Source organism: Panthera tigris, chromosome E1 (assembly GCF_018350195.1).
Source record: "Panthera tigris isolate Pti1 chromosome E1, P.tigris_Pti1_mat1.1, whole genome shotgun sequence".
NCBI lineage: Eukaryota > Metazoa > Chordata > Mammalia > Carnivora > Felidae > Panthera > Panthera tigris.
In genome coordinates, this window is record NC_056673.1 from 30762330 (window position 1) to 30834418 (window position 72089).

The window sequence follows — 72089 nt, forward strand, 5'->3', positions numbered from 1 at the left end:
CTCTCTCTCTCTCTCTCCCCCTCTCTCTCTCTCCCCCTCTCTCTCTCTCCCCCTCTCTCTCTCCCTCCCTCTCTCTCTCTCTCTCAAAATTAAATAAAAATTTAAATATTAAATTTAATAAAAATAATTAAATTAAATAAAATTAAATAAAAATTTTTTAAATTAAATATTTATTTATTTATTTTGAGAGACAGAGAGTGTGTGCATTGGGGGGGTGGGGGTAGGGGCAGAGGGAGAGGAAAGAGAGAATTCTAAGCAAGAATTTGAGGGGCTCCATCTCATAAACCATGAGATCCTGACCTGAGCAGACTGGATAAATATACTGTATAAATACTGTGCTAAATTCCTATGTGCAGGGGGAGGAGAGAGTGATGAAAGATTCCCAGGAGCTGGTAATGTTTTGTTTCTTCTTCTCAATGCTGGTTATAAGCTTTAGCTTCTAAAAATCTACCTGGTACACATATGTGCCCTTTTTGGGTATGTATGGTATATTACATCTGAGGGTTGATGGAGGGTAGGGGAGAGGGGAAAGTGGGTGATGGGCATTGAGGAGGGCACTTGTTGGGATGAGCATTGGGTGTTATATGGAAACCAATTTGACAATAAATTATACTTTAAAAAAATTAAATAAATAAATAAATAAATAGATAAAAATAAAATTACAGAAAACCTTCTTAATTGAAAAAAACATTTTTTTTAAGTTCTAGATAAAATTTAAAAACCAACCTGGGACCCCTACTGCTATTCTCAAAGCAAGGATCCTTATAGTCGGACGAGTACGAAACTTGCTGAGAGCCTGTAGGATCATTTATGTGGTTTGAGGGCCTCTTCAGAGTGAAGGGAAGCAAGAAGGAGAGTGGGAAACAGGAGTGACCTATAGACTTGGAGACCAAGCTGTGTGGCCTCATACTCTGAGGAGCTGCCCGGCTGGTGCACTTCAGAGAATGGGGTGGGTGACAGTTGGAAACACAGCCTCCTATTCCCAGCCATCTCACAGGAGACGTAGATCACTGAGCAGCTTACTTTTTCTCCCTGAACTTCAGCTTGACCAACCACAAAAGGAGGCTGTTTGATCTAACTAGCTGTGACCTAATGGCTTTATTCTCACTGGCTTTCTGTTTAAGGAGACCCATAAAGGGAGCCGGTGGAGGCAGGGGAGTACTAAATACAGCAATGACTGATGGATTCATTTTTCTTACTAGAAAACAAACATTTACAGGTCACTCTCAGGTCACCCAGAGACAGGATATAGCTGAGTGATGACAAAGCCCACTTTCCAGAACAGGATGGCCACTATGTGAGCTGAGCACTTGGGGCCAGCAGAATTGGAGCCTTCTTGTCAGTCGTTCCACAGCAAATTTTTGGTTCAGTTACAGCCCCGGTGGGAAAGCTACGTGGTCCAGCCCATTTCCCCTCCAGACAGTGTTAGTGATCTAGGGGTCAATGTCAGAGCTCCTGCTTCTCCATCCTGGGGATTTTCCTTCTAGGATCACCATATGCCCCAGTCCTATCACCAATTTTTCTCTGCTATTTCTATACACAAAGCTGTGCGTGCACATGTGTGCAGTCTGGAGTCAACTGCCTATTGTTAAGCAAACTGATAGTTTAACTGGATGCAGCAGGATTTTTATACCAAAAGTTCCCAGGATATGCTCTGTAGAACACCTATACTCCAGGATACTTATACAAATCCCTTGACAACAGAGTATGTGGCCAAATATATTTGGGGAATGCTGGGTTTGGTAAAGTGTTTACTTTGGAACTTCTCAGAGCCTTTGATATGATTATGAGTGTTCAAGGGGATATAAAACTCTTCACTCTTTTTTTGTAGGGAATTCATGGTAATTTCTCAGGCCACCTAGTTTAGGAAAACTGGCAAATTCGTTCATTCAAACAAACATTTATGAAGTACCTACTATGTGTCAGGCACTGTTCCAGGCACAGAGAGGATGTATCTTTCGCACGATCCTTTTCAAAACATTTTAATTCTACTGGCAAGAGACGATAACAAACCAATAAAAAAGAAAGCTGCAGTGTGTAGTAACAAACATATAGAGGAATAGCCAGGGACTACTTTAAGGTGTCTCTGGAGAGCTATTTGATCAGAAAGTTGACAGTAAACATGAGTCAGCCACAGGAAGAGCTATGAGGAAAGCGTTCTGGGCAAACAGAAGAGTAACTGCAAAGTCCCAAAGGCGGGAAAGACTTTGGGCTACTCCAAGACCAGGTCAACTTCTGACCAGGCTGGTGGTGCTAGAGGGTAGTGAGGGGTGGAAACAGTGGTAAGAAATGAGGTTGGGGAAGATGCAGATATTGGATCACGTAGGGCCTTGTGGGGAACAATCAGGAATTTGGATCTTAGTCTAAGGACAATGAGAAGCCAGTAGGGGACTTTAAGCAGTGAGTTGCTGCAAAAGGAGATAGGGGAAGTAGATGGATTAAAAATGTGTTTTGGTGGGAAAACTCTTGGCTCTAATTCCCCAGACTCCATACCTTTGAATTCTTTTTTTTTTTTCAATTTGAGAGAGAGAAAGAGAGAGAGAAAGAGAGAGAGAGAGAGAGAGAGAGAGAGAGAGACTTTTAAGCAGGCTCCGTGCTCAGCACAGAGCCCAATGCAGGGCTCAATCCCACAACCCTGAGATCATGATCTGAGCCGAAATCAAGAGTCAGATGCCCAACTGATTGAGCCACCCTGGAGCCCTCACACCCTTGAATTCTAATGCCTGTTTCCCAAGCCCTAATAACTCCAGCACCTGAAACTCAAATGCCAATCCCTCAGATCCCATGTCTGATGCCTGTGACCCTGATCCCCGGTGTACTAGGACCAGGTGCCCCAACACAGAAGCCTTAGCACCCAGCTGCCCTGATTCTCACATCCCAGGCCCAGCTTAGACTGAGTGTGTGGAGAGGCCTCCAAACGCCAAAGCAGAAAGTTACCCTCTGAGCTCTAGACATACAATTCTAACTCTTCTGGAATATCACTTGAAACACCCCTCCTTGCCCATACCAGAATAAAACAAGCCCATGTTTTCTTCAAACCACCGCCCCCCCCAACCCCCCTGCAGAAAGGAAAGAAATATGTCTTGGTGGGAGAACCTCTGGGGCTCTCTAGTTTTATTGTCTGACTACTGGTGCCTAAGCACATTATCTGTGCTATTCTTGTATTATCCTATGGTGGTTGTGAACTTCTGCCTCCTAGCTCAACTGCAAGTTCTCTCTCTGTAGGCTGTAAACAGAAAGCAAAGATATCCTGTGGCACTTGGGTGGCCCAATTGGTTGGGCATCCAACTCTTGATTTCAGCTCTGGTCATGATCTTGCAGTTGTGAGATCAAGCTCTGAGTTGGGCTTGGTGCTGGGCATGGAGCCTACTTAAGAGTCTCTGTCTGTCTGTCTGTCTCTCTCTCTCTCTCTCTCAAAAATAAAAAGAAAGCAAAGATATCTGGGTATCAGAAGCCTCAAGTACCAAGTCTGGGCTCACACTAAGCAGCTGTGAGAGTATGAACAAGTCACTTCACCTCTCTGGACCTCAGGCACCTCATCTGTAAAGTGAAAACAAAGGACTAAGTGATCTACTTCTAACATTCAGAGATCTACATTCTATGCCTCTCAAGTCAGGGAGGGACATAACCAGACAAATAGAGAGAGGGGAAATGGGGATCTGCCCCCATCCCTTGAGAGATAGCAAGGAAGAAAAATTAAAGGTCAAAGGTTAACCTTTATGTTGGGTTTGTCGATGATTTCTTGGATATTACACCAAAAGCACAGCAACAAAAGCAAAATTAGAGAAGCTGGACTATGTCAAACAAAAAAGCTTCTACACAACAAAGGAAACAATCAACAGAGTGAAAAAGCAACCTACAGAATGGGGAAGAAAAACACTTGTGAACCATGTATCTGGTAAAGGATTAATATTCAAAATATACAAGGAACTTATACAACTAAATAGAAAAGCAACAACAACAACAATAATCCAATTTAAAAATGAGCAAAGGACTCAAATAGACATTTGGCTGAAGAAGGCATACAAATGGCCAACAGATCCATGAAAAGATGCTCAATGTCACTCATCACTGGGGAAATGCAACTCAAAACCACAATGGGGTATCACCTCATACCTGTTAGAATGGCTTTTATTTAAAAAAAAAAAACTTGGCAAGAATACGGAGACACTGGGACCCCTTGTATACTGTTGGTGGGAATGCAAAATGGTGCAGCTGCTGTGGAAAACAACACAGAGTTTCCTCAAAAAATTAAAAATTAGGACTACCATATGATCCAGCAACCCCACTTCTGGGCTTTTATACAAGTAATTGAAATGAGGTCTCAAAGAGATAGCTGCTCTCCCATGTTCAATGCAGCATTATTTACAATAACCAAGATACAGAAACACCCTAAGTGTCCACTGACCAATTAATAGCTGAAGAAAGTGTGGTATATACATTAAAGGGATATTATTTGGCCTTGTAATAGAAGGAAATCTTGCTATCTGCGACAACAACGTGGATGAACCTAGAAGACATGATGCTAAGTGAAATAAACCAGTCACAGAAGGACAAACATGGCATGATCCCTCACCTGTGAAGTATCTGAAATAGTCTAACTCAAAGAAGCAGCAAGTAAAATAGTGGTGACCAGGGACCAACAGGAGAGGGAAATGAGAGTTGCCCTTCAACAGGCATAAAGTTTTAGTTCTACAAGATGAATGAGTTCTAGAGATCTGCTGAACAACATTGTGCCTACATTTAATAATATTGTATCACATACTGAAACATTTGTTAAGAGAGTAAATCTCAAGTTAAAGTGTTCTTACCACACACACACACACACACACACACACACACAGGGCCAGGAGAAAACTTCTGGAAGTGATGGATAATATTTTATTACCTTGATTGTGGTGATAGTTTCACAGAGGCACACACATGTTCAAACCCACTACTTGTATACTTTAATTATATACATTAAATGTGTGTAATATTTTTAGAGTCAAAAAAGATTAGATATTGTATTAGTTTCCTGTGGCTGATACAACAAATTACCACAAACTGAGTATCTTAGAACAGAAATTTATTCTTTCACATTCCAGAGGCTAAAAGTCTGAAGTCAAGGTGTCTGCAAGGCCATTCCCTCCAAAGGCTGTGGGGAGATTCCTTCTTGTCTCATTCTGCTTCTGGCATCTCCAGGAGGTCTTGGCTTGTGGCCAGATCACTCCAATCTCTGCCTCCCTCTGTTGGCATTTTGCCACCTCCTCTTCTGCCTCAAAACTCCCTCTGCTTCTTTCTTTCTTTCTTTTTTTTTTTCTTCTCTGCTTCTTTATTATAAAGATAATTGCGATTGCATTTGGAGCCGATCTGGAAAATCTAGGCTTAGCTCCTACTCTCAAGAGCCCTAACTTAATCATGTCTTTTGCCATATATAGCAATATTCAATCTTTTACCACATAAAGTAAATATTCATAGTTTCTGGGGGTTAGGACGTGGACATATTTGAGGCGGAGCATCATTAAGCCTGCTACAGATATCAACTACCACCGCACCCCAAATATGCCCTCATGCTATTTTCAGATATTTGTTCTTTATCTCCAGAATCCCCATGCCAGCATGACTTTTTTCTTTCATTTCTCCTTCATGGAGCCCAGTAAAAGACTTTGCATAGGTAGGTAGTTTTTTTTCTGAGGAGTATTGCTCCCAAATAGAAACTTCTGGAAACAGTGCAGTTAAGAGTCTCCTGGGCACTTCCCTTACAACTCAAAGATTGGAAAATCAGGTAGAAATCAGCTGACTTGTAAAGCAGCAAAAAAATGATAAGGGTTTTAGTCCCTACTCTGTACCAATCTGTTTTATGACCCTGGCTAGGCAAGTCTCTCCAGCTGTCTGGGCATTGACTTTCTACAGACAGGAGCCTAGCACAGTTGTCTTCTAGAAACTCTTACTTCTAGGGGAGAAAAAGAAAATTGTGTTCCTCTAATCATCTCAGGTTCATTGGCCGGGGCCCTGCATATTAGAGTGGGAAAGACAGATTAAGAAGAGAAAACCATACAGAAGTTTTATTAGCACACGTGTATCACACATACACAGGGGAGTATTCAGTGATAAGTACCCTAAAGGGGTGGTTAGAATTTTGGCTTATATAGCAGTTAATAAAAGAACAATAAATTTGTAGTGAAGAGACAAGACTGAGGTTCAGAAGGAAAAGAACTTTGAGTTTTTATGGTGGTAAATTGTGGAAAGGTAAATATGTGGGAGACACTAAGGGGGAACAAGAGCTAGTTAGGAAAGTTTCTTATGTGGATTCCTCTGGTGCCACCTGGGAGCTGATAAGAGTCTCCAGAGTTGTCTCCAGTGGTTAAGAATCATCCTGTCCTTCCTAGTAGAGAGGGGAAGGCAGAAAGTTTTCCCCGTGTTTGGTTTTTCTTAATTTCCTCTAGCTCAAAATAAACCTTATGTCAGAGTGGCATATATTTTTTTATTTCATTCTTTTTTTAAAATATAATTTATTGTCAAATTGGTTTCCATACAACAGCCAGCGCTTATCCCAACAAGTGCCCTCCTCAATGCCCATCACCCACTTTCCCCTCTCCCCCACCCCCCATCAACTCTCAGTTTGTTCTCAGTATTTAAGAGTTTCTTATAATTTGCCTCCTTCCTCTCTGTAACCACCGCCCCCCCACCCCGCCCATGGTCTGTTAAGTTTCTCAAGATCCACATATGAGTGAAAACATATGGTATCTGTCTTTCTCTGACTGACTTATTTCACTCAGCATAATACCCTCCAGTTCCATCCACGTTGCTGCAAATGGCCAGATTTCATTCTTTCTCATTACTAAGTAGTATTCCTCAAAAAATTAAAAATAGAGCTACCCTACGACCCAGCAATAACACTGCTAGGAATCTACCCAAGGGATACAGGAGTGCTGATGCACAGGGGCACATGTACCCCCATGTTTATAGCAGCACTTTCCACAATATCCAAATCATGGAAAGAGCCTAAATGTCCATCAACCGATGAATGGATAAAGAAGATGTGGTTTATATATACAGAGTGGCATATTTTGGAGTTGCATGCTCTGAATACCCTTCAAATTCAACATTAAATACATTCTTTCTCGGGATCCTTTGAAGCACATATTTCTTCTAAGTTAAAAAGGAAAAGCATAGCCCTTTGCCCCCTCCCACTACAATTTGGAGGAACACATCTGCCCTAGATAGAAGAATTGAAGTGAGATAAAAATCTTCATTTTCCAGTCCTGATAGCCCAGATCTGAACACTTGAGGCTTTTGCAATAAGGAGGGTCAAGTTTCAAAGATCACTATCTCTGCAGCAAGCTCCATTGCTGTTTTGGAAAAAGTTAACAAATCCTTCAGCTAACAAATGTTCTTAGGTTTAGCAACATATAGGGGTTGGATGACTGTTTCCGACTCCCACCCTCACCCTGACCCCCTCCATCCTCCTCCCCACATCCCAGCAGATCCTAAAGAAACCCTCCTCCGGTAAATCATTTAAATATCCAAGCTATCAATTGGAGACATTGTAACAGAGGACCAGAAAAGGCGCAAGGAAAGAAAAAAAAAAAAAAAACAAAAAACGACCCTGTCCTCTTCATCACACCCCTTTGCTTAAGTTCTAAAGGAAATATATGAACTTTAGTAACCAGGGGAAAGGAAGAACATAATACTAACTGAGCACCTATTGTGTACCAGGCCTTTTCCTGGCTATCTTACCCTCACACCTACCCTGTGGAATTAGACCTGATCATCCTCTTTAAAAGATACAGACACAACAACAAGAAAGGGGGAAACAATCTAGGTGCCCATTGTCAGATGAATGGATAAACCAAATGTGGTATACACGTACACTGAAATATTACTGAAACTTAAAAAGGAATAAATTCCGATCCATGCTACAACATGGATGAAACATTTGGACAGGATCCTTAAGACATTATACTAAGTGAATGGAGTCGGACACAGAGGGATATTATATCATTCCACTCACATGAGGTACCTAGAATAGGCTGATTCATGGAGACAGGAGATAGAATAGAGAATATCAGGGGCTGGGAGGAAGGGAGAAGAGGAGTTATTATTTAATGGGTCGAAACTTTCTGTTTGGGATAACAAACAAGTTCTGGAAATAAACAGTGGTATCGTGGCACACTGAATGCCACCAAACTATTCACTCAAAAATGGTTAAAATGGTAAAAATTTATGCTATGTATATTTCACTACAATTTTTAAAAAAAAAAATTTATGTTTATTTATTTTTGAGACAGAGAGAGACAGAGCATGAACAGGGGAGGGTCAGAGAGAGGGAGACACAGAATCTGAAACAGGCTCCAGGCTCTGATTGGTCAGCACAGAGCCTGACGCGGGCTCAAACTCACAGACCGCGAGATCATGACCTGAGCCGAAGCCGGACGCTCAACCGACAGAGCCACCCAGGCACCCCTTCACTACAATTTTAAAAAGGACATGGAAACCATAAAGTTAACTGTCCCCAACCACACAGTTTGAGGCCAAGTTTTGAAACTCTGTCTGACATGTAATAAATTATCATGTGGAGAAAAAAATTCAGTAGATAATGGTAGGACTGATCTTCAGACAAAGCAGAAACTGCAACTGAATTACCAGTAGCCTTTCATGTCTCTTCCAAACTAATTTCCTGACCTGTGGTTGTTTTTTTGGATGACAGCTGGGTGAGTGGAAAGAATGTTAACACATCACTCTTTGAATATTATCTAACCACATCCTCATTAAGTCTCCGCTGGGGGATGGCCTCCTCGTTGTGTCAGCCCCTAGTTCTACCTCTGTTTGAACTTTGTGAATAATTAAAGAATGAAAAGAAAAACAAATATGGCCCTGAAAGCCTTCAAATAATCGTCTCAAGGAGAGTAAATATGGTGATTCCCTTTAGCCACTGTTAGAGCATTTTGAGAAGTCACTAGACTGTAACTCTTAAGTTCATCTTTGTCTCCCAGCCCAAGTATTTGACACAATATCTGGCCCAGAGAAATATTTTGAATTTTTTTTAATTAACTGAATGAAATTTTGAAATTTCAACCCCAAACCTGCCAGGAGACATTCCATAGGACCAGCCTAGATACTGGGTAATCCAAAGTCTCTAATGGGAATCAGTGATCTAAATGAATTCTTTGGTGGCGGTGGTGGTTGTATCCCTTCTACCACCATAGGAAACAGAGATTAAGTCTCCTTTCTAGTACATATCCTAGGCATGTTTATCAAAGGATAGCTGGAGAAGGTTTAAGTACTGTATCCTTTCCTGGTAACATTAATAGCTAATGTTGACAGCCTGACATGATGTGCCTACCTAAATAATGCAATATGGAATACCCAACATAACCTATGAAGCCTTGTCTTTTTGCCTAAAATATTTATCCTGGATCTAACGAAGTCTTTAGACTTAGTCTCAAATTTATGGGAAATATACAAGGCAGGGGAACAAGTTAAACAACACCACAAACAATTAAATAATGACAGAATGTAAGACATTCCTCAAGACAACTGGCCTTACTTTAAAACATTGGTGCCATAGAAAGTAAGATGGGGAAGGGGCTGCTGTTCTAGATTATGGGAGAGTAAAGAGATATAAAATCAAAATGCACGACATGAGCTCTCAATGGATTCTGGCTTAAAAAAAAAAAAAAGCTATAAAATGGGCAATTAAAAACATCTGATTACGAACTGAAAATTAGGTATCAGAGAATTATTATTTTCTTATGCGTGATTCTTCTTTTTAAGGCATGCATGCTGAAGTGACAGCTTGGAGCCTGGAGCCTGTTTCAGATTCAGTGTCTCCCTCTCTCTCTGCCCCTCTCCCACTCACACGTGCATATACGCTCTCTCTCAAAAATAAACATTAAATTTTTTCTTTAAATAAACATCAAAATTAGGGGAAAAAATAGTCAATGCTTATTAAGTGACTATTTTCCTCATCACTAAAATGAGAAGAATATTAGTACCTGTCTCATAGCGTTGTTATGGAGATTAAATGAGCTGTTAATATAAAGCTTTAGAACATTGCCTGAGGAAAACATTCAATTATACAGCACAGATCTCTCAAGGAAAGAACATGGGGCTGTTTCAAGGCCATTTCCCGACAAGGCTGCAGTGAAGTGTTTCAGTTACAATAAATGCCAAAAAAAAAAAAAAAGATAAGAGACCAGCTTGGAACAACCCCCCCCCCCCCCACCAGGAATTCCAGATTATTTAGTGCTTTCCTTTCCTGACCCAGGACACTCATGTCCTCCTTTTCTCATTACTTAAATATTCATTAATGCAGCTACTGATATTGCTTAAAGCACCATCTTTTAGGAAGTTGTGTAATAAAATGACCTCAACCCTGCCAGAATACTGTTTAGTTTCTAATGTAGGGGTCAGCTTGCTCAGGTCTGATAGCAGGAAACAGAAGCAGTTAAGCGAAGGCACAGCACCCTGGGCCGTTTTTCCCACCTCTCTGTGGAACAGCTGTGGGATCTGGGGACCTAATTTTACCTCTCTGGGCCCTTCCCTTGTGAAATGGAGAGTTTGGCCACAGAAAGGATAAGGCCCTTTCCAAATGAGACTTGCTGTAACCAGAGCTTAGAAAAATCAGTTTCGCAACCAATCTGATTTTGTTCAATTATGGAATTTTTTTTAAAGAAAGTTTCTCACGCTGGGTAAATTACTTCCCTTCTAAAGTTTTATGGTTCTATTTTAAAAGTGTCCTCTGTAGCCACTCCCTGACCTGTTTTCCATCCCATCAGTCCGTTTATCTGATAATGCCTTGCGAGCTGAGGCAGGAGATTCAAGGTTCAAACAGTGGGGTGTGGGGGGCATTTTAAATTGCCAAGTCTGTCTCTCTGGCCCAAAATGGTCTAGTATACTTAGTTCAAGTCTCAACCTTCTTCCCTTCCTCAATTTCATGTCTCATGCATTATGGGAAACTTCAACTACCTACAGGTTAGGAGTAGTCAGATTGGTGGGTGGAACGTATAAGAATTCTGCTACAATCTGTTCAGTCTCCAAAACCATATCAGCCAAAGAGCTTAGCCATCAAGTCAGAAAGAATGGCCAAGCCCAAGTCTTCCAAGTTCCAGGTGATGGGATTTTATTGTATTTTTTAATTTTTTTTTTTAACGTTTATTCATTTTTGAGAGACAGAGAGAGAGCTCAAGCAGGGTTGGAGCAGAGAGAGAGGGAGACTCGAATCCAAAGCAGGATCCAGGCTCTGAGCTGTCAGCACAGAGCCTGACCTGGGGCTCGAACTCACAAACCATGAGATCATGATCTGAGACAAAGTCAGATGCTTAACTGGGTGATCTGAGTCACCCAGGAGCCCCAGGTGATGGGATTTTAATCTTGTAACTGAATTGTCGAAAATGGGCCCTGGGTTTGATTTCTACAAGTTTCATGCAGGTCTGTGACAACCCCCATATTGCAGGTGGAAACCTCAGAGCAAACTGCAATGTGGATGACCTTGCCAGAACCTGGCCAGGTGAAGGACATCAAGGCAGGAAGCTAACTCCCACCCCGCTGCCCACCCTCCACCCATCCCGGCTGCTACCAGTCCCACCCCCAGCTCCCCCATGGAGTGGTTCTTCAGCATTTTCCCACTTAGGGAAAAGTTTATAGCAACAGTAACTTTGCATTGTGATTGATTTTTCACCTTTATTTCACACACTTTCAAAAATCTTTGAAATGAAGGCATGTCAAACTTTTTGGGGGAAGGGATTTCAAATCACGGTGGCCAGTTGTCTGTCATTGCTTCTTAAAATACATAGTGGGTTCGTCCACTTCAAGATGTAGCACTAAACCCAAGAAGCCCTGCAGAGTGGGAGGACTCTCTTCACCACTCTACCCAGCAGGCTGTGGGAAACGGACCTTGCTCATTGCCAAGCGTGGGTGGGAACATAGAAAAGCCTTGTTCCATTTTGCTAGTGCCATCCTGGCTTAGAGGCTGGCCTCCCTGCCTTTGCCCAGGACACCAGTATTTCTAAATCAGGACCAAAGGCAACAAAGTATAAACTCTACATTCCATTCCTTCTGCAGGAAAGCACTGGGAAAGTTCCCTTCTAGAAAAGGGGAAGGTGGAGGAGTATGCGGGCAGCTGTCCCGGGAACATGTTTTCAGGGCAAATTCTATCTTCCCATGGAAAGAGACTTCAAAAGGGGACTGGTTAGAGTAATGTGTTGTGTCCCCAAATGCAGTCCAATGTACATTCTGCTACAAAACAATTCCATTTTTGGGGAAGGTTGGGGAAAATGCATATTAATAACTCTCCTGGAGATTCACGCTGTGCATTGGCATGTTAAAGCCTACTGTGAGGAAACTTATTTCTGTTTAATTATGCAAGATTTCCATATTTGGAAATCTTCCATATTCCTATTTGACCATATAATCTTTTTAAAATCTTTTTTAAATGTTTATTTAGTTATTTTGTTTCCATGTAATTTTTTTTACTTCTTCTTTGATTTCTTGGTTAACCCACTCATGGTTTAGTAGCATGCTATTTGTTTATTTGTTTTGAGAGAGAGAGAGAAAGAGAGAGAGAGACCAGGCAAGCAGGGGAGGGACAGAGAGAGAGAGAGGGAGACTGAGAATCTGAAGCAGGCTCCACACTGCCAGAGCGGAAGCCTGACTTGGGGCTCAAACCCACAAACTGTGAGATCATGACCTGAGCTGTGGCTTAACTGACTAAGCCACCCGGATCCCTAAAATCTCTTTTATGTAACACCTATTACCATCTGTTCTGAGGAGTACGCTGGTTTCATGGGAAATTGTGAATTGTTGGGTCAGCAAATCTAGGTGGGAATCACTATCTACCATTTCCTTGCTGTGAGGCCCTGGGAAATTTGCTTGACTTCTCTGAGTCTCTGGTTTGCCACCTTCAAATATAGGCAAATAATTCCAACCTCACCATGGTACTGAGGATGAAATAAGCAAACTTATTGCCTGGCCCCTGATGGGAGCCCTGATGACACCTTATGGAATGGAGGGCTGTGAGGCACTTTCTAGATCCCCTTCTGGAATAAAGGAAAGACTTGCTTCCCCAGCTTCTGAGAAGGCTGCCGGAGACAGCTTCTCAGCTCTTTTCAGAAACTGTCTCAGGGGCACCTGGGTAGCTCAGTTGGTTAAGCGTCCAACTCTTGATTTCAGCTCAGGTCATGATCTCACAGTTTGTGAGTTCAAGTCCTACGATGGGCTCTGTGCTGACATTGAGAAGCTTGCTTGGGATTCTGTCCCTCTCCCTCTCTCTCTCTCTTCCCCTCCCCTTCTCTCTCTCTCTCTCTCTCTCTCTCAAAATAAATAAAAACATTAAAAAAAGAGAGAGAGAAAATGTCTTTGCTAAAGAGAAACATCTGTCCCAAAGACATGTCCCACCCCCTGGGAAGCTGTGGATTGGGGGGTGGGGGGTGGTTAAAAGGTCTGACTCTCTCACCCAATTTTAGTCTGAAGGGCTATCTCAGATTCAGGGTTTCCCCATTGGGTTGGCTAAGGCCTCCCTTGAAACTTTATTTCAGCCTATCCTTTCCTTCTCTCCAATCCTACTTCCATTTCCTCCTTTCCCCTCCCTTCCCCTCCACCCTTCTTCCTTCTACAGGTGTTAATCCAAGAGCACTCCCTAGTAAACCTTCTTCACACAAATTGCCACCTCAGAGTCACCCTCCTGGGGTGACCCAGTCAGCACCACCATGATTCCAACAGCTCGCCTTCCATCAGGACTTTGATGGAAGGAAAAAGAAACACGCATGCCACAGAGGGCCTCAGGACCCAGATTCATGCACCTAATTAAGTTCCTTAAAAGAAATGCCTCTCAGGCTGAGAGAATGCCCTTCCCATAAAGGACTCTGACAGGCTCCCTCAGGAAACCAGGGGCAGATAGTAAATATTTTAGGGTTGGCAGGCCATACAGTTTCTGCCATAACTACTCAACTCTGCCACTGTAGCATGAAAGCAGTCACAGTATGTGAGACAAATGACCATGGCTGAATTCCAATAAAACTTTATTCACAGAAGCAGGCAGTGAGCTGGATGCGGTCATAGGCCATGCTTTGCCAACCCTTGCCCTAGACTCTTGCTATTCAATGCAAGCTGGATACTAGGATCACTCACATCCCCTTGAATCCTGCTAGAACATGCTGAATCTCAGGCCCAGGCTCAGGCCCAGAACTTCTGGATCAGAAACTGTAATTTAGCGAGATGGTCAGCTGATTTATAATATGTACGAGTTTGAGTAGCAGAGCTATATGGTGTCCACTGGGGCAAGGTCACAAATGAGTATCACCATGAGCTGGTTAGCTTCTCTCTGTTCCATAATTACAGAGGAAAGATTGGAACCTTGCCCATACCAGCCATCTTGCAAAAGTTTGCCCCCAGAGCAGGTCCATGCGTCCCTTTACTGGGCAAACCAAGTAAAGTCTGACATTCCAACTGGAGGCCAGTGATTAATTTAATATGAAGGACACACATTTGTAAAAAGATATAATCAAGCTGATATATTGGGGGGGGGGGGAGGAAGAAACCTTCTTATCTTTAAAGGAAGGTAGAGTGACAGTCAGACATGAGAGCTGATCTTCCTGACTCATGCATCCTGTTTTTCCAGTAGAGATTGCAATATTGCATTAGTCAAATGATTCTGTAACATCATTTAAATGACATAAAATGTCTGCTTGTGTCTGAGCATGATTCTGAGGGCGGACTTGTGCCAGCCCATCTGTTTCTCCGGAGAATATATCCAGAATTAATTCTATTAGAAACAACAGGCTTCTTTTGGCAGGATAGCCCTGGAAAACGGATATAAAAGGCCTGTGTGCTAGAAGAACTGTCCCCATAAGGGACATCACCAGCATAAAGGAAGATACATCGTATCCTCCCCTCCACCCGTGCCCTGACAAAAGCCCAGAGAGGCTTTCTTGGCGGGACTTAACCACTCTATCCTCTAAAGCAGTGGTTGGCAAACTTTGTCTGTAAAGGGCCGGATAGTAAATATTTCAGGCTTTGTCAGCTATAAGATCTCTGTTACTACCTTGACTCTGCCACTGTAGCACAAAAACAGCCATAGATAATATGCAAATAAATGGGAGTGGTTTGTTTAATAAAACTTCATTCACAAAAGCAAGCAGAGAGCTGTATTGGACCTATAGATTTTAGCTGGCTGATCTAGAGTCTGGTCTAGACCAGCACTTCTCAAATTTGAATATGCATAGGAATCTCCAGGGTACTTTGCTAAAATGCAGAGTCTGATTCAACAGATTTTTAACCAGCTCCCACATAATGATGATGCTAGTGGTCTAGGACCGTGCTCTGAGTAGCAAGGATTGAATTTAAACCAGTAGTTCCCAACCTTGGAATTCTGGAGTCACCGGAGAGCTTTAAAATACTACTGCCTGGTTGCTATCCCCACACGCCAAAATCCTGATTTCATTGATGCAGGTTGTGGCTTAAGCATCAGGATTTTTAAAAGTTCCCCAGGTAATTTTGATATGTGGCTAAAATTAAGAATACTTCATAGCAGGTGAATAAACTACTCAGCGGTTTCTTTGGTAAACATTAAATTCACTACTCAAATTTCTAAAATGGCACACTTGTTCAGAGTGAAGTTATTCTTTGAGGAAAGAAAATATTTCTACCCAACAGGAATGACACTATTTCTTTTTTTTTTTTTTTTTTTTAAGTCCATTTATTTGAAGCACTTGGGTGGCTCAGTTGGTTAAGCATCTGACTTCAGCTCAGGACATGATCTCACCGTTCATGAGTTCTAGCCCCGCGTTGGGCTCTGTGCTGACAGCTCGGAGCCTGGAGCCTGCTTCAGATTCTGTCTTTTTCTCTCTCTCTCTGCCCCTCCCTGCTCACACTCTGTCTTCTGTGTCTCAAAAGTAAATAAACATTAAAAAAAATTAAAGTTCACTTATTTATTCTGAGAGTGGGGGAGGGGCAGAGAGAAAAGGAGAGACAGAGCATCCCAAGCAGGCTCCACACTGTGGGTGCAGAGCCTGATGGGGGCTTGAACTCATGAATTGAAGACCATGACCTGAGCCGAAGTCAGACACTTAACCAACTGAGCCACCCATGCACCCCATGACACTATTTCTTATGTGTAAAGCAAACACGTCCCCGAATTAGCTAGAGGATTAGATTTAGAGCCCAAACCAATAAATAAGCCTTATAGAGGGGATGAACCCCTTCCTCTGAAATTGGGGCAAGAAGGAAAACACAAGATTTTGTTAGGGTAGAGCCTAGAAGTCGGGGCATTCTTGTCAACGGTTCTCTAGAGGGAGAGATATTCAACCAGCAAACACTTTCTGAGCACTTAGTGTGTCCCAGGGAAGGTCATCTACTGAGTGTGGGGAACAGTGTGGAGGACTTGAAGAAAGCCGTGGAAGTTCAGAGTAGCTTCTAAGAACACTAATAGAGAATGCAGAGCAGGGGGCAAACTTAGACTTCTCAGTGCTGTAATGGGCCAGTTATGGCTGGAGACATTTTTCAACAGACTGAAAGGAAGAATTTGCTGACAGTGAAACTGTCCAAAGTTGTCACTGGTTCCCATCAGAAAGGGTGAACTCCTAGCCACTGGATGACTTCAACCACTGGTGAAATCAGCACTTTCATCCACAAAACCTACATATCAAGAACAGTCGAGCAGGGTATTACTAGTAATTTTGGTATCAGCTGTTAAACTGCCAACCTTTGCAAATGAACAAGTTTAAAAATACGCTCTAGTCTTAGCTCGTCCGCAGAATAATGTATCTCACACGTGAGCATTATCCCTCAAGTGTGGGGCGATGGGGAAAAAGGGCTGCAAGCTGCTTGAGACAGATGGCAACGTGGCTGGAGGAACCAAGAACTGAATTCAGGGAGGGGATGTTGAACGGAGCAGTGGTTAAAAGTCCTTCTAACTCCTAAACTCGGCAATTCTAAAAAAAAAATACCTGTGCTCTGTTTGTTTGTTCTGGTGAAGAAAGTGAAAGTTCCATGTGAGAGGGAGTATGAGAGACTACATAAATTATTCAGGGCTTGAAGTCCTTTGGGGAATTGCTCTCTGGTCTTTCAGGCAGGGATCGTCCCCCATATCCCAAGTCTGGGATAAGGCTGGGTCAAGGCTGCATTTTTTTTTTAACTCTATTTATTCATTTTGAGAGAGACAGACACAGTGTGAGTAGGGGAGGGACAGAGAGAGAGGGAGAGAGAATCCCAAGCAGGCTCTGCACAGCCAGCGCAGAGCCTGACATGGGGCTCGATCCCACAAAGCTGCGAGGTCATGACCTGAGCCAAAACCAAGAGTCAGATGCTTAACTGACTGAGCCACCCAGGTGCCCCGGCTGCATTTTTGATCTCTCAGATGCAAAGAAAGGCCACACATAAATATCTCAGCTGCCTCCATCTCATAGCTTCATGATTTTCAAAAGTGACACCTCGTACGTAGCTTGCAATATACCCTGTTCCTTAAAGCCCAGAATTGTTCGAGCTAGACCAGGTGGTGCTGCAAAGGATTTCATAGGTAGCAGGAGGCAGTGTGACATGGCAGTAGGCCTAGGGTCGGGCATCGGCTTTACCATGTTCCACGTGGCAACCTGAGATAAATTGCTTTCTGTGCAGTGCCAGCCTCATCGTCAGCAAAAGGAGGACAATGATGTCTACTTCAGAGGGTTATTACGAGGACATAATACACATCAAGTGCTTAGATTAGCACCTGCCAAGTACAAAGGTGAGTACTCAGGCTATGTTAGTTACTATAGAATCCCTGCCCTCTAGGAGCTGGGGGAAAGATCCACTTACATGGACACACTTTAATAACACATGCAGCCAGCAAAAGAAGAACATAAAACAAAACCCCAAATGGGCAGTGGGTATTTCATTACCTCTCTTTTACAGGTTCTACTGTTTATAAAGTTAAGAACCAACTTTTTAGCTTGGCATCAAAGTCTTTCACGATTTGATGCCAATGTTTCTGCACATGTAACACATTCTTCTCATTAAGTCAGTAACTTACAATTCAACCAAACCAGACCACTAACTGTGCTCCCATCCCAATGGGCTCTGTATCTTCCCACCTCTGAAAATTTACTTCATAATATTAATTCAACCTGTATGTCATGTACATTTTTTTTTAAACAAGAACTTTTTAAAAAGAGTTTATTTATTTACAGGGTGCCTGGGTGGCTCAGTCAGTTAAGTGTCTGACTTCAGCTCAAATCATGATCTCACGGTTTGTGAGTTCAAGCCCTGAGTCAGGCTTTGTGCTGACAGCTGGGAGCCTAGAGCCGGCTTTGGATTCTGTGTCTCCCTCTCTCTCTGCCCCTCCCCCACTTGTGCTCTGTCTCTCTCTCTCTCTCTCTCTCTCTAAGTAAACATTTAAAAAATGCTTATTTATTTATTTTGAGAGAGAGAGACAGAGAGAGCAAGAGCCAGGGAGGGGCAGAGAGAGAGGGAGAGAGAATCCCAAGCAGGCTCCAAGCCACCAGCATGTAGCCCAACGCAGGGCTTGAACCCACAAACTGTAAGATCATGACCTGAGTGGAAATCAAGACTCAGATGCTTAATGGGCTGAGCCACCCAGGTGCCCCAGTATTTCACATACTTTTTATTTGCCTTTGCTGGTCAGTATCCTCTCATCCTTCATCATCCAGGCCAGATACATTCTCCATAAAAGTAAAACCTCGGCAGACAGAATGTCTATCCCTCTCTGTGGTGTCTGAATGCTTTGTGCCTCCATTACTATATTGGTATAGAATTATTTTGTGAAGCCCACCAGATTTCAAGTGTCTGAAAAGACAGAAATTGCTTCTTATTCATCTTTAAATCCCATCCTCTGACCCACACCATTACCACCTTTGCAATATGTGCAGTGTAGGCCATGGTACCTTACATACTGCAGGCATTAGACAAAAATCACGGGAGTTATGTGAGTCTCCGGGATGTTGGGAAGCATATAAATGGAATGGAGATTGGGAAGAATTCCTCTCTAGCCCAAATGGGGCAATGAAAAGGAGATGGCTATAACCCAGGGCCTGTGAGCACTTTTTAAAATTAGATATTTTATGTCTGAGAACAAATTCTTGCATACACTAAGTGCTAAGGGTTTTTCAGGTACTAGCCACACCCATCCCCCCCTTCTAAAACAACTGCCCCCCATTCACAGATCTTGATGAAATGGTTGATGAATCACAGGTGTTTGTTCTACCATAGTCCATCCTCCAGCCTGAGTTGATTGGATCAGGACAGCCAATTCATAGAAAGCCTGTGGCCTCAGGAGATAAGTCGAGCTCAGCCAATGGCTCTTTCCACTGAGAATTTCAAATTGGGACTTGGTAACACTCATCCAGGAGCTATAAACACCAGAGTTGTTATAATAATAACAACACTACTATATTTATTGAGCATGTACAATGTGTCATCACTAAGCTGATTGTGTTTAAGGACATTATCTTACTCCTCACAATATCCTATAAGGTTGAGGCAGTTATTAGCTCTATTTTACAGATGAGGAAACTGGAACCAGAGAAGTTAAGTGGAAAATCTGGAGTCAAACTCAAGCAACCTGTCTCTAGAGTCTGTGCCCTTCTTCTCTGAGTTGAAATGTTGGTTTCTCTAGGGCAGAGCCGGGCCAGATGAAAAGCCCTAAAGACACAGGGATGGTGCACCCCTTTGAAAGTCCCACACAAGCCAAGGAGTAAGCTGAGGAAGCCAGTCGATGGAGGAAAGCACAATAACAATAGGAGAAGCAAAGAGAGTTGCATAAATGAAACATCACTCAGCCACAGAAAGATCTCATTTCCCGTCAGCTGTAAAATTCCCAGGGGCTTGACAATATTGTGTTTCCTGCCCTAGGATTTCATGAATCCAATGACTTCTTATGATAAATTGACCTTTGCATGAGCTGAATCAGGTGGGACTTCTGTGCGATGAAAATAACCCTGTGCACTTGTTCAAAGTCCGTGTTACCGTATTGAATATTCAGCAGGTGGACTCAGAGGTCACATTCATTGCACAGTCCCCCGCTCAGCTCAGCTGCAGCTCTTTAGACCCTCCTGCTCTTCAGACCCTCCTGCTCAGAAAGAATTCTCTACTCAGAGTCAGATTTAGTAAATAAAAATACAGGACACCAAGTTAAACTTGAATCTCAATTAACAACAGTTTTTTAGTTCTGCCACCTCATTAACTGTGTGACCTTGAACTGGTCCTTGATGTGTCTACACCTCAACGGCTTCCTGTATAAAAAAAAAAAAAAAAAAAAATGGGTGTGGGGGAGGGGATGGCCAATAACAAAACATTTGTCCTGCCTCCTACTTCCAGCCAAGAGTTGTGGCTGTGGCTTACCTAAGATAGAGTAGGTGAAAAGGCTGTGTAAATAGGGAGCATTTTTTTAAGCTTAGCATTCCTTAGGGCTTGCATATAAACTATGGCTTTTATCAGTGGTGCTGTGCCAGTCAGTAAAGAAAAAGGTACTGTTATCACCATGGCATTTCCCTCACTCATGTCTCTGTTTACAAGGTCACGGGTATTGTCAGAAAAATACATTCTCTTTATTTCTCTCCCTGTTAAAAAACAAATTTCAACTGAGTAAATTTGAAGATCAAATTGGCTTTATTATTCATGAATCGGCCATCATCCCATCTAACAAATAGAAAGGAGTTCCACCAAGCTGTAGAAAAGGCTTTTGAAGATGGAAGGGGGACCAAAAAAGGAAATTATTAGCAAAGCACAAATTGTTTCAGGCACAGTGGCCTTTCGAGGGGGGGAATGGAAAAGGTCTATTGGCAGGTTAACTCAATAGTGCTGAACAGGTAACCACGTCAACTGGTTAAAGGTTACCTTCCTGGAGGGTTGAAACTGCAGTTAGGTTAGGTATTAAGTCTTGGTTTGCAAGGTGGGGTTTAGCATAAATGACTCCATTTTGGGTGGGCTGTCTCCTTTTTAACATCATTAATGAGTCAGCTCTGGAAACAGCAGTCTCTTTACAGTAAGACAGATCTCTTTTTCCACAGCTCTGTTTACTTCTCAGCAGAGACACTCTCCTGGGCTGACTCTTCCTTAGTCTTGGCTCTGAGTCTTCCCATGTTTCTTTGCTTTGCCAAACCTTATCTTCCCTGCCAGCATGGGCCTAGATGGCCCCCTCCCTACCTCTCAACAAGGGTTGTGATTCCTGTTCAGAGGACCCTTAACTAATTGCTTGGGGACAAACTGGCATGGCAACAAAGAGATGGGCCAGATGGATATTAGCTTGAGATTCCAGCCAACTATGTGACTCCCTGATACAGTTAAGTTTATAAGACAGACGAGTTTTAAATTCAGTTTTTTGGGGTTTTTTTGGTAGATTTGTTTGTAAATGAACCATGTCTCTCCCTCATAAATATTACTTTGTGGGGTTTTCCCAACTTCAGAAAGGTTTAGTGTCTCATCAAAACCACAAAAGTCACTAGATCACAGTTTCCTACAAAGAAATTATGAGATAGTTGATGTTTTTTGTTTTATTAAGTTATGGAGTGGGAAGGACCCTGGGAAGAAAAATTCCTGAGATAAAATACAGAATGCTGAGTTGAATTTGAATTTCAGGTAAATAATAAATGAACAGCAAATACTGCATGGGACCAACTCATCCTAGAAAAATTATTTGTCAACTGAAATCCAAATTTAACTGGGTACCATGTATTATTATTTACTAAATCTGACATCCCTACCCAGTTTCCAGCTCTTATCACAGGTAACATTTAAATTCTCTGGTCCTCACAATCTTCCGTAAAATGAAAAGGCCAAACAAGATGAACACTAGAGTCTCCTGCCACTGAATAATTGTGTAATTCTATGACTCAAATACTAATGAACAACAAAATGTGATCTTGGGTGAGTTATTTAATCTCTAGGAGGGTCAATTTCCTCATCTTCAAAATAAGGATGATAAAGCCCATGTCACAGAATTGTTAGATAGACACATGCAGCAGGCTCCTACCTGTGTCAAGGACAGACAGAGCCCAACATTAGTTGAAGTGGTGAAAACAGACTTTCTTCAGTAGCTACTGATGGGTGGGGAAAGAGGTGAGCTCCATTCTGATGTGTACAGGGTGTTTAAAGGGAGAATGAGCAGGGCACCCAGGTGGCTCAGTCGGTTAAGTGTCCAACTTCGGCTCAGATCATGATCTTACAGTTCATGGGTTCAAGCCCCACATCGGGCTCTGTGCTGACAGCTTAGAGCCTGTAGCCTGCTTTGGATTCTGTGTCTCCCTCTCTCTCTGCCTCTCCCCCACTTGCGCTCTCTCTCTCTCTCTCAAAAATAAGTAAACATTAAAAAATAAATTTTAAAAAGGGAGAATGAGGAATGGGGGTGGGGGTGGGGGTGGGGAAACAATCAGAGCTCCAGTAGAGTCTGGAAGTGAAGAATTACAAAAGGTTGGTTAGTGTAAATGCAATGAAGCCAGCTGTGTCTGCAAGCTGGCAATTATTGAAGCCAGGATTATATCCTCCCATAGAGACTGGGAGAGGGAGGCCCTATCCTTCCTGATGATTGCATTTCAAAGGAATGGATTTCAGGTCCTAGAGAAAGACTCTCCTGAGTGTAGGAAGCACATATACATCTCAAAGGGATGGAGGAAGGATTTATAGAAAGGGAGGTCAGGGTTGTTGCAGGCTGTTGGCTAGAACAGTCAATTATTTTGACAGCTCAGAGTTTTTCCAGGTAGGAACTCAAAGGGGGACTGGGTAGTCCCAGGGATTAGGCCTTTGGGGCTGCTAGGAGCCTTTAGAGAGTTGATCAAGCCTCTAAATGCAGGGTTTTGGGATGGAGTCCTTATGTGCCTAGAGTTCTTTGCAATTCTCACCTTCAAAAGTGCCTGGCATAGGAACTTGTGCTTAACAAATGATCATTCATTTATTTATTCAAAATACCACAAGACCCTTCATAATCAAAATGTATCCAACCAGAATTCTTTTACAATTTACAAAGTCTGAGGATAAAAAAAAAAAAAAGGATTAGGAAACTTGCTTGAAAGTCTTAGGAATTGTTGGCAGTTTAAAATAAATTTTATTTTTTCGGGTGCCTGGGTGGCTCAGTCGGTTAAGTGTCCGACTTCGGCTCAGGTCATGATCTCACAGTTCATGGGTTCAAGCCCCACCTCTGGCTCTGTGCTACCAGCTCAGAGCCTGGAGCCTGCTTTGGATTCTGTGTCTCCCTCTCTTTCTGCCCCTCCCCTGCTCGTGCTCTCTCTCAAAAATAAATAATAAAGATTAAAAAAATTTTTTTAATCAGTTTTATTTTTTCATGAAGGTATCTCTTAAGGCGTGCCATCAGCGTTTTTATTGACATGGAGTTGGTGATCTACAGGCACGACCTACATACATTTAATTTATTCTAGAACTTGTACTGTATGTTAGCTCTCAGGTTGCCCTCCTTCATTTAGTCCCAAACAAAGATTTCTCAGTTTCTGAATAGGTCAGGGTACTATATTGACTTAATTATATCTGTATTGCAGCAGATCTGAGCTGGGTCTAGGGAAGAGTATATGTCCTATTTTTGTTTCTCTTTGCTCATTAGATTTCTATTTTTAAATGGTACTGAATTGTGAGTTTAACGTAATGTTCACAGAAGCAGTCATGGGTGAAACTGCATTCCTCTCTGAGTTTTCAGAGTTAGGCTTTCTACAAAGAGTCCTTCTATCCTTCTCAGATTCTCTCCTTTCTTTCCCCTCCCATTGGCATTGCCTCAGTTCTGTTCTTCATCACTTCTTGCCCGGATTATTCTAATCCTGTTTTAACTGGTCACTCTACTTCCAGCTTTACTCAGTGTCTGCTAGGGTAACCTGCATGTGACAGAAGCTCAGAATAAGAGTGGTATAAATGAGACAGAAATTCATCTCTCTTGCACTTAAAATTATTTTTTTATTTTTTAGCGAGAGACAGCAGGGAAGAGGGGTAGAGGGAGAGGAGAGGAGTAAAGAAGAGAGAGAGAGAGGGAGAGAAAATCTTAAGCAGGCTCCGTGCTCAGCACTGAGCCTGATGCAGGGTTCCATCCCATGACCCTGGGATCATGACCTGAGCCAAAATCAAGAGTTGAGAGGCTCAACCGACTGAGCCACTAAGGTGTCCTGCTCTTAAAATTCTGACTGGCATGACAGGGCTGGACCAAAGCCATTAGTGCCCACGATCCTACCTCACTGCTCTGCTATGCCACATAATCCAAAGGCTTCTCTTTCATGCCCACACTTCAGCCTGTGGAGACAGGGAAATTGATAAGGGAATGGCAAAGTATGCCTTTTTTTGGTTTAAGTTTATTTATTTATTTTGAGAGAGACAGAGGCAGTGTGAGCAGGGGAGGGGCAGAGAGAGAGGGAGACAGAAAACCCCAACCAGGCTCTGCGCTTGGGCTAAAAATCACTAAACCATGAGATCATGACCTGAGCCGAAACCAAGAGCCAGATGCCCAACCGACTGAGCCACCCAGGCACCCCGGCAAAGTGTACCTTTAAAGGCATAACCTAGAAGTCGCACTTCAGCTCGCATCCCATTGCCCAGAGCTTAGTCATGTGGCCCATACTTTGCTATAAGGCAAGCTAGAAAATGCAGTCTTTACTCTGGGCAGCCACGTGCCCAGCTTATACACTGGAGTTTCTCTATTAGCACAGATAAAGTGGTGAAGGATAATCACATGGTAGTAGCTACACTTGTGGCGAGCATAGCACGACAGATAGAGTTACTGGATCACTATGTTGTATATCTGAAACAAACGTAACATTGTGTGTCAACTGTACTGTGCAATAAAACAATATTTCCTGAAATAAATAACCAAATCTTTAAATGAGAGCGAGAGTGAGTGACAGAGAGAGAGGGAGAGGGAGAGAAAAAGAGAGGAGAAAGATGTATAGTGGCACTGTCCAAAATGGTAGCCACTAGCCATACGTGGCTATTTAAATTTAAGTCAATTAAAATTAAACAAGAGTAAAAATGCAGTTCCTCAGATGCACCAGCTAAATTTCAAGTGCTCAACAGCATAAGTGACTAACTGTTACGGTATTGGGGAGCAGACATAGGACACTTCTATCATTCAAAGTTCTCCTGGATAGAGCTGATATAGACAACCCATATTCTTATCCATACCCCTCCCAAACAAATTTTATCAGGGGGTCTCTACTGCTTGCAGTATAAACTCCAAATCTCCTTGGCTTAGCACATCAGCACTTTATTTAATCTGAACCCCTCTTACTCCTCCATATCTGTCTATGATGCTTCTCCGCAAACACCTTTCATTTGTATTATGTGGAATTGCGGGTCTTCCAACATGTAGTGCTTTTGCATATGCTATGCTCTCTCTTCTTTGAATATCAACATCTATATTGCTTAGCTTAGTTACTCTTTCTCATCAAATCACTGGGTACTAAGTCCTAGTGACGTCTCTTCTGAAAAGCCCCCCTCTCCCACCCAGCTTCAATATCATTAGAGATTTTTGTCATGTGCCCTTAAAGAATCATGAACAATACTCCATCATAGCACTTAACCACAATGAATAGTGATTTAAGATCAATTGTTTTTGTCTCCTACCACCTGGAGGTTCTTTGAGGCTAGGACATCTCTTACTACTTTGTATCCAGCACCTCATTAGACTTTCAATAAATGTATGATAAATAAAAATAATAATTTATTTGTTATTTTCAAGTCCTTCCTTTTCTGTATCTTTTAAAGAAGTAGATCTCCATGAAGACCCTTTGTTTTGCCCCACAGAGTGATGGTTGGTATTGCTAATGACAGAAGCCAAAAGAGAAAGACCTAATTTCTTTGCAATGAGAAAACATAGTGACAGACCTTCTTGGCGTAGAGGGTTTTCCCCACTGGTATGGAAAAAAATATGCTGGGTGGAAAAATGGGGTTGTTTGAGAGAAAAAGAAATGGCAGCTCCCATAAGACATAGGACATTGGAGAAATAGATGTTTAAGAGTGATACACACTGTAATGCCCTTTTCCACATTCACCAAAACTTCAGTAACAGTTGCCATTACCCGTCTGTGCTTTTAGAGAATCACCCAGGTTTGTGTTTCTTCCAAGTAGAAGAAATGCACACAGCAGGTGCAAGGGTTTGTCCAAGGAGGCCTAGTTGCATTTGGTTTACAAATAAATTAATGATGCTGGGCCCAGTGGACACGCTCCAGTAGCAGGTGAAATTTCAGGGCATCATCTTTCAGTGTGTGCAAGTTTAGAAACGTTCATGGGTTCTCACACCAGCATACTCTTAAACCCTGACTTCTTCACTTACACTTACAAAATTAAGTAACTCAGAAAGCCTCCCTAAACTTTCACTACTTTATAAAATAGATACGACATTTTGTCCCTTACAGGATGGTTTTAAGGATAAAATGAGCCCCCCTACATGTAAAAATTCTAGGACCACGTTAGGCAATTCAACAGAAAGTTGAATCTGTGTAACTATTCTATATCCGCCTTCCATGTGGTCCAGTCTCTGAAGAAATCACTTTCAAATAAATACAACTGAACAGCTGAGATAATAAAACGAGGATTCTAAACTTTACTTGTTGGAAAATATTAGAATTTAACCCATACTTGTAGCAGAGCTTCTCACAATCCCTGCCTGTTCCTCTCATGGCCCACAATTCTATGAACCTTCTCACTGAGCTAAATCCCTCCACACCTCGCAAAACACCTTTACTAATATTCTGCAGATTGTGGATTGTTCCCTCACTCAGCTTCATTATGTAAATCAAGGTAGTTGGTCTACCTCACTCCTTTCTCTCTCCTTTATATTTTAGTAACTGCTTTACTTTGTCATATTGGTGAAGAGACAGATTGAAAGCCACTCACAAAATAAGACTTGAAATCAGAAGTTCGGCAACCTTCCTGGGCATCTGATGAAATCACAGTCGTGAGCAGAGCTGCTATTTTCTGGTTGGATGATGGCAGCCAGAGGACTAGATTCCAGGTGCTTCCTAGTATGGTCAGCATCCTGTCCAGAAACTCTGCGCCCTTCAGCTAGCAGAGCAGGTGTTCTTCCAAGAGATTCCTCTGCAGCTGGTGCCTGGTGCATCACAAATTCTTTCTCCTAGGCACGGGCCATGCACCTGCAAATGTGGGTCTGCCATTTTGCAGAAAGAACTGTATCTCTGAGCTCAACAAAAATGTCACATCCTGCTAGTGCACTTTCTTCCCCTCCCCAAACACTAATCTCTAAGTTGAATCTAGTACCTCTTTTCTCCAAAAATATTTGGGATTTGTCCTCAGAAACAGATCCAAACGGACATGTCACTTTAAAAAATAGTGTGGCAGGTGTTTACATAATTAATTCAAAGCTGTTTCTTGTGTTTTATTTTTATCTTTTCAAGATTGCTTTTACATTTGGGGATGGGTTTCACCAACAATGAGGCTGATTTAAATTTGTGACCATATTGTTTACACAAGCCACTTTCAGTTAATATTCCTGCATTTCTGTGGACATGCAGAGAAATGACCCTGTAGGTCACGGAGTTTTATTCTATTAGTTTAATCTGATTTTTATCTTGCTCATTTTTTCTCTTGGGCAAATACCATTCACATTGATGTTTCTAAACCTAGGTGGCCCCGCACAAATTTTCCCCATACTAACCACTTCTCATCTTTGTTCAAGCCATTCTCCCCTTATGAAAGGCTGTACCAAATCATGCCTATCATCTCATTCAAAATCCATCTCCGGACTTCCTTCTTTCCTGTACCCTTTCCCCAAATTAGCCCCACCACATTCTCATAGCCTCTTTTCTCTGCACATTCCTAAGTAATTACTAGAATGTGACCTGAAATCATCTGTTGGTTCATTGTGTTTTTTTAAACCTTCTTAGAATTATTTCATATTGTTATTTAGATCTATTTTTATTAGTTATTTCCTTTGTAATCTTCCCCACCCCAATCAATTTATTCAGCCTGGTGGCCAGACAGAACAGATGAGAAAACTTTTAATCCATCCTCATATATCTCACTTGGTATAGAAAAAAAGTTTTGCTTGCTTGTTTGTTTGTTTGTTAAGACACATACTACTTAAAATCCTAGGGAGAGACAGTGTGGTGTACCAAAAGGATCTGAGGCTTTAATATTAGACAAAGATGAGTACAAATCCTAGATTTGCCTTTGGCAAGTTTCCAAAATTCTCAGTCTCCTTATCTGTGAAATGAGTAAGATAATGCCTATCTCCTGGAGTTCTTTTGGGAAATTAATGAAATCACCATGGAATGCACCTGTCCATTGGGAAATACTCAAGGAAAGGGAACTAGAATTCTGAGTGAAAGAATTTCAGGTTTTCAATGTTGCACTGCATGCAGAGTAAACACTCCTAACAAGCTGGCCTAATAGCCCCTTGAGAGTCACCGGTTTGGGGTGTGGGAAGATGGGTGTGGACAGGCTACCTACCTAGAGGGGAGCACACCTAAATTCCAGGAGTGATAAGGGAAAGGATCAAGAGGTCACCCATCATTCACTTTCCTTTGAACGTCTCTTCCAGCAAGCCCTCTAGTTTTAGGTTTAGCGACAGGATCCTGATTCATGTCTACTGTATGGTCTGTTTGGAAACTGCCTAGATTTAAAAAAAGAAGAAGAGGAGGACGTCAATAAAAAGATCTCTGTAGAGGATATCCCCATCTGTGGTTCTCATTTAATCTCAGCGTTTCTTAGGGATACCAACCTTCTCACATGGCACACAAGGAAAGGTTTTTAACTCTGCCCTGGAGCCTCGCACAGTAGCAAGAGCTGGCTCTCAAAATGGTGCAGGAATAAATGAATGGAGCTATGGAGAAATGAATGTGAAGAATGAATGAATGACACACAGCCAGGACTAGAACGCAGACAGAAGTCCTTGTTTGCTGCTATTTTCTTCACAGCAGCTTTGAAGAGTCTTCGTCCATCCTCTCCTTCGCAATTTCTCCTCCTCTCCCCTCTGCCCCTTTGCTTTACCTGGTCCACCTCGACCCCTTCGAGGAGAGCGCCGCCCTTCCAGCCCTCCTCCTCTCCCCCTAAGCCCGCCCCTCCGCCTCGAGGCCCCGCCCCCAGCCGCGAGGCCCCGCCCCTCCGCCCGGGCCCTGCGGAATGAATGGCAGCTTTGCCGCCGCGCCGCTCCGGGTGCTGATTGGCCGTCCGGCTCGGTGACGCGCTGGCGGCCGCGGGCGCACGCAGGCCGGCGGAGCGGGCAGGGGTGGAGCCGGGCTCCGGGGCGGGGCGCGGGTGCCCGGGGGCGGAGGAGCCGGGAGGCTGGAGGCGGGAGGCGGGAGGCGGGAGGCGCGGGGGCCGTTTAAGCGGCCTCCCTCCCGCCCCCAGCCGCCCGGTCTGGCCCCGACCCTGTCCCGACCCCCGGCCTGGCCCACTCCAGCCTGCCCCGCCGAGCGGTCCGCCGGGCACGCGGGCGGCCTCCGGAGCAGCCCAAGCCCATGAGGGCCGCGCGCCCTGCCGCCGGCGCAGACGAGACGGAGCTCCCGGCCCCCGAGGAGGAGCGGAGGATCAATGCGGTTCAAGAATCGATTCCAGCGGTGAGAGGGATGGCGCCCCTGCCCCGCCGGCCGTGCCGGCAGCGGGTCCCCGATCCCGCCTCGTCCGGCGTGGGTCCCGGCTCCTCACCTGGATCCATCCCCCCGCGGATCCCGCGCCTTGGCCGGGGACCAGCTCCCCGGGGATTCCCCGCCCTGCCGTCCCCGGGCGATCCCCTTCCTCCCAGCATCGGGATCTCGTGCCTGACCCGGGTTCCCGGACCCCGAACCCCGAGCCTGCCCTCCTCCCAGGGGATTCCACTGCGCACCCGACTGCATCCTGCCGACCCCCATCCCGGCAAGTGCTCGTGCCTTGCTCTATGGACCCGAACCGCAGCCGCAGACGCCGACCCCGGTTCCGCCAACCCCGGCTGTGGCCTCCACCCCAAATCCCCAGCGTGGGGGGGCTCCCGGGGCGCGCGGAACAGGGGTCGGGTAGCCGCTGCGCCCTGCAGTTTGATTTGTCGTAAACCGGGGTGCTGGGCGTTTTAGTGCTTTGTCTGTGATCGGTCCTAGCAACTGGGAAACTGAGGCATGCTCCACTGGGTTAGCCTTGCCCAGCCAGGTCCGGGCCTTGCTGGTTCTCTGAGCTTGCTGGCTTAGCGTCCAAGGGCGGTGCTGTGTTGGGCACTGCGAAGGGGCAAGTTAGCATTCGGGTGGTAAGAGCTGCTTTGAGGCGCCTGTGTTAGGAAACGAGGAGGAGGAACCGAGGAGGCGCCACCGGAAGGTTGGCCGGCAGCTCATTCACTGGAGGGCTGGTGGGAACGCCAGCCTAGGGAGGCACCGTGGCCTTAATCCCGACTCGGGTGTCTGCCATTTAGCCATGGATGGGGGCTGGCCCATGGTTCCGAGAGGAAGCTCTGGGCTTTTTTTCTAATTCTTCTTCGTTTAAGTGGGTGAAAGTTCATCTCCCCTGTGTTTCACTCTCCATCCTTTGTCTGAATCTGTCAGCCGTGGCCCCATTCCCAGACCTTCACTAGCAGGCAAGCTTGGTGTGCAGTCATGGGAATTTGAAAGAAGACAAGGAATGCATGAAATCCTCCAAGGAGGTTATTGTTGAGGTTTTAGACGTTGCCTTTTATTTCAGAATTTCAAACTGTACTTTTTTTTTTTTTTCTTTCCAACCCCCTAGTATTCCCATGCCCACTCACCCATTATGCTTCTCTCATTCCTCCCCCCGGGCCTCAAAGGTAAAGGAGCCAAAAATGCATAGGAAGAGTTGGGGTGGACTGTGCCATTAGAAGGGTGAATCAGTTTGAAGATTTGGATTAACTTCTGAATATTGCTCATCACTCAGGGTGTTGAATGCCTGGCAATATTCCCCTGGTGGGAACATGGTATCAGTGCTTCTAAAGGCAAAAAAGAACCGTGATGTCTGGCTTTAGAACTGAAGTCAGGAATGAAGATTGGAGGGGTCTTAAGGGAGAAAGGAACCTGCATTCAGACATGATTGGTAAAGCCCTGTGCATGTGGTTTGTTTGATTTGGTTTTACTTCTTTGCACATCTTGTGCTCTTCCTGTTTTCAGAGAACAGTGGAAATATTCTGTGAAATTACCCTTCCTTATTTGATTGAATTTGTATTTCTTTCCTGTCATTTGAATTCTCCTTTAGAAAGAAAAAAAAAGCCCCCCCCTTTTTTTTGCCCAAACATTAAAACAAATCTTCAGAAAAATGAAAAGAAAAAAACAAAACAAAACACCTTCATTTAGGATCCCACTATCTCAGTTGGTTGAACTACTTTTTGCTGGATGCTAATTTATCCAGCCCTTATTATCAATGTAGTAATGTGATTTTGCACTCCACTTCTTTCATTTAAAAATGAAAACTAGAGGTATTTTCTTTTGGTGTGGCATAGACTTTGTAATTTTCTCAGTGACTGCACAATAGGAATGGATATTTAACATATATTTTTTGGATGGCATCTACACCTACCCTGATTTTCTCTGAAGATTGAATGATCACGTAATTGCTTGTTTTTCTATTACAGACTAGACTGGAAAGCCATTTCTAAGGATAAATTTGTACTTGGTTATGAAGCCTGCAAATACAAATTAATTTAAGAAAAATCCTGGTTTTTGTGGTCTACAACATTAAAATGTTGAGAGTGCTATTCATCACCCCTTAGAGCATTGTCCATTATATATCTTTTGAGCATTCAGAAAAGTTATAGGCAGGTAAGTTACAGAAAAACTGGAGGGAAGGACATACTGTCTTTGAATGCATGTGTCTGCTTCCCCAGATAGATTTATCGGTACTCCCTTGAAGAGCATTTGATTGCAGTAAAAACATTTCATTAGGCTGTAGTTTGTGGCTGTGCCTAAATTACAAGAAATGAACACCTTGCTGGTTTGTTCTTAATAGAAACTTGGTGGTCATTGTGGCTTTGGATAAACTTCTATGGTTCTGCCATTTCCGCAGAAGAAGGCTGTAAGGAAGTGTAGCCCACTGTGCTAAGCGGAGGGTTTTATGCATGCATGGCTTCTCAAAAAGTTTAGGATATGAAAAGTGCCACTGGGACACAGAGCATATCTTCCACATTTGAGTCTCACTCCACACCCTCCCCCCCACCCAGAGTCATTTTCTCCCTATGGCAGCATCCCTGACTGATCAGAATAGCTGCTAACATTTATTGAGTACTTACTTGTGCCAGGCAGTGGCTGGGTATTTGCATATTACTCGTCTCCTTCTCAACTCTAACCCTGGAAGATAAATGTTATACCCATTTAATGGAAGAGCAAATCGAGCTAGAGAGTAAAAGGGAACTTGCCAAAATCACATGGCTGGGAAAGGGCAGACCCATTTATTTCAATTCAGTGTTTTGTCCCTCTCCACCACCCACTGCTGCCGGTTCGCCTGTTTCTGTCTCCCTGCCCACACCACAGCATCCGTGTGTAAAGCGCTGAGGCTGAGGGTCCACAGAGCCTCTACTGTATTGTGTTGGTATATATACCCCTTTCTCCAGCCTTGCTACTGAAAATCCAAGAAGGATGCTCCTTTCCCCAGCCCCAGCCTTGTGATCTGACAACCTGGTAAAGTACCTGATTCGTGAGCATTAGGATGTCTTCCAGGACAGCCTGTTGCCTTTTTTTAAATTTTATTTTATTTTTTATTTTTAAATATGTTCTCAGAACACTGAATTACAGGCATGGAGTAGTCTTCTTATATATATGCCTCTCTCTTATTCAATAATTAAACTAAATGCCTTGTACCACTATCATCACCTCTGGCAGTGGACACTATTCCTGAACACCACACCACGCTCACGCATAAACTGGCTAATAATAAGGTGCTGTGTGTCGGGGTTGGCTTACGTTGCTCCATCAAGTGATGTTGAAAGAGCCCTTGGAACGTCCATGGTCTTTGCCTTTTCATGAGACTTAAGGTTCTTTTGGCCCTAAAACTGCCTATTTCTCTTTATTACATACATAGCCTGTTGGATCCCCAGTGAAACTAATTGACAAGGGGATACCTCTCGATTAAGACAAAATAGTTAAGCGACAGCCAGAATTTCTATTTATTCACTCAACACTTACTAAGTTCCAATAGTAAGCTGGGCATTGTGCTTGGGATTGGAAAGAAATGGTAAACAAGAAGGGCTTCGTGGAATTCACATTACCATGGGGAAAGATGAAATAAAAAATACAAAAGTGGGGGAAAAAAGCCCAATTTTTACTAATTCTGGTAAGGGTCCTGGTGGGGTGGGGAGGGCTGACATGATACTTTAGGTAGGATGGTCAGGAAAACCTCTGAGGAGCTGACACTTGAGCTGAGCTTGACAGGTGAGGAAGGTTGAACCTTCTGGAGAAGAACGTTAGAGGCAGAAATAAACAGCAAACACAAACGCCCTGAGCCAGACAAGACCTTGGTGTTTTAAGGAGCAGAGAGGAGGTGGTGTAGCTGGAGGGTGGAAAGTGGGAGGAAGGTGGCACCTGGAGGCTGCAGCAGTGGTGGGGCCCAGGCCACCAAAGGCAGGTTTTAAGCTAGAGTTGGGGTGTGTGCTATGATCTGGTTTTCATAGACTATTGTGGCTGCCAAATGAAGAAGACAGCATATGGGGGGACAAGTAGGGAGACTGATGAAGAGATTTGTGTTTTATAGATCAGAGAGGTCGATGTCTTGATGTAAGGTGGGGTCTGTGGAACTGTCTAGAGTAGGCTGATCTGGAATATACTTGGAAGTGGTATTGACAACACTTGTATTTGGAGAATGGGGAACACCTAGGAATCAAAGACAGCTTCTGGGATTTGACCTTGGGCCTCAGAGATCTACAGATGAGATGCGGATCTAGTCTCTCAGAAGGCCCAGTGCTTTGGGCTATCTGTTCTTTCTCTCCAGAGTTTTGAAATTTTGTCACCTTTCTCCCTGAGTAAGGGAGAAGCGAGAGAGAGTGTTGAAAGGAAGTGAGGAGATGAGTGAACAAACGTGACTAAAAACTTTATAGAAGTGTGGTTCCCACACCCAGGATTAAATCGCCCTCCCTCAAACCCAGTAAAACACTCTGGAAACTCTCTTCTAGGGTTACTCTGCCTGAAGTAGAGGCAGCTTCCATAAATGGGCACTGTTTTCCATAACACTTGAGGACCTTTCTCATTCTTTTTGGAGGAAGAGAATAGAATAGGTTCCTTGTGTGGGCGTTGATTTGCATTTTACTTCTGCCTTTCCATTTAGGTCTTAGGAACGATTTCTTCAGGAGGCTATGTTGGAGGCTTGATTGTACCCCGCCAGATCAGAGACAAATGGACAAATTGCACTGTCAATTTCCCAGCAGAACATGTTGTGCCATGGTTTTCACTGAGCCCCAGACAGTGAGGGGCTCCTCGCAGACTTGCTCTTCGCTGGTCTTAGAAGCAAATCTGGCTCTGTCCATGAGAGACTACCTGAAGTTACATGGGTGGGATATTTTTCTCTACAACTTACGAGTTTATTTTTACCCTGAGTGATTCCGGGTGGGCAGGGACTAAGCTGTCATAAACATGGCCACCCAGCTTCTTTGCTTTTAGGAGAAAATGTGAAAGTCTATCCCTGTTGCTGTGTAATGGCTTGACTATTTTTAGATTGGGCTGCCAGAGATATAAATTGCTATTTTAGTCCTCAGCCTGGTGGTGGGTAGACAAATCCTACTTACTGCACCCTAAACAGAACACTCTCAATCTACCCTCCACCATATTGTTCTTTACCTTTTAAAATTACTAATAGGGGGGCACCCGGGTGGCTCAGTCCGTTAAGCATCAGACTCTTGATTTCAGCGCAGGTCATGATCTCATGGTTCATGGGATTGAGCCCCATGTCCATGCTGACAACATGGAGCCTGCTTGGGATTCTCGCTCCCCCTTGCCCCTCCCCCACTCTCACAGGTGCTCTCTCAAGATAAATATTGAAAATATGTGTGTCTGTATATATATATATATATATATATATATTATATATATTATATATTATTATATAATATATATATAGATTATATATATTATATATATTATATATTATTATATAATATACATATATAGATTATATATATTATATATATTATATATTATTATATAATATACATATATATAGATTATATATATTATATATATTATATATTATTATATAATATATATATAGATTATATATATTATATATATTATATATTATTATATAATATATATATAGATTATATATATTATATATATTATATATATTATATAATATATATATATAGATTATATATATTATATATATTATATATTATTATATAATATATATAGATTATATATATTATATATATATATTATTATATAATATATATATATAGATTATATATATTATATATATTATATATTATTATATAATATATATATATAGATTATATATATATATATATATAGATAGATAGATATATATAAGATTCCTAATAGGTTATGCGACTTACAGCTCTGTTATGTCTCGGGGTAATGATGAGGTAGATCCTTGAATGCTTGGGACACTTTGAAAGCATTCTTCCCAAGAGTGCAATTATTTTCCCCTTTACTAATAACAGCTCTGTAGCAACACTCTTGCCCCTTAGGAAATTAGTAAAATTATTTAAAGGATTATCAGGGGAGAAAAAGATTTATTTATGTATGTGCGAGAATGTCTTGGATAAAATCTGAAGCTGTTAACTGCACGTTTCTGTTAAACAGTTTTCAGACCATCTGGCGAATTCCATTCAATCCGTACATATTCTGCACACGAGTTAGATAACTAACTCATTGGTGGTGCAAGTGAAATATCTTCACTGTCCCAAATTCATTCCCCAGTGGATTTTCCATCTGAACTCTGTATTGGGTTAACAGGAACTGCTGTCTTCTTTTTTATTTATTTGCTCTAAGGATAACAGGCCCTTTTAATTCAGGGAGAAAATGCTAGTCTTTTGTTCCTAAGCCAGGCACTGATTAGGATGCCTTGACCATGTGCTTCAGCCAATTTTTGGCATCCTGGCTCTGCCGTTTGGTTCAGCCTGGTACCATTTTTCATCATGGCGATTAATAAGGTGTGACTAGTCAGAACTCATTAGTGGCAAATAACAAAATCTCCCCCCTCCCCCATCTTAAACTAGCTGAAGCAAAAGGATAATTTATAGTGCAAAGGCTGTTGACATCTTGCAGGCTCCAAGCCCAGGAATGCAGTGGCGCCTCTGAGACCTGCGTGCTGTTGGGGTTCTTTTACCTCTGTTGGTTTCTCTGCATCTGCTTCTTTCAGGCAGCCGCTTTATCTGCCTGAATTTACATCTCCCCTTTTCCAACAGAACAGACAGAATAAACCAGCATCCCTCAGAAAACATGGCACGGGTGTGGGTTGGACTTGGGGAGAGCCTCACCTACACACTGAAGTGGAAGAATGCTTCATGGTTTTCACTGTGCACTTGTTTCCACAGAGTTGGCCCAAAGGGAAGTGTGGAATGTGGGTATGTGTCTATATGTATAACAGATATTGGTATTTAGATACATACACATATTTGTGTGTATATGTTTGTTTTTTTTAAGTTTATTTACTTGGGGTGGGGAGGGGGGTGGCAGAGAGAGGAAGAAAGAGAATCCCAAGCACGTTCCGCACTTTCAGCGAGGAGCCTGATGCGGGGCTCGGACTACGAACCATAAAATCATGAGCTGAGCTGAAGTCCAACACTTAACTGACTAAGCCACCCAGGCGCCCCAAGTATGTCTGAATTGTATAGCCAGAGTATCAGGTAGTAGTCCTATATTTGGATTTGGAAGCAAACTTTTAATTCAGGAAGAATGCAGGTAAAAACATATCTCTTGTTTAGGCAGCCTAGACACAGCCCAGCATCATTTATTTAAGCTCTCTGTGCTGGCACAGGTAATACAATATAGGGAAACCAGTTGGATGGGCCTGCTAATTGTGGAATGTAGCGTGTAAAGATCGACATGTATAAAGGTTTATGCATTTTGAGAGAGAAAATTGAAACCTTGTATTGTGTCCCTTTTCATCGAATGGCAGTTACAGGCATTTAAAGTTAAGAAAAATTCCCTTGTTTTTTTCCCCTAAGATTTAAGATTTGGTTGTGCCTTTTTTTTCTTTGTAATTTTTTTTAGCATGGGGGTGGGGTATGAGTTGAAGGGGGTGGATAGGGTTTCTATTTGCTTTTGGTTGGTAGAAGGTTTTTCTTTTGACTAAACTGAAAGAATACTTAATCCAGTGAACTAAGGCATTTGCTTTCAGATCATGGTTGTTGGCTCAGTTTACACCTGTTTGGTGGCTTTGTTTTTGTTCCCGTAACTAGGTATTTCCAGCAGTCCCCTCTGCAATTAGAATGGACCAAACAATATTGGCAGCCTTCCCCATTGTTCTTCACACGCTTTGAGCTTTTTCACGTGATGTCTTTTTGTTTGGACAGGTTCATGAACCACCGGGCCCCAGCCAATGGCCGCTACAAACCAACCTGTTACGAACATGCTGCTAACTGTTACACGCATGCAGTGAGTATGCGTTGTCTGCCTTTTGCATCCTTCCCAAAGGGCCCCGGTGGGAGGGAGGGCTATTATCTTTAGTCCCCTCAGCCCAGTTAGTTGGATGTGCCTACCTCTGTGACCTTTGCTCTCAGGATATCAGTGCTGGGTCATGTTACCAGAAACTGTGAACATGTCGAACGCGTTGAGTGCTCTGATCTACAGTCAGCAATGTCCGTCCTAAACTGACTTTCTCTGACAAGATCTTCCTTAAAAGAGCAATAGTAGTAAGTACTCTAGTTATGGGAAAACCAAAGAAAACTAATTTATGAGGACTGTCACCTCTGAAATGAAGTGACTCACCCTTTCAAGACAATCCGCTGTGTTCGTGTGGCCAGGAGAGTTGACGGTTTTGATGAAAAGGGTGCTTTTTCTTACTAAATGATCCCTTGAAACAGGTAGGCACACCGTCCCAACCTCTGCAGTGCCCATATTATTCCACATCTTGAAGGAAAAGCTGATTTGATCCCTAAATTCTTAGTGAACTTTTTTTTTCCTTAAAAAGCAAAACATGCTCATTATAAAAAACTTATAAAATATTGAAGAATATATAAGAAAAACAAAACTACCCAGACATAAATTAACACTTTGGTACATTTCTTCTACTTGCGTGCTGTGTTCAGGAACATGTATTTTCATGGTTTTCCTGTTAACGTATTATTGACATTTTCTTGTGTCATTGTGAATTTCCTTTTATCTATGGCTTCATTATTCCCTTTGAAAGTTGCATTTAGTGAGACTTTTGAAGGAAATATTGTGGCTGCATAGTCTGAAGATACGAAATAGAGAAGGAGGCCAATTTAATCCTTTCATGACCAGTGTTTAGAATAGGCTAATGTAATTATTTTAGACAACGTTAGTACAATACATAGGTTACATACATATGTCTTAAGAATTAAATTTGCCTGAATTCCAGTTGTGCCTTTTCATGTCTTTAATCTTCCCCAAAGAATAGTTCTAGTATTTTCTGTAACAAAACAATGATGCCAAATAACCCCCAAATAAACTTTGTGGTTTCCAGTGGACTCCTTTATAATCTAATAGAACAACACCATTTGGTCATTCCTTAGCATAAATCAAAGTTTATAAAGCATTGGTTTTATGTACTGTAATGATGGAATTCACATATTACTTAATACTGAGACATCATCTTCATTTATCACTGAACGTCCTTGTGCCTTAGGTGCTAAAAAGACTTTTATTTAAATAATTAATATGCTTGAATCTAGTTAATGAGAAAAAATTACTAGCTGACATGCTTGCCCTGGATTCTGTAGAAGAGCTTCAATAATGAAATTTGGAGTAACCTCTCTAGTGGACAGTCTCTTTAGACCCATGGCTTCGCTTCTGGGGAACAGGAAAGATTCAGTGGAATTCTCTAGACTTGATGTGACCCCTGTCTTCACTTTAGTGACACACTTATGTAAAGTGAGCTTTCACCAGAGGGCCAAAATGTTTAGAGTACCAACTTGGACTAAAGAATGCACACCTAATTTGATTGTCTCCCAAACCTGCAGGATATCCAGCTTTTATTCTTGACCAGATGTTCGATGAATTTAACAGCTAAAAGTAAATTATTACTTCTGAAGATAATTGTCCATAGACCCATAAGAAAAAGTTGTGTGCTTGTATGTGTGTGTGTAACTCTAGGGCAAGATTAGGATATAAGGAATATAAAAGCCTGAATAATAATTTATGTGGCCTGTTCCTTCACTCATTGCTCCAATATATATCCATTATTTTTTTCTATTTACCAATTACAAAACACTGATGAAAGTTACAGGTATAGTGCCTTGATAATTTCCATACCACTGATCAATAAAAGTAATCAATGAAGTGTTTTTTACTTAGCATTATATCGAGCACTTAAACTACTTAAATATCATAGTTTGGCTATAGAGATGCACAGTTCACCTCTAGGAATATTATTTGCTAGAGATGGACCGGATTGGTCCCTTGTGTCTTCTGGGTATGTCATAAGTTAAGGAATACTTGTAAAAAACAAAGTTAGGGAAAAACTGACAAAACCTCCATGTTAATTTTTTAGAAGAGAAATGTCACCTTATTAAACTTTACTAAACTGTATCCCTAATTTTTGAATTTCAGAGAGCAGTAACATTTCTTCCATCATCATCATTTTATTTAAAGAGAGGGTATTTTAACATGAAAAAGTAGAAAGGACATAATCTCAGAATAAATGAAGTTCTGTCTTATGAAGAACTTACCTTATTGTCTTTGATTTTTCTCATACTGTCTGGGCCAGTGAAAACTTCAGCATTTGAATATTTAGTGCTGATCTTATCTAGGGGATAGGATATTTTTGTTGGAAGAGGGCAAAAGTAGGTGATGGGGGTGTGGAGAGAAGATTGCTAAATTTTGCATTCTTTGCCAGGTACGTGTACTCTAATAATCTAATAAAGTAGTTTATTTTTTCCTGAGGATGTGTATTAATATAAAATGTTTGCTCCTCTTCAATTTTACTGAGAACCTACAACGTCTCTAAAAAGATGGAGTCTTTAAAAGAAAAAAATTCACTAGTCATACTCATACTCCTACGACAGACATTGAAATCGGTGTCCATGTGGAGTGTAAACTATGGTACAGGAAACAAAAATCCCTGTAAGGTTCTGATTTCTTAAAATTACTTGAGTAGATGAGAGGAGAGTGGATTACCCTTGCTTACTTGAAAGGTGCTATTAAAAATGAAATAACCCAAAAATGCTTTCACTTTGCAGTAGTTCCCAAATTGGTGGAATGATCCAAACTAAAAATCGGGACATATGACTTGCACAGTTGATGTGTGTGTGTGTGTGTGTGTGTGTGTGTGTGTGTGTGTGTGTGGTGTGCACATTAGGATACTTATTGACTCGATTCATTGGCTTAACCCTTTGCTGAAATATTGACATGTCAGTAGTTCATGGGGGAAATAGGAAAGAACATTTAAAAGCAAGACCTCCCTGGGAAATCTGGGTGTATGCTTGGCATTTGAATATTTGAAGTACCTACTCAAAATCACATTAGACAATAGGATGAAATCTGTTCTTCCGTGATGAAATCAGGATAAAGAACATCTGCTTTGCAACAACTGAGTAATGTCACATCTTTTACCACTGACTTCAGTACCTGCTGGTGGGCACGGTTCCTGGGCCCTGAGCAGCCATAGCTGACAACTCAGTGTGGCTCTGGTGAGGATTATCCAGGAGAGGCAAATGTTTAAAATTATCTTTCTAAAATTGTCCCTGCTAAACCTGTGTATTTTTAACAAAGGTCTCAATTTAGGAAAACCCAGGATATTTACTTTTCTTTGCCTTTCCCTCAGTTCCTCATTGTTCCGGCCATTGTGGGCAGTGCCCTCCTCCATCGGCTGTCTGACGACTGCTGGGAAAAGATAACTGCATGGATTTATGGAATGGGCCTCTGTGCCCTCTTCATTGTTTCCACAGTATTTCACATTGTATCATGGAAAAAGAGCCACTTAAGGTACCGTGGATAGCACGCTATTTCAACAGATCAGAATAGTCGACTCAGGTTAGCCTCCTGTACTGGCATGTTTCGTCAGGTTGAAGCAGTAGAGGAGCTAGATGTCTTCTTGCCTTGTATTCGGGAAATTTCCTATGGATTGGGCATACTCTGAGGACCCCCATATGTATCTAAGAAAGCTGGCCTTTCTCAGAAGCCGCCGACAAAACCGCACTGTTTCCCCAGGACTTACAATGTGGAATCCTGAGACCTCTTAATGTTGTCGGGTGCGCCAAGGATGCCCTAAGAGCGCAGCAGCTGTGGGGTAGTGACAGACTACAGTGAACTTGGAGTCAGTCCAGCCCTGCCACTTACCCGTTTGGAAGTCCCCTGACCCCACGGAACCTCTGTGTCTTCATTACTAAAATGAGACTAACAATGCCTGACTCGCAGGGTTCTGTGATAGGTGAATGAGACAGTGCATGCCAAAATCATCTGAAAATTGCAAATGACCAGGACTTTGTAATGTAAGGAGATTTGCTACAGTTTGGGTTTATTGTCTTGCAAAGTTCAGCTTCCAGTATTGGGTGCTGTGTATCTGTTCAAACAGAGTTCACAGATTTTGCTACAATTAGCTATCAGGTACTTTCCAAACCATACCAAGCCCGTTAGCCTCCCAACGAGGACATAAAAGCATTCCTCCTCTGGGTGAAGGATTAATTTGGGGGAATACAAAAGATGCAGCACACCATTTAGTTGCTTATGGAATAGATTCTGTACAACCCCAAAGCACAACACTTCTCAGAAAAGGAGTATTCCAAGCAGACTTAGAGTGCTTTAAAATAATAGAATATAGCTTTCGGTTTTACAGAATGTCCAAAGAAAAAAATCTCAAACATTCAGACAATCCAGTATTTAAGAACAGGGTTTGAGGTTCGTGAGATGATTACCGGTCTCCTTATGTGTGGAGTCATAGTTTCGTAGCAGGAAGGATTCTTAGGGGTCATTAATCCAGACCCCTTAATTTTCACCAAGGGACACTGAGGTTTAGAAGTGGTCTACCTTGCCCAGGTCAGTGACCCCCAGCAGTGTCTGATCATCCCAGACCTCTGACTCCCAGTCCTGAGGAGTTTTTCACCACACCCTTCTCAGTACTGCTTACAGTTACCAGCCGGCCACCTTTGCCTAGAAGGTGGCAGTTCCTTGGGCCAAAAATGAAACCACAGCATCGGATCATGAGGGCTTGCTGAGGCATACTCACAAGAGAGCCCCAAAAGTACCTGTCTCTCCAGCACACACTGTCACAGAGATCAGAGGCCAGAGCACTTCGTTATTGTCCTGGCACAACCCAGTGCCTGTGGTTGTCTCGGCTGTCTCGGCTTTGATGTCTAGACTTCTGAATCAATAAAGAGTTGTAGATGCATACTTGAGTATTCAGGGCTCCCTCCCAGGGGCCGGAGAAGAAGGTGTAACAGAAACCAGGCTCTCTTGAACCTTGAAATAGCACTGCTAGAATCATAAGCCATGTGTGGATTTTTGCTCTGTCTTAATTTTTTTATAGATCCAAATATAGCCTTAATTTATAAAGGCAAGGGAATGAGCATTTGTTGAGTACCTACTATGTGCTAGATACTATGCTAATGAACACATGGTCCACGTGATCTCATTTAATGCTCACACACACTCTATGATAGAAATGTTGTTATGTCTGTTTTCCCTGTGTGGAGAGTAAGGGTCAGAGAAGCCGGTCATGGATCTTGAATAACATTACAGGTCTGACTTTACCTTCTGTAACAAGAGCCTAATAATCTAGAGAGCAGAATCAGAAAGGCCTCAGACCTGGCTAGGAATCACAATCATCCAAAGAGTTAAAAAAAATAAAATAAAATAATAATAATAATAAGATTCTTCTCTTCCCTCCATCCCCTACCCCATGTTCTAGCCCTTTTATACATTACAATCTTCTGGACTGGAGTTTGTGACTATTTTATAAGCTCCCCAGGTGATGGTGATACGCAGTCAAGTTTGAGAAGCATTAATGTAGTGTAAGCCTTTGAGACCCGTGACCTAAATTATTTTGCCTTCACTAACATGACTAACGCTAACCGTGACTAAAACGTCCTCAACTTGCTTTGGTCGACATTGTGTGTGTGGTGAGGCAAAATGTAACAGTAGCACTCCACCAAATCACAGCTCTCACCACTTGGACACTGAAAATGGATTCAAGACGATGCAGTGCATTCACACTTTTAAATCACTTCAGTAAAGGGCAGGTTCTGTCTAATCCATTTGGGGACTAGACCTCAGTGAGCCAGATCTTTGTACACGTCCTGAATTTTCAGTTTTGGAAGGAGGAACTCATTTAGAAATCCAGGTGGCTACCTGCTTGCAGCAAATATGCCTCTTAATTTTTTGTTTATTTGTTTTTGTTTTTGTCATTGTTGTTCCTAAGTTAGTTTCTGAATTTCCTTTATTACAACGTATCATCTACATTAAGCTATTTGAAGTGAAACATTCTTTGAAGGTATTCTAAAAAGGCATGAAAAACCCCTTCACATCCTGCACTATGACAGGGGTTGAGGGGTGGTCTGCCCTCGAGGAGTTTTCTTTCTCAGTTACATAGGCTCTAAAAGAAACAGAAAACCTCAGAAAAGACAGGTTTTGTTTGTTTGTTTTTTAACCACTTTGGAGTTCCTGATTACTCTATCTCAAATATGGTGAGTATCGCATGTGCAAGCTTAAGAGTAATGTAAAGCTTTTACTTGTGGCTTCATAATATTAAAACTACCTTTGAAAGCCAAGTTATAACTGCCCCAAGGAACTAGAACAGGAATGGAAATTACAACACGGTGGAGTGATAACCCATGCTGCCAGTCTGAAACTTTTCTGAAAACTTGCTAACTTGTTTTTCCCCCACTAGGACAGTGGAACATTGTTTTCACATGTGTGATAGAATGGTTATTTATTTCTTCATTGCTGCTTCTTACGCTCCATGGTAAGATACCTTCTTTGTATTTTTGAAGGTAGCGTTTTGGGGATAGAATTTCTGTCCCCCTTCCCTCCCTTCCTCGGGTCCCTGCCCCAGCCCCCATGCATATGCCCCCCACCCCACCCCCTGCCAGTACACATGCATACATGCTTTTTTAAATTTTTTATTTACTTGGGTCAGATTGCAGATTTTAAGGGGAGAATGTTACTGCTGTTCAGAATACATACCTGGCACTGGGTTATTCAAGAGGAAGCGCTAAGAACTTGTTCGTAGGTAGCATTCTGTCTTTTGAAATATGTCACCCTTGCTTTCCACATTCTTTTTCTGCTTTTGCTGCTGTTCATAATACTTGGACATCTAATTGTTTAAGTGGAAATGCTGTAAATACGTGTGAGGAAAACAAGCTCGCTTTTGAAATTTACCGTTTTCAATTCACTTCACAGCACGGTAGCTACTATATATGGAGTACATGTCTTACTTCTTTAGCTTATATGAGTAGAAGAACTAAACAAATTAGCTGTTTAAAATATCTAGTATTCTGGCGCAGTGGGTGGAGCGTGTGACTTTTGACCTCAGGGCTGTGAGTTTAAGCCCCACACTGGGCATACAGATTATTTTTTTTTAAATGATATATTAAAAAAATATATACCTAGTATTCTCTTCATTTTTTTTTTTTCTTTTTATCTTTCTGCTCTTTTGGTACAGATGAGGTAGAATCTGTTGTTGCCTTGAAACCTAAATTAAAGGAACATTCGATTCCCTCTACGAAGACATGATCCAGTTTTAAACACTCAGAAATTCATGTTGTGCCATGAACTGCTAGGGTCACTAGAAACAACAGGCCTCTACATTCTGACTTACGCAGCATCCATCATTAAAAAGAAACCTAATTGTCTGTTGGAGTAAAAAGTGTGTTCCCTCTCTAATACTTGTCACTAAATTATAGGTCTGTATCATATTGGAGTGAGAACAGTTACAGGCTTTGGGGAAGTGCTCCCCAATTTAAGTACATAAAATTTTTTAAAGTTGGCTGAGGAATCAAATATTACAGTAAGGAACTTGTTTTCATGTAGTTTTCAATAGGCAGGTGGTGCCTTTTCCATCTGGAAATAATCGTTTCGTTGCCGTAGCCAATCAGAATAACGTTTGGTTTTCTTCTCATGTCCATTCTTAATATGAAATGAGTACAAATGAATTTGCAGCATCTTAAAACTCAAGCTTTACAAGAGTCCACAGTTAAAATTCTGACAAAATGTCTTTCATAACATACGTTGGGCTAATTCATGTTCTCTCTTGGCCGAGAGATTGGTAATGCAGGTACTTGGTCTGTGTATTAGGTATCCGCTGTGGGTATGTGATCCTGGCTCAGGATTTTGTTCAGGGTTCTCATTAAGCTCTGTAAGCGGTCCGCTTGCAGATACATTATCAGAATTGAGCTAATCTGACAGCAGTCTGCCTCATAAGGCAAGTCAGGCATCACAGGTGTGATGGGACTCACTTCATACCTCCTTTTAGCTGGTTCTGTTTTTAAACCACAGTGGAACAATTCCAAGTCTTAAAGGTCGACTGACAATTTTATCGTTATTAACTTTGCCCAAACTGCCTGAATACTTCCGTGGCATGTTGGATGCCTTTTCCTCCCGGTTTTATGCTAGCGCTTGTTCCCCCAGTTTTCAGGCCTAGAGGAAAACACGGGTCCTGTGAATTCCCTTCATTTATCACTTCTGTTCTTTGTTGTCATGTTTACATTTTTTAGGTTAAATCTCCGTGAACTTGGACCCCTGGCATCTCATATGCGTTGGTTTATCTGGCTCATGGCAGCTGGAGGAACCATTTATGTATTTCTCTACCATGAAAAGTAAGAGAACGTAATTTACATTTGATAGTTTAAAAATTAACTGCCTAAATTTTATCGACATTACAACATAATTTGCTTTATATTTGCACTTCAAAATAGTAGAAATACATAAATAGAATATATATTGCTTTTAACAAATCTTTGAAACCATTTGGTATTCGTTGTTGGTAGACAGATTGCTGTGGAAAGAACTGAATGGCACACGTGTGACAGGAAACAGTTGAGGGACAATCCTCAGGTGACTGGCCTTAGCAGCGAACTTAGCCTTATTCTCTGTAATCTACGCTTAGCCCATGAGAAAAGTAATTGCTTCTCAAGCTTTCTATGAAGATTGAAGATAACAGATAAGAACAACACTTATCTAGACAGGAACCCAGAAGATGTTCCAAACTAAGCTTCCCTGAGAAAGGGGATATTTGGAGAGGCATCCTAATCACAGGGCACATTTTTTAACCCATTATTCATTGCCCATAGTCAGAAATGTGAAGCAATATAAAAAGGAAAGCCTATTGAGATTTAGCATGATGGCTCTAGAGGAGACCTTCAAAGTCATCTATTCCTGCCTCATGGTTAAGAAAAAAAAAAATGAGAACATTTAGGATGTGCATCAAATTAGCGATTCATGTAGAATTAGGACCCAAGTGTCCTAGTTCTTGTTCCATGGCTCTTTTCATTACTTCAGATGCCTGAATTGGAGAAACCCACAAGCATGAAATCATTGTCTTTGAGTACAGTTTATTAGCTTACCTGTTGTTGTTGGCAGAATGGCTCTCAGAATCGAACATGTTGTGTTTATCACAAAGTATTAAGTTATTTTCTCTTTTCAGAAGAAAATGGTAGCTTTCACTAACTTCTGACTTTGAAATTCACTTAAATGCATTTTTTACTACAATTAGCAATTCTGAGTGGTGTTATGTAGTGTATATAAATCCAAGAGAACAGTTTGCTTCTTGGGCCCAAACCCCTAACTTATATCCTTGGATCAAATAGAAAGTAGAGTAAAACAACTATCTTTTCTCCTATTCCAGGCTTCCTAATGTAAAGCAAACCCACAAACCCATTCTTCCCCAGGTCCCTGATAAGGTTACTTCATGGTGGACTCTTGAGTATAAAACATGGAGAATGAGATGTGAGTCACCTATGGCCATTCGGTTGGGCAGATATTAGGGAGTGCCTAAAGTGCCAGGCACTGTGGTAGGCTTTGCACATCCAAACATAAATGAAATTTGGCCCCTGCCTCCAGGGAACGTAGAGCCTCCTTTGATTAGGCTGAAATGCAAGTTAAATTTCAGCGGAGTATATTTTTTAGTGTTTTCGGACATTCTGTAGCCTCATGGGATGAGCCTTACAAGTTGGGAGTTTGTGCAGATGAAAAATAAAGAGACAGAAAACTACATGCTCTTCATTCCTTAGGGCTCCTGCCCCTCCGCCACTGATAAACCTGGCCCCATATGGCATCCCTGTCCTGTCCATCATGATAATTTCAGCTTCTTGTAGCTGTGGATTGGGGCAGTAATGAGGGCAAATGCTGGGAGATTGGAAGCGGGAAAATGCATGGTGGATTGGATGCAACAGTAACTCCTTTTGGCAGAAAACATTTTCCAAGTTGCTAATGGAGTTTGATGCCATTTCAGTCCTGAGAGGAATGCTAGTTCACTGTCACTCAACTATAGTGTTTTAATCAGAGCCCTAATGGTCTACTGGGAAAATATGGTTCATTGGGATAGTTGAAGACTTTGCATTTCTCTTTCAAAAGAAAAAAGGGAAAGCTGGTATGGGACTGGACTAGGTATTATAGGAATACATAAAATGAACTGCCTTTCTATCCTGCAGGTATAAGGTGGTTGAGCTCTTTTTCTATCTCACAATGGGGTTTTCTCCAGCTTTGGTGGTGACATCAATGGTAAGAAATGGCTTCATAATTTTAGTTATTTCATCTAATTTCCTTTTTAATTGCTGGGATTCTTCATGTGTGTATAGATACGATATGTAGTTTTTCTTTCTGAAATTATGACATGTCCATTAATTAGAGACTCCAAAGAAAAAGTATGTAAATAGCAAAGCGCCAACAATCTGTTTTAGCTACTGTTTGGAGTTTGGAGAAGTTCTACACTGAAGTGTGTTTCTTTCCATATGGTAATCTTCTGTATGTGTTTCTTTGGATAACCTCATGGGTTATTTTATCTTTTGGATAACCATAACCATAACCCATGAGGTTATGGGTGGAGGGGTATTTCTGCCCGAAATGGTGTCTTAACCCTAAATCCACAGAAGAGGGTAAATTTTTTTATGTCTTAAAATGAAAAAACTATAAATTACTGACTTTTTAAATCCTAAGAATTCGAGGGACCAGAAGAGCCCAGTTGTGTGAACATTTTATTTAATATTTCCCAAAAGTCTTCACTTTTACTTTCCTTTCACTTGGTTTTAAGTCAAATTATTTCTCTTTCTTAGAAAAGTGCTTTTTTATTTTAACTTTGCTTGAAAATTTCTTTTATTTTTTTTTTAATATTTATTTTGGAGAGAGAGAGAGAGAGTACGAGCAGGGGAGGGCAGAGAGAGAGGGAGACACAGGATCCGAAGCAGGCTCCAGGCTCTGAGCTGTCAGCACAGAGCCTGAAGCAGGACTCAAACCCATGAACCATGAGGTCATGACCTGAGCCAAAGTTGGATGCTTAACCAACTAAGCTGCCCGGGCGGCCCTATCTGTTAATTTTTTTTTTTTTAAGTTTATTTATTTATTTTGAGAGAGAGAGACAGCTCGAGTCTGGGAGGGGAAGAGAGAAAGAATTCCAAGCATGGTCCACATTGCCAGTGCAGAGCCCGATGCAGGGCTCAAACTCGTGAACTATGAGATCGTGACCCAAGCTGAAATCAAGAGCAGATCTTAACTGACCGAACCACCTGGGCACCCCTCTGTCAATCTGAAAGAAAAACAGCATTGTGGCCTTGTGATCCCATCCAACTGGTTACTTTGTGCCATTAGCTTAGTGCCATCAGCTCCAGTATCCTACGCTCTACACTGTTTGGCATTAGCCACTATGTTGTTAATTAAGGAACTCACGCTGTGTCCAGTTTGAATTCTTTTCTCAGTCTATAGAGGTCAGAAGACTTGTGTCTACCATTTCACTCCTGAGCTCATGGGCATATTATAAGAATGTACATAGCTCCTGCCCTGGTCACCAAAATACCTGTTAAAGGTTTAGGAATTACAGGTTTGCTTGCTGTTTTCGGTAATACGTCTTATGAGAATGTCACAAGTTGTGTTTCTTTAGGATTAAAGAGCTTTATGGTAGCTTTAATAATTACCTAGCATTAGAAATCCATATAGTTTAGCTGGTAAAGGTAACAGGGAGTAGTGAGGGGAAGGAGATGAATAATGGAAATGAGAAAATCTGCCTTGCAGGCCATCTCGTTGGAGGGCAAATCAGGACACCCAAAACAGTTTAAGCAAGGTCTGTATGTGTAGGTTACTAATCACTAGAGTAGGACATCAAATAAATTCCCTCTGGCTACCATAAGAGCAGGTTTCTCCAGTATTTTTACTAGCCTAAATCTTGGCATTTTCACAAGTTGTACAGTAGTCAGTGACTAATGTTTATGGTAGCCAAACAGGATAATCCTCGCATTTCCCCCCATAGACCTTAGCACCAAGCAGGAAACTACAATTCATGTTCAATAAGAAACTCTCATGAAGTTTTTATGTCTTTGGGGAAAGTGTAGGCTGCTGTGGGAGCACATGAGCCAAGCACCAGAGGAAATGGTGTTCAAGCTGATTCATAAAGACAAAAAAGGGCGTAGAGATAGTAAGGATGATACAAGTGGAAGAGGAAAGAATGTAGCATGAAGGGAGCCCTGAGAGGAGAAAGCACTAACACCTTTGAAGAATTGAAAGTAGTTCATTGTTTGGAACATGAGGGTGTGCACCTGTTTGTGCCTCTGGGCATGAGGCAGGTAAGTGTGCAGGTAGCACAAGTCTTGTGATAAAGCTGGAGAGCTAGACAGAGACCAGATCAAAAAGAAACTCATAAGCCATGTGAACTAACAACAGTAAGACTGGACACTCTAAGCTTTGGTTCTGGTCAGAACCAAATGACTTATTCTTATGCCATAAAGAATGATATAAAACTGGAAAAAGTAGATGAAACAACTGTTTCTTGGTATTGGACTCCAGACACAGGACTGTATTCCTTGAGGGAACAGAAACCAAAAGATGAGCCTCAAATTCGCCCCAGTTTTCTCCCTGGGGACACTTTCCAAACTGCGACAAAAGAAAGGGGAGCCAGAAAGCAGCAGTCAGCGTGGAAGAAACAGAAATCAGCATTTCAGCTACTGAGCCTGCTGCAGTTTTGGGGTAGGATCCTGGAAAGGAGGGAGCTTCATAGAGAGGCATCTCCGGAAATCTACAAAGGGGTTTCCCTGAATCCTTGCCCAGATACTAAGCTGGATTTGCACAGGGCAAGACTCTGCATGCCCAGGTCAAGAGTAGCTATTGGAAAGCTGTGAGATAGGTAGAGATTCCAGAGGTGCCTGGTGCTGGAAGATGTCAGGGTCCAACCAGCCAGAGTGGCCATGCTGAACAATTCAGGTGTTCAGCCGAACCTAGAAAGGTGACCTTCGTGTCTTAGGAGAACTGCTCTAGGTCTGGAGTGAGGACTGCCCTGGAATTGCCACAACAAATATACCTGATCCTCTGTACATAAACTGCCTACAGAACAAAACTCAACATTCCTAAAAGGAAGACCACAGAGTCTGTACTCCCAACAGCTTGCGTCCATTTATTCAAACAAAGATTAGTAGATAAACAAGAAGCAAGAAAAGGTGACACCACACACCTAAGGAAAAACAAGTCGATAGAAACAGATCCAAAGAGGACAGAGATGTTGAAATTTTACATACAAGGACTTCCAAACATAATGAGTAAACAAATGAAGAATCTCAGAAAAGATATGGAACTATAAAAAAGGAACCAAGTGGAAATTCTAGATTTGAAAATGATATGTTAAGAAAAAAATTCATTGGAGGGTTTAACAACAGATTAGATACTGCAAAAGAAGAGATCCATGAACTTGAAAATGCATAGACATGCTACAGGCTGGGGGAAAATACAGCAGTTGCTTTCTCTATATGTATCTGGTAAAAGACATGTATATGAAATATATAAAACACTCCAAATGAGTAATAGTCAGTCCTATAAAAATGAGTAAAACACTTGAACAGGCACTTCACAAAGAAATGTACTCAAGTATCCAGTAGGCCCTTGAAAAAGTGCCCAACACCATTAGTCATCCTGGAAATGAAAATTAAAACCTCAGTGTGCTACTAGAATATATCCCGTAGAACTGTTAAAATCAAAAAGACTTGACAACACCAAATTCTAGCAAAGATGTGAAATAACTGGAGCCCTAATTCATTGTTCAGGGGAGTATAAAATGGTATAACTATTTGGAAAATTGTTTAGCAGTTTATTATAAAATTAAGCATAAACTTATGACTCAATAGGTACTACCCATCAGAAATGAAAACATATACAGAAAGACCTCCATAAGCCCCAGATGGGAAGAATTGATAAACAAATTATAATGAATAAATCAAGGGAATGCTAAGTGGTAAAAAGGAAGGAATAATTGATATACATAAGCACATGCAGGAATCTCACAAATACAAAAAAACAGACATAAAAATGTACATACATTATAATTCCATTTATGTGAAGTCTAAAACAGATTTGGTCTGTGTTAATGCAGTAAGAATAATGGGTACCTAGGTGAAAGAGATTGTCCAGGATTGGGAAGGGGTGTTGGGGTAGTTATCTATCTTGATAGGAGTATGGGTTAGCTAGGTGTATGCATTTATCAAAACCCATGGTGTTCATGTAGTATTTATGCATTACACCCTGTAAATTAATCATCAATCAAAAAAATGACCCATCCCTCCCACCCACCCACCCCACCTCCCCAAAAGAATATAAGCCCCAAAAGAATATAAGCTCAGGAACCAGACTGCCTTGATTCAAACCCCATTCTGACACTTAAAAACTATGTGGCCTTGAGCAAATTATGAAACCTCTCTGTGTTTTAGTTTTCTCATCTGTAAAGTTGGGATAATAGTACCTAATTTAGGGTTGTGAAGATTAACTGAGTAAATATATGGAAATGCTTCAAACAGTGCCTGCTGTAACAAAGTAATGACGTGGGTCATGATGAAAATGTGTTTTAGGATTAACTATGTTCTCGTTCTTTGAAAGTTGATAAATTTGGTGTCTTAGGGAGCTATCTTTAACAGAATGTTATGTCAGAACCAACCTGTATACTTGGCTTGGTCTCACGCTTATTGTTTTAGCAGAAAGAAAAGAAGAGTGGTGTCTTTTGGGCAGTGACCAGCTCTATGACTTTGTTCAGGCTACTTCATTCCTCTGGTTTTACTCTCTTCATCTCTAAAATGAGAAGGTTGTGTTATGTTAGATGAGTGGCTTTTACTGTTTAGGAATTATATGCCTCCTTAAAAATGTGATGAATACTTTCTAGAAAAAAAATGCCCCTAATGCACATACCAGAGGATTTTGTATAATTAATGGATATTAATTGCTTTGTAACCTTTAGGAAATGATGAATGTGTGGTATTGGAATTTTTTTGTTTTGTTTTTTTTTTTGTTTGTTCTGATAAAAATCAATCTGGCTGACTTTCCATCTTACCAAGGTTAATGAAAAATCTGGAATCAGTCGATTTGGGTTGGCTCCTTCCCCATCTTTTGATCCTACAAAAACCAGGGGGCTTATGTGAACTTTGAAGAAAGGACTGATCCTCATCTGTGGCCCTGGGTCCTCATGCCTGGTTCTTGGCTCATGGTTGTCCATTGCTGCCACTGTCTAGGCACATGGGGCCCCTTCACGTTGGTGGCTGCATTAGAGCTTTCCCACGCTCCCTGCTGGACTTGGCTGCAGTCCAAGGCTCCAGGGCTCACAAGGTTGCAGTCATCAGTGCCCAGGCCTCTGGGACACCCACACACCTGTCCCTTTCCAGGGCCTCGCCACAATCTGGCTTAGGTTTCCACCACCTTGCAGAACCTGAGACTTTTCTATTCCTAGTCCTCAGGAATCCAGGGGACTGACTTGTTTCATCAATCCACCCCCCCCCCCGCCCCGCCCCGCACCTCCACCAAACCCTGCCTCTGTTCTCTTTCCCTCATTCACACAGACCAGTTTAATTTTGAAGATGGGCTGAGGTCTTGGAAAACCAAGAGCAACCTAAAAATTCTCTTTTTTATGTTAAAGCACAAAACTTCCTGCTAAGCTAAGAAACGCCCAGGCTCACAGACAAAAAGGCCTGGCAACATGTAGAAGGTTAGGAAGTATGTTATCCTTAAACGCTCTCTGATCTCCGAGGTCACATGTAGCCCTGATTTCCTGTGTCAGCCATAAGGAAGCTGTAAGCTCACACAAGCAGCGGGGAGTCTCAGAAAAGGAATCGGTGTGGTCCAGCGTTTGAGGAGGATAAGGGAAGTGAAACCCCGGGCCCAGATGTAAATTCTAAATGGAGTGGTGTGGCCGTGCCTTAGTAGGGAAGAAAGCTCTTAAAGGAGAAGATGAAAGCCAAGGATTATACTTTATTAAAATGAATTCCCATGTCTGGATGTGATTGTAATCTGCTTCAACATGCTGTAGATGAGTAGAGTGTGGGTCCCGTAACCCGACTGCTTGCTCCGGTCCAAGATGGTCAACCCCCAGGGTAAATCCAGGTTGATGGATGAGAGGCTTTTAAGTTAAGTTCATGATTACGGACCGGGATTCAGCCTGTGCAGCTACTTCATTGTCTAGAAAATCAGCAGGCTCAGGGGGAATTGCAATTATCTCTTTAGTTTGTCACATTGAGTAACATCAAAACCTCTTTCTCTTTTTCCTCTGTTGACAGAATAACACTGATGGACTTCACGAACTTGCCTGTGGGGGCTTAATTTATTGCCTGGGAGTTGTGTTCTTCAAGAGTGATGGCATCATTCCATTTGCCCATGCCATCTGGCACCTGTTTGTGGCCACGGCAGCTGCGGTACATTACTATGCCATTTGGAAATACCTTTATCGCAGTCCTACAGACTTTATGCGACATTTATGACCAATCTGTACTAGGTCTCAAAACCAGTATTATTTCAATTATGGCACTTGGGAGTGGGGTAAGAGCCGAAGGTTGCACAGAGGGAAAAAGACAAACAAAGACAACTGCACTGACTTCCTTTATATCTTTTGAATATAATTACTGTGAAAGTATAAAAGCTGTGTTCTGGAATTTCCCTCTTCACAGCAGATAAATAAGGTAGTGAATTAATTATTCATTCCATTCCACTATCATGAAGGACTCTGGATAGACTTGGCCAACTGATGTTTACAAAACAGAATTTTGTATTTTAATTTTACAGATTTTACTACATAATTTTTCTAAATTACTAGGTCAGGTTGTAAAAGTCAGTGCAATAACAAAGCTTCCTTTTTACGAGAAAATTGTTTCTATCACCTTCCCATTAGCTGTGTGAAGAATCATGGACAGAACCTACACTACTTTTACCATGTTTCATCTTGGCATAACATGGTTATTTTTTAAATAGAAAGTTTCGTTTTTTGTAAATTTTTAAAGAATATTTCATCGAAGCGCATCTCTGCGGTTCCTCATTCATGTGAATTTTTGCAGCAAGCTGTCAACATTCCACAAATGAACAAACATTATACCTCTTCTGATAGTTTTATTAAGCATAGAGAAATTGCCAATTTTTAAAAACTGCGGTTTTCCAAACTTTTCTGCCAACCTCTGACTCTGAATTCCATGCTGCTTTGGGCCATATACTTGACCTCGTTTGGTTTACCAGTGATAGAAAAGTATTTTGATATCATTAACTTTTTCAAAGGACTCAACTTTTTCTCTATGCCTTTGCTATGTGTTCTTCAGGGTCCCTTTCAACAGTGGATGAGCATTCATGTCTGTGTTACGATGGTATTATTGGAGGGGCCATCCACGCGAGACTCCTGAAGAGTGTTATGAATTACAGTGAATAGTGGTACTGCCTGCTTGGTGCCCGTCAGTTAAGTCACTGTCACTTAGCTTACTATTATCAGTTTGGTACTCATTTTCAATTGTGGAACTAGATGCACAAATTCACATTCCTATCTTTCCCCTGCATCTCCTGATTTACTTTTTTTCTTTTCTGTAGCAAAATATCTAAAAGCATTGTTTGACAGATAGAAACCCATGCACCTGTAGTTCATGGGTTATATCCTAGCTCAGTGGAGTGGTATTTAATATATCATTTTTGGTTTTTGCCCTCAGTGTCTTATATTAAGATTAACCTTAGTTGCTTTGTTTATTAATCTCCTGTTGGTGTTTTAATAAATGAAATAACCTTGCCTTTAGAATGGTGCTGGTATTGACTGTTTGCAAGTACTGGTTTTGATCAGTGGAATAGTTGGTTTGATGAAACATTTAGGCTTACTCATTGAAGTTTTGTACTGATGCGGCTTCAAAAGAGGGTTTATTTTGGGTGTGCATATGTAGAACTCTCTCATTTGGGAAGAACTGGTATTTGCTGGTGAATTCTTAAACAGGCAAGGCGCCCAGTGATAACACCAACCAGACCACCCCTACCTGCATGATTCTGACCATCCTGATGCCTGTGGTTTTGTGTGTATTCTGTTTTTAATATATTAACTTTTGTGAATTTAAAGTCTGCTCAAAAGTAACACTGTCAAAACCACTAAAATGTATGTAAAAAATTGTGCTGTAGACTAGAATAAACTTGTTACTTGGATTTGTTCCACTGTCTCTGAATTAGATGACTGTGGAGATGATAATGCATTTTTGAGAGCTTGAGCTCATCTAGCGTTGTAATCTGTATACTCGCCTTTTTTCTTTTTCTTTTGAAAAGTCAGGATGAAAAGAGAAACAAATGTGCCCTGTCCTCTAGAACTTTCTAGCCCACTTTTTAATCATTGAAATGCCAGAGCCAGCTCAAACATTAAAATCAGCACACGTTTCACTTTAAAATATGCTAAAGATTGTAAATTTTATAAATGATGTATCTTTACGAAGAGAAGTCTTTTGGTTTAGCTTATGGAATACATTGCAAGGCTGAGGTTACACACTTTTATATAAGCAACCAAACCTACATCATATCGCAAACAAGTGTGTGAATGTCCGAGCTCACTCCCTTTTCCACAGTGCAGCGTCAGAGAGGTTCAACTCCTTCCCCAGAGTCAGGGAGCTGGGACAGGCACACAGGTCCCTCTGGTTCCAAAGCCTCCTACTCACCATACACCACTGCATTTTCAGAGCCAGCAAAAACAAACCAGTCAAGAAACTTGAACTGAAAATTCATCTGCAATGGCCATGGGAAAGAAAACACTATTCATGCAGTTTAGAGCCTCAGTAGACCCTCAGGCAACCCTCCATCAAACCTAATCTTGAAGACCAAGTATCTTGAAACATTATTATTCCCTATAATTCTGTCCCCTAGTCCCACCAGGGTAACCTCATCTGTTTCTAGAGCATCCACCCACTCCTGTGCTCTCTACCTTCCTGATCAGTATCCTCAGCCTAAAATTATTTTCTGAAGACCAGACCCCTCTCATCAACTGCCCAGATGGCCCTGGGCCCCCCACCCCTTCCTGCTGCAAGGAGCTGCCAAGCCCTAGTGAGCTGCCCTCAGACTGCTGAGACCACCTCAACGTACCACTACTACCCACGTACCCTTGCCACTGACTCCATCCCTTGAACAAGCACAGCCTCTTACACTGCAGGTGGCATTATCTTCCCAAAATAGAATCTAAGCATGGCTCTCTCCTGCTTTAAAACTTCCACTGACCCTTAGCCTGTAAGACTTGGGTCCACCCCCTAAGCATGGTGTCTTCACATGCTGACTCCTTCCTGATCCTCTCTCTCAGACTAAAGCCCACAAGACACCAGCCCCACCACCTTCCCCCTCAACAACATGCCCTCCTGGTGCTTTTGCAACTGCCCTTGTAGCTGCTGTTCCTCCGCCCAGGATGCCTTTATCCCAGCCTTTCTCCTACCCTGGCAAACATTTCCTCATTCCCAGCCGCCATCAGATGCCTTCCTCTGTGGCTGCACAGCACTGATATGGTGGCCTCTGTCGTGTTGCGTTGGGGCTGAGTTTGCTCCTTCTTGTCCTGGGCTGGGCTCCCTCAAGGCAGGAGCCGAGTCTCATCCACCTGTGCTCCACTTGTGGCCTAGCACTGGGCTTACCGGAAGGGTGCAGTGAGCAAAAGGAGAGAGGGAGGGGCGGGTTAGAGGAGAAAGACCGACGATGAAGTGTGTTTAGGACAGACCTGGTTTGGACCAAGTACCTCTTGTCCATCATGAACACCGTAGCAGGCTCTCACTGACTCCCTGGAGATAACTATTTCTAGGTCCCTTGGCCTGACTGGCCTCCCTGACCAAGGGTCAGCTAGAATGTCCATAGCAAACGCAGAAAAGCTGATGAGAAATTGTCACGGAACATATTAGATAGTGTGTCCGAAATAAGGGAACAACTCCAACCTTATTTACTGAAGCTTCCAGAGAACCAACTATCACCGATTTATAAGCCGGGAAAATTATTTTACTACCTACTTCCCTTAGGTCCTCTTTTTCTGAAAGTATTGATAAAATAAAAAAAAAAAAAAAATAGCACTCAGTTCCTTAAGCCTTAGTGTAAATTGCCCTCAAAAAGCAGCAACTTTACATAACTTTTAGATATTATTTCATATATTTTTACTCTGAAAATACATAAAACACTTGGGAAAACAGAGCACGGAAAAATTTTTAATTACCCAGAGTTCACTCATCCTAATACATTTTCATGTATTTCCTATAAATCTCCCTTCCCCCAATTTATAGGACTTGGTTTTTGTACTATATGATTGTAATTTGTATGCTGCTCTTTTCTCCACTTATTTTATCATAAACACTTAAAAAATATTCTTCTATAGCTTTCATAGCCGGCATTTTTTTTTTAATATATGAAATTTATTGTCGAATTGGTTTCCATACAACACCCAGTGCTCATCCCAAAAGATGCCCTCTTCAATACCCATCACCTACCCTCCCCTCCCTCCCACCCCCCCATCAACCCTCAGTTTGTTCTCAGTTTTTAAGAGTCTCTTATGCTTTGTCATAGCCGGCATTTTCAAAGGCTCTGTCTTTTTTTTCTGGACTGGATATGCAGTCTATTTTGCTTAATCATTGACTTAATTTTGGATTTTTATTTTTTACTTTATTATTTATTTTTTAAACATTTTATTATCCATTTTTGAGAGAGAGAGAGAGAGAGAGTGTGGGGGAGGGGCAGAGAGGGAGACACAGAATCCGAAGCAGGTTCCAGGCTCTGAGCTGTCAGCACAGAGACCAACGCGGGGCTGGAACCCACAAACCACTAGATCATGACCTGAGCCGAAGTCGGATGTTTAACCGACTGAGTCACCACCTAGGCACCTCAATTTTGGATTTTTAGATTGTTCCCAGTTTTTATTATAAACAGTACTGCAGTGGCTGCAGTGCATAGCTTTGTGATTGGGTGTGTAAGGTAATAATAATAAACAACTGAGGGCTTCCCATATATTGGGGATTGTGCTCCTTTGCATGGATTATCTCATTTAACCTTTATATAAATCCTTATGGGTAGATAATTTTATTATCCCCATTTTACAGATGAGGAAACAAACACAGATGAATGAGTTTCCTTGTCCAAGGCAAGTGGCAGAACTGGACTGAACCCAGGAAGCCTGGCGTCTGTTTTCATTCTCGGGAGTGCAAGTCCTGTTAAAGGTTTCCTAATGGGTCTACCCAAGGGAAGACCTCTTACAAATAAAACTCATTCCAAACCTCCACATTTTTACTGGGTGTCTCTGGGTTATGTCTACTCTTCTATGCCAATTAGGGGAAGAGTGGAACACGACTATCCCCAAACGAAACTGACCACAAAGAGGCTGGTTCACCTCCCTCCTTGGGAAGCCAAATAAAGTCTCCCAAGAGGGCCCAAGGAATGTTTTTAGTTTAACGGGGTTAGAATTACTGCATTCATGCCTTTCTCCTGCTCTTGCTATTTTAAATAGACAGTGCCAACATGTTCTTACGTTCTGTGCCATTACCACCTACATCTCTGCAATGTATCCGTGATGTTATTTTCCCAAGAAACAGGGCTACTGTGCACTCGAGCCGCTTTGCAAGGCGAGTTAAGCTATTCTCATCAGGAGCCTGTTCACCTCCCATTTTCCTCCGCAGCTCATTATCCCGCACACTTGCACTGCAGTCAGAAGGTTTAAGCTCAGACTGGCTGGGCTTAAGAGGGCCTTGGGGAAATATGCTTTGGAGCCTTACCTCATCCGCTTGGAGGGATCACAGGCCTTCTTGCCGTTCTGCGCCAGGCCAGTCTCCATATGCCCAATAAAACGTGTCCGTCGCTGAAAAGGTCAGGAAAATGTATTCATCAAGAGGATTTGGTTCTCTTAAAATCACGAGTGTTTTCTGAAGCCCATCTGTGAGCTGTGTGCTGAGTTGGCGTGGACTCATCAGCCAGCCTGTGACAGATTGGGTGAGCTGAGGCAAGTTACAGATTACCCTCGAGCCTCAGTTCCTATCTGCAAAAGGGGTATAGCACTTCCCTCATAGTGCAGTCATAAGGATTGAATAATTACCAGAAGTGTCTGGTTTATGCATTCTGGCATATGATTGGCACTGGATAAATGCTAGCTTTCTTCCCATATGGCCAAGCTTTAAAAGTTATGGTTATAGCCCACCTGCAGAGATTTTTCATGCAAAATCAACCTGAAGGAAGAGTTTCATTACACTCAAAAAACAATAAAAATAATAAAATAAAAAATCTTGTGATCTTTTAGCTCTTAAAAGTGGTCCTGGGTCCGGGTACCTGGGTGGCTCAGTTGGTAGAGCATCCGACTTCAGCTCAGGTCATGATCTCACAGTTTGTGAGTTTGAGCCCCACATTAGGCTCACTGCTGTCTGCGCAGAGCCTGCTTTGAATCCTCTGTCCCCTGCGCCCTCTCCCTCAAAAATAAAAATAAAAATAAAAACTGGTCCTGGGTCAAGTTATAGCCAAGGCTATACGGAGGCATGTGGTCACTCCCGGCTTTCTAATGATTTTATGCCCTTTGTAGCCAATGTTCCTCAAATATTCACTATTTCTTGAGACAGGAGCTGAGCACCACATGGAAAATGAGAGAAAAGGAGGAAGCTGGGCAGTTCTCCTTTTGTGCCCAGATGGGAACGTGCATACTCCACTGTCAGACCAAAGTTTAGTTCATTGGACCCACACTCTTTGGACAGCAGTTTGGTCACCATCTGCTTTTCTGACAGTATGCCTCTTGGGAGACTCACCCACCAGACCCACCCTTCAAGGCTCATTAAAGAGTTATTTCTAACTGCAGTGCTATAACGTCTTCTCCATTCTTGGTGATATTTTAGAGTCCCTTAGTCACACATTCATTCAACAGATATTCTGGGAGTATCAGGTATGTGCCAGGGACCCGGTCTAGACATTGGGGATGCTATAATGCAAAACCAAACAAACGAAACAAAACGAAAACCTTGCCTGTTGCTGTGATTCTCTGCCCCTCCTCTCTTAATCTGGATTTGAGGCCTCGTAGATTTTTCCGGATCTGGTTTTGGGCACCATCCAGATGCCCATAGCCAGTGTGTACAGACAAGGAGAAAGTGACGATGATCAAGCTAGCCATTCACCTGGGGTGCCCTTGTGCGAAAGTCTGCGGGGCTGAGTTCGGATTCCCTGGCTGATTCAGCTCTTGCCTTGGAAAACAATGAAGAAACTCATTATTTAAAGGAACCCTGTGGTAAACTCTGCCCTCAAATGTATACTCCGCCAGCCTGAATGACAGCCCTCCGTTCAGCAGCATGTGTGTTAAACAAGTCAGGTTCCTTTGAAGCAGAGTTTACCTGGCCTCCCAGGCGGGGAATGATGACTGAGAAATCGCTGTTCCGGGCAAGATGTTTTCCTTCCCTGTTTACAGCGTCTGGGATGCCTACAGCCTACAGCCCCTCGGTCATTCACCGCAGTCCTGCCGTGAGTCACACACGTGTTAGTGGCCAGGGCTACAGTACTGAGTAAAGTAAGTCTCTGCCCTCCAGGCTCCTACAGTCTTCTGGGGAGAAGGACAGACTGGGAACAAATTAGCAATTATAATGCAACATAATTACAGTGTTTGTATTGGATGCTATTATTGGAGGAGGAAGTGATTAACTCTCCCCAGGGGAGTCCTTCCTAGGCAGTATCTCAGCTGAGACTTGAAGGGTGAGGGAGGAATTACAGAGAGGGGAGAAGTGAGGGGGCAGTGGGTGGACACAGGGTAGGGGAAAGACAACATTCCAAGCATAGGAAGGAGCTTGTGCAGGGGCATGCAGCAGGGGGAGGCCGAACTGGTTCAGGAACAGCAGGAGGTGCCCTTGGGAAATGCTGCATAGGATGTGTGGAAGAGGAGATAATAGCTATTCAGTGCCCACTGAGGGTCCCTTATATAGGAGTCTGCATATATATATGGAAGATGATCTCGTATGCCTGTGAATTTTTCTGCAGCAAACTGAATCCCGGATGGGCTTCTTTGTCCCAGTATTTCTGGGCTTCCTTTTCCTTTGTTCCACCCCTCAGAGCCACGTAACACCATCGAATTCTTACCGAAGGCAAATCCCTGCAGTCCTGTATTAAAATTGAAATAACACATGGTAAAGTGCATTATGAATTGGTTGGGCAGATCATCCGTCATTGGGGATTATTATCCTTTCCTGTTGACGTAGGTAATCAAGATCTGAGGGTATTTGTGGAGACCTTCATCTGGGCATCCAGTTCATTCAGCAAAGAATGAGCCCATCCTACGTGCCAGATGCTGGTCCAGTTGTTAGGGATACAGCAGTGAACAAAACGGATATACGTCCCTGCCTCGTGGGACTGACATGGTTGCTGGGGGTGGGGGGTGGGGTGGGGGGTGGGGAATAGACTATAAATAAAATGTCTAAGTAAAACATCTTGTAATGTTTTAATAAGTGCTATGGAGAAAAAAGGCAGGGGAGATACTGAGCAGGGGTGGGGATGTGAGCTCATAAATAGGGCACTTGGGGAAGGCTGCACAGAGGAGGAGGAGGTGTGGCTAAGGACCTTGGCCACAGAGACACCTGCTGGCAAAGGCATTCCAGCAGAGGCCACAGTAAATGCCTGGTGCAGAAGGCACGACTTGAGTATTTTGAGTGAGCAGAGAACAGCCTTGGCTAAGAGGACACAGGGGTAACAAAGACTCTCTCCTTCAACCAAACTTGAGTTAGGCTCCTTGAATCCTCTTTCTGGCCAGTCCCTGACCTTGAGCTCTGTCCTTGGCCCATTTAGTTCAAGCTTAGCAACTATCCTGCTGTGTCAGCTCAGTGAAAATCCCCCTACTCTCAGTAGTGAATGAAATCCCTCATTTACCAAAATTGATATCTTACAACCTTGGCTTGCCTTCAGTAAGACTCTTCCTAGATCTGGCCCAAGTTTCTCTTCTTCGCTCATCAACTTTAGGAGCTGGAGCCTGTCAGAGATGAAGACTGGCTCTCCACAGATGGGAAGCACAGTTATGGTTCTTCACCGATGTGTTTTGGGGGTTGTGACCTGGCAACCAGTGGAGAGGAAAGAGAGGAGCAAGTGATTTGGCTGTGCTGAGCCTTGATTTCATCATTTTGAAAGGGAGGATTGTGCTGTCAGCCTCAAACGGCTATGATGAGATTACTTGCATAAAGTACCTAACACAGGACCTGCCAGTCAATCAGTGCTGAATTCTGTTCCCAACTATCCTTCATCAGAGGTGCTCTGAAGACTGTGCAAGAGCCCTTGGCTAGGAATTAGGGCAAAGGGGTGCAGGCGGATTGCTCTCCTCCTCAGCTCGGTTCATCCTGTATGAATGGCGGCCCTGCTCCCAACTGGGATTCTTGTTCGGGCACATTTGCTGCCAAGCGCTGGCTCTACCAACCAGGTCTTCCCTGGCCCCGTGTGGGGCCTGTCTTGTTCTTATCTTCTCTGAGGAACTTGCTAGCACTGTCTGTTCTCCCTTCTTCTATCTCCCCAGCCCTGGCCTCCCTAACATTGCTGTGCCTTGGTTTCCACCCCACACCTCCCCAAATTTCTGGTCTGAGTCTTTTTTCCCCCCCTGGCTCCTCCCCCTCTACCGGTCCTTAAATATTGGTTCCTCCAGGCTTTTCCTCAGCCCTCTAATCCTCAGTGGCCTCACCCACATGCATAGTGAGGATCTTTAGCCTCACACTCTCCTGTCTCCCAAGTTCTTAAACCCATTTGCCCACCAGCTATTTTCACATGGATGTCCCACACCCACCTCAAAGTCAGTGTCATCCACACCACCCACCCCAGCACATCCCATTCCATCCGCCCCACCCACCTCATCCCACCTGCCCTACCCTACCCACCTCACCCCGTCCCATCCTATCCCTTCTATCCCACCCACCCTACCCCATCCACTTCATCCACCTCCCCATCCACCCCATCCCATCCACCTCGCTCATTCCATCTCACATACCTCTCATCTAGTCTCTACATTTCTACCTGAGGACTCTTTCTAAAATGAGAATCTGGTCTGATTCTCTAATATCATTCCTCTTCTTCAGGATAAGCTTAGTGCTGGATCTGGTACCTACTTACCTGTGTGGACTCACCTCTCCCCACTCCCAGGTAGCCTCCAGCCAATCAAGAGGCTTGCTATTCCTCAAATATGCCACTGCTTCATCATGCCTCCATGCCTCTGTACATGCTGTTCCCTCTTCTTGGATGCCCTCCCTGCCTTCACCTTCCACCATTCACATTGAACATCCCTGTTTATCCCTCAAGTCCAAATTCAAGTGTTACCTCTTCCTGAAAGTCTTTTCTGACTCTGCTGGGCTTAGAAAGGGCTCCTCCTTCACAGTCTCCTCAGGAATTCCACTGTGATAGTTATTAATCATACTGCATTGTGCTCATCTGATCCGTACAACAACCATCAAGTAAAGGCAGGTTACTAATCCCTGTACTGTTGATCCTTGGGAGGTTCTTGACACATAGGATCTACTTAGAACATGCTTATTGAATAAGTGAATGAATGCATGATTAAATAGAGACTTGATGGTCAATGACATCCTTTTGTTAAAAGGACATCAGTAGTGCTGAGAAGATAAGAAACTGGAGACCAGGCTGTCAGATGTGTCCTGATGTCTTCACAAGTGACAGCAGAGAGAAAACCTTAAGCCAGGCTCAACTCTAGATAACCTCCCTCCCACCACCCAGAGTCTGTCTGGGCCACCTCCCTCTTCCATCTTGTAAAGTTCAGCTTGAGCAAAACAAAATTAAGAGAGTAAAACTTTTTTTTTTTAAATTGCAATGCTGAATTAAAAGGACCCACACTCCTTGAGATGACCTGCTCTCTGAGATCGTGCTTCACCCCTTAGCATGGATGATCAAGGATTGACCCCATCCCTTTCTTACAATACTGTTCCCTGAAGCAATCAGAGCCAACTGATAACACCTTCCGGTGGGATGAAAGCTATGTCAAACCAGCCAGACCAACCAGGAGGCATCCTGGAGAAGCAGAAAGAGCACAGGTTCAAAAGATCTGAGGTCCCATTCCGGCCGGGATCCAGCCAGGATTACTAACGTCCTTCCAGCTTTAATTCCTGGGCAGCAGACAGCCCTGGACTATAGCCACTCCCACAAACCCAGGTGATTCTGAGAAATGCTGTAATCAGAACATCTTCCAGCTTGAGACATTCCTCATTGGAAGTGTTCTAAGTGCCTTCATGGCCATCACCTCACCTTCTTTTGCAGTTTTTTTGGGAGGCCATTTGGTGGCAAATGTTCTAATTCCTCTGTTACAGTTGGAGAAAGTGAACCTCCTAGGTAGTAAATAACCCAAGACCACACAGTGAATTGTAGATCAAGCCAGGACATGCACCCGGACAAAAATAACTTCTGAACGGCCACTCTACTAAGCCTTCTACGAAACATCATCTGCTCTTTATTTAAGTCTGGGGGGAAATTAAATTTGGGAAAAAAGAATAGAAGCATAATTAAAGGATCTGGCAAGAGAATATAAAACCCAGAGGGAACAACTCATTCCTTTGTGCCTTTTTTTTTTTTTTAGCTGCTTGAGCACACACATGATTTTTCTTATTCCTTATTCCCAAATGTTCTTTTTTTCCCCTCTTCTTTCTTTCTTTCTTTCTTTCTTTCTTTCTTTCAGTCAAATCTTAAAGCACTGAAGCCCAAATCCTTGAGCACCTGACTTCGTTGGGGCCTGACCTTCCCTTGATTTTCTCTGCCAGGGCCTGACCAAACAACTTGACTCTATTCTTACAATGTTTTTAAACTTTTTATTATGCGAAATTTCATGTTTACACAGAAGGAGCTGTGTAACTGTGAATTACACAGCAACTCCACTCTACACAGAAAGACACATAATGCAAGGCAGAAAAACCTAAGCCTAAGATGAATTTCCATCTCAGGAAATTGTTACCCATCCTTCTTCAACTGCACTGAAATAGGATGAACCCAGGACTCGAAAGAGAGTATCTGTACCCAGCTTTCCCTCTCTGGAACCGTGTGGCTTTTGGAAAATCACACTGAGGGCTGGTGTCTTCACTTGCAAAATAGGAATGATCCAACTAACCCCACAGGATGGCTGTGACAATGAAGTGAGATCATGTCTGCAAATGTGTTTTGTAATTTATGAAATGCTCTGAAAATGTGAGGAGTTCTTATTACTATTTCACAGGGCCCTTGGAGCACGGCCATGCACAGCGTGGTTAGCACGCTCAGGAATGTCGACAGAAGGCCTGCATGACAGGAGTTCTGCCATACCCACCCTCTGTTCACACTTGGTCCTGAACCTTCCTCTTATGTCATTTTGCTCTTCACCCACTTGATTACCAACTTTGCTACCCACCACTCATTTTCCTCCTTCGTCTGAGGGCAATGTGTCCACCAGTCTTATCTTCCCATCTTTTCCCAGGCTGTTCGCCTCACCTCCTATTTTTTCCACCCGGACTATATCAACTTGGGCTGCCTTTGTTTAGAAAGGCGTTACTCCGCAGGGCACCTGTGGTCCTCTTTTTCTAGTGACGTCCTGATTGGTAGCACTCCTCCGCCCCCTACACCCCACCCCAGCAATCAGGACTCAGGCAGGAATCAGCATGGGCTTAGGAAGGAGGACAGAGAAGAAACCCCTCGCAGCAGACTCAGCGTCTTTCCTGTAGGTCAACAAGGAGGGGCCTGCTCTCTTAGAAGGGACCAAAGGTGAACAAGATGAAACCCATGACCTTACGGAGCCAGGGGGAGTGGGGGAGCTGACTATAAATGAGTAAATATACAAATAAGTAAAATTAAAAATAAATAATATTTCAAGATGACAAGGAAGTCATACATGGTTAGGGACTGGCAAGGCAGTGGAGGTAGGAGTGTCTGATTAAGATAGGGTAGTCAAGGTCATGGGTAGTGGCTCTAGTTTTATAAGTGCCCTCCCAGCCCACCTTACTGTGAACAAGGAAGCTAAGAACTCCGCTTGCTGCTGGCAGTCATCCCATACCCTGAGGGGAGCCAGTTCTAGGATAAAGCCATCACTGTAGATAACAGGACAGAAAAAGGAGAAAATTGCATCCTTAATGCTATAGTTAAGCCACTGTACTCTTGAACCCTAAAGTCTACCTGACTCTGGACCTTCCAGTTAGGTAAGCCAACAACTCATTCAGGCCATTTTGATTTGGGTTTCAATGCCCAAAAACCAAGGGTGTTGTAAATGATGCATGCCTCTTGTGGGTTATAATCCCCACCCCAGGCAACGTATCCATCCAGCCACATACAGCTCTTCCCAGGAAGACTCTGAAAAACTGTGAAGTGTCTCCATCTTCTTATATTTCCAGGGACACCATTACCCAGGTGAGGCACGTGTTAATGTGCCTAACATATTAATGATACTTGAAAAATGCCTATTGAACTGAAGTGAGTGGTTAAGCCAGAGCACGGTTTAAAAGAAGAAAAGACACAGGCCGTCCTAGTCTCCCAAAAGACAAGGACATTCCAAAATAAAACTTCACAGCCCTTTCTAGGTCACAGAAAGCTTTCGCATACCTTATATCATTTAACCTTGTACTACCCCGGGATCATCATTTTGTGGATGAAGGAATACAAACTGAGAAGGATCAAGTCAGGGGCATGGCAATTAGGTGATACTCAAAGGTATTTTGACCCCCGTTCTCTCACTGATTCCTGGATTCTGAAAATTAACTGGATGATATGGTAGACGTTCAAGTTCCAGGTAAACCAGAAGAATTCCCAAAGAGTAATATGTGGGCTTCTTGACCTTGGAAATCAAAGATTCTGGAGATGCTGGCATGGAAAATGTGTTTGTCCAGACTTGCCAGACACTGGAGGAGCCACATATTTGTGACAGGAATACGAGGACCCTTTTCTGTGTTACTTCAACCAAGGTTGGCTGTAAATGCTACAGTTTCGTGGGAGAGCAGGGTAAAACCTAGTATAGCTCTTTCCTCCCATCCTTTCCCTTATCATGCTGGCAATAAGTTTATTGTGCTTTTTTTCACTGTACAATGAATATTATTTTTAAAAATTTATCCCACTTTTTAAATGTCTATTTATTTATTTTAAAATAGAGAGAGTGGGGAGTAGGGGCAGAAAGAGAGGGAGACAGAGACTCCCAAGCAGGCTCTGTGTTGTCAGTGCAGAGCCCCAGGTGGGGCTTGAACTCCCAAACCGTGAGATCATGACCTGAGCCAAAATCAGGAGTTGGAAGCTTGACTGAGCTATGTAGACACCCCTGAAATTCACTTCACTTCTAATTAGCTTAAAAAAATTTTTTTACTGTTAATTTATTTTTTGAGAGAGAGAGAGAGAGAGACAGAGCATGAGTGGAGGAGGGGCAGAGAGAGAAAGGGAGACACAGAATCTGAAGCAGGCTCCAGGCTCTGAGCTGTCAGCACACAGCCCGACACCGGGCTCGAAAACACGAAGCATGGGATCGTGACCTGGGCCGAAGTCGGACGCTTAACCGACTGAGCCACCCAGGCTCTCCAACTTTTAATTAACTTTTAACTTCGGAATAATTTAATTTACAGAAAAGTTGTGACAACAGTAGGGAGTTCCCCTATAACTCCACATCCAGTTTCCTCCATTAACATCTTACATTAAGGAGATATACGAGGCGCAGTCAACCCAAATTGATGTTATTATTAACTAATGTCAACACTTTATTTAGATTTCCTTAGCTTGTATCTAATTTCCTTTATTCGTCCAGGATCACATCCAAACTACAGTAAGTCATGTTGTTTCCTTAGCCTCCTCTTGCCTGTGACAGTTTCTCAGACTTCCTTGTTTTTGATAACCTTGACAGTTTTGAGGTGTACTAGTCAGGTATTATGTCGAACGTTCCTCAACAAAGATTCATCTGATGATTTCTCATAGTGAGACTGAGGCTACAGGTTTGGCGACGAATAGTCACAGAGGTCAAGTGCCATTCTCATTACATCCTACCAAGGGTACATACTGTCAACCTGACTTATCACTGTTGATGTTGACCTGGATCACCTGGCTGAGGTCAAGTTTCTTCACCGTAGAGTTACTCTTTTTTCTCTCCATACTATGTTCTTAGGAAGGAAGTCACTATGCACAGCTCACACTTAAGGAGTGGAGAGTTATGCTGTACCTCCTTCAGAGCAGAATATCTAAATAAATGATCTAGGTTCTTCTTCAGAGATATCTGGCTGTTCTCCCACGTTTATTTATTTATTCAATCATTTATTTATATCGGTATAGACTCATGGATATTTATTTTGTACTTTGGGTTTAAATACTATTTGATTAATTTTGTTGCTGAGAATGTTCTAGCTCTGGCTGGTGGTGGCTCTTTCCATTGGCTGATGGCACTTTTAACCCAAACATATGTTCTGGTGTCTTTTTACGTAAGAGCACAAAGAATCAGAAGAACTAAATTTCCCCTCCTCTCCCCTACCGCCCCCCTCCTCCCTCATCTCTACCATCAATTTCTGTGTCACTTTGGTCAAATCTCAACTTGTCTTTTTCTTCGCCTCAACAGTGAAGTTAACACCACCTGCTTCCCCTCGCCTCTGCTGTGACTGTGAAGCCAGAATAAAGTGATAAGAAAGGACTCTCGAAAATTTAAAACAAAACAAAGCAAAACATGCAAATACCTCATTTTAAATCTCTGCCTCCCGTCCCCACTCACATCTGTAGAGCTTCACAGTTCAAGAACTCAATAAATATTCTCTGAGTGAAGGCATGGATGGATACGTGAGTGTAAGAATGCATACATGCGTCCTGAGTTGTGACAGCAGATAAGCAAGGGAAAAGAGAGGACACAGCCTGGGTTTGCCAAGAAAACATATGATCTCCAACTCAGCTCATTTCAGAGCAAGTTCACAGACTTGTCAGGTGGGCTTATGATGTGCAAACCCTGGCTTCGGAGAAGCAAGGATGCATGACACAGAGCATCCCATCGGGGGATTTATAGTCTAGCAGGGATCCAGACATACAAACAACTATTCACAGAGGATGTGAGATCTCTCATGGGTATCAAAAATGCATCCCTATTTTGTTATTTTCTGTAACTTGACTTAATCTCTCCATCCTCCTGGACCCCTCCTTACTGAATCCTCAGTCAAGCCAATTCCAGGATGTCAATTCCATGTTTTCTTCTCCTTCCGGGGACTTCCAAGGGCTGTGTCTCCGTTCAAGGTCTCGTGTGCTGGGTGGGCATGAGAGGTGGGGGTGGCACTGAATACCTGGGTGTCACCTATCACCCGTGAGCCCACCTCTTCCTGATCCCCAGCTGTGGTTATCTGTGGAGTGGCTGCCTGCCCATCAGCTTCCTCATGTCGCAGACGCCGTCCGGATCTACCTGCTGGCTATCTGTCACCATCTGCCTTGGAGACAGAGGGAAGTCTGGAATTCTCCCACACTGCTTTGGAGCCTAGGAAACTGCCAGTGGCTGTTTCAGGTGCTCTTTGCTCTCAGCCTCTCGCATAATCATCTCTACCTTCTGCCCTCAGACCACAAGGGTATGACAAACACCTTCCTGGGTCCCAGACAGGAATCAGGGAAGGTTCCTCTACTCTTGCATACTCACACTTACCTGGGAACACTGTCATCCTACCCCCTTTGAAGCTGGCTCCGGGGAGGGCCCCTTCCCCGTGCACTCAGCCTCTGCTTTCATTTGAACCTGCTGAGGTCCTTCCTCTTGGGAGATGGATGTGGGCAGAGGGGAGCCCGGCTCAGCAAGTACTCCATTAGATCTTTACAGCTCATACCTGGACTGCAATGTCAATCTTAAGACCCAATAGCTTTACAATGTTGTTCTTGCTTCTCAGTTCCACCTGACTCCAGAGACCTTGTCTCTAGCAGCCTGTATGAAGAAAGATCACAAGAGGATAAGAGAAGACTTGGAGGGGAAAAAAGCCAGATGTAGAACCAGTGGAGAGGGTAAAACAGCATCTTCTCCGTCTAGGAATATAATGTGATGAAGAAAGCAGGACGGGGGCAGCCTACCCTCACCATCAGGCACCTCATCCATGCACTTACTTCCCTCTTCTCATGCCTCTTTAGGCAGTGTAGACTCTTGCCTAAAGGAGGTGATTCCTCTTTTGGTCTGTGTTGGTGACCTTCTGAGATTAAATGAGAATAAGCCCTTAGGTTTGCCTAAGTCGTCACAGTTTGCCAAGCACGTTACATCACTTAGTGCATTCAGTTAGCACATCCCTGTGAAGAGGGCGGCTACTGTCACCCCTCCCCCCTTTTACAGATGAGAAAACCAAGGTTCAGAAAGGTTAAGAGACCTGGCCTGAGCAAACCAGAGAATAACAGTCCCCAGAACTTACAGTCTTATTTCTAAATCCTTTGTGAGGCGTGTAAAGGTGTGCATCATCACGTTTGGAGAAGGAAGAAATGGGAAGGCAGAAAGCCCATCTCACTCCTAGAGCTTTGGGGAAATCGCTATGATGTGACAGTTACAACAAAACATCCAATTCTTCAGTGTTAGTAAACCACTGCCCTGCAGGGCCACAGAGGGGAGTGTGTCACAGAGAAAAGGGTGCAAATTTTGGGATATTAACTATTTGTTAACCCAACATACATTTTTAAGTGTCTATTAGCATTGGATGGTGTTCTAAATGCTAGGGATATGAAAAATGAATAACACAAGATTTTATTTTATTTTTTATATTATGTTATTTATTTTATTATTTTTAGTTTATTCTCTAGTAATGAGAGACCTGTGAACAAGTAAGTGAAATACAATCTTATGTGAGATTTAATTTACACAGAGTTTGATTCCATTTAAAGAGGGATTAATCAGTCCTGGGACGCAGAGGTGGGACGCTTAACAATTGAGCAGTGTATTGGGCTGGATCTAAAAAATTGGTGGGTTTTGACACATGAATGGGGGGACAGAGTGATTGAGGAAGAGGAGGAGTCATGGGAAAAGGCCCAAGGTGTGAAATGACATGGAATATCTTAGGAGATGCACTTCTGTGTAACGGAATCATTATGTGCAACAAGGGACGAAGATAGGACATACTGATGAAGTCAGAGAAGTTAGTTCACAGGGAGCCTAGGAAGCCATACCAAGGAGATCAAATTTTGTCCTCTAAACCCCACTAACCAATACGGTAGCTACTAGCCACATGGGATTATAGAGCATTTGAGATGTGGCTAGTGTAACTGAGCAGTTTAATCTTTAATTTTAATTTATTTAAATTTAAAAATGGATTCAATTCGGTTACTGGAAAACTTTTAAGTATGTTTGGAACAACTTGGATAAGCACATGTGCTCTTTCAACTCCATTGTAAATTGCATGAAATCTAAATATAAGTCAAGTCTCTCCACTGAAAAATTAACATCTGGAATTGAGATACGTAAGCATAAAAATATACACCAGATTTCAAAGATTTGGCATGCAAAAGGAATATAAAATATCTTATTAGTGACTCTCATATTAGGTACAGGTTGCAATAATATTTTTGATATATTGGGTTCCGTAACAGTGCTCAAATTAATTTTTAATTTTGCTTTATTTTTTAACTTTAAAATTTTTCTAGCAGCCACACAAAAAGATTACATATGTGACCCATATTATATTTCTAGTAGACAGTGCTGCGTAAGCATTGGGGGAACACTGGAGAATTTTATGTAGGGTAGAGACATGATCAGATTTGCATTTAGAGGGAACATTCTGGTAGGAAAGGGGAGGGTAACATGGAGGGAACTAAGGGTGG

At 42.6% G+C, this 72089-nt stretch overlaps 1 protein-coding gene across 5 annotated transcripts; it reads left to right on the forward strand.

Annotated features, from left to right (window-relative positions):
• Window positions 1–29252: 29252 nt before the first annotated feature.
• On the forward strand, window positions 29253–55570 carry MMD (monocyte to macrophage differentiation associated). 5 transcript variants are annotated; one of them, XM_042966084.1, is made up of 8 exons: window positions 29253–29477; window positions 37355–37436; window positions 40786–40946; window positions 43846–43920; window positions 45671–45772; window positions 47606–47675; window positions 53684–53818; window positions 54710–55570. In XM_042966084.1, exons 1-8 carry the CDS (start codon window positions 29452–29454, stop codon window positions 54788–54790), a joined length of 732 nt encoding a protein of 243 aa, XP_042822018.1. In that variant the 5' UTR covers window positions 29253–29451; the 3' UTR covers window positions 54791–55570. The 5 variants fall into 5 exon arrangements, with proteins under 5 accessions (XP_042822018.1, XP_042822019.1, XP_042822017.1 ...); XM_042966081.1 differs by lacking the exon at window positions 29253–29477 and adding an exon at window positions 32702–34366; XM_042966085.1 differs by having other exon boundaries at window positions 29255–29477; window positions 53684–55570.
• Window positions 55571–72089: the final 16519 nt, after the last annotated feature.

Bases quoted from the DNA above. Each gene is read 5' to 3' on its own strand.
- MMD (XM_042966081.1), top strand. From the start codon at position 34,212: ATGGACAAATTGCACTGTCAATTTCCCAGCAGAACATGTTGTGCCATG. The intron at 37,437-40,785 runs GTGAGTATGCGT...CCTTTCCCTCAG, and splicing joins CTAACTGTTACACGCATGCA to TTCCTCATTGTTCCGGCCAT. The intron at 45,773-47,605 runs GTAAGAGAACGT...TCTATCCTGCAG, and splicing joins GTATTTCTCTACCATGAAAA to GTATAAGGTGGTTGAGCTCT.